Below are 72089 nucleotides of genomic sequence, written 5' to 3'. Positions count from 1 at the left end.
TTGCAATAAGTTTTGAATTCATTTGAAGTGAATTCCCCCCCATTATCTGTCTTAAGAGTACCTATCTTTTCTTTGACTTCATTTTCAACAAGTTGGCGAAAAATTTTAAACTTTTCAAATTCTTCTGACTTTTGCTTTAAGAAATGAACCCAAGCCATTCTACTGAAATCATTAATGAATAGTAAGAAATATTTGCAACAACCGAATGAAGTTTGCAGTGGTCCACAAACATCATTGTGAATTAGTTGCAGTAGCATGTTTAGGCGCCATGAACTTGTTGGAAAACTTTCTTGACTTTGTTTTCCATAAATGCAAGCTTCACATTTTGAATTTTATTTTTGAAAGTTGGAATTCCCTTAACCATCCCTTGTTTTGCTATTGAGAAAGACTATTAAAATTTAAATGTCCATATCTTACATGCCATAATCTTATAGCTGAAATCCTTGTAGTCACTGCCCCTGCAAAGTCAGAATGCCTTTGAATAACTGTCCCTTTCATCCTTAACAATTTTCCATCTTCATAACCTGTCATCACTGTTTGCGAGCTCTGTTTGACTGAATTAATATTAACTAGGCCATCTTCCATAATTACCTGATGCCTTGCTTGTCGAATCGTGACTAAAGATAATAATTTTTTCTTAAAGATTGGTACATACCATACATTTGAAATCATTTTCTCTCTAATGCCAGGAAGAGAAACTTTAACTGCACCTTTTCCATAAGGAGTGTGTTTTATATCATCTGCAACAAAAATGGAGTTAAGTTGGCAATCTTGAAAATTCCAAAAAAAGTCACGTCGACAAGTCATGTGTTGAGTTTCCCCTGAATTTGAGATCCAAGCATCTTCATAATCACTTTTAAGATGTGATGAAAGTTGTAATGCCGACGAAGAAGTAAAGACATATTCTGAACTATCATCATCTTGATCAATTGCAAATTATGCTGAGTGCTGATGAAACTTGGGGATTTCGTCAATAGAAGTTCAACAATCTTCAGCATAATGTCCAACTTTGTTACACCTTCGACACACAATTTGACTTAAGTATCTTCCTCTTCCTGGAGACTGTCCTCTGCCTCTGCTTTGACTTCTGTTTTGAGGTTGTCCTCTACCTTGATTATTATTTCCTTTCCCTTGAAAATAGCCTCTTCCTTGACTGTTTCCTCTACCTTGAAAATTACTCCGACCTGAACTGTTGCCACTATTAAAGTTATTTCCTTTGCTTTGGCTTCGACCTCTACTTTGTACATTATGTGCTACTTGATTCTGTTTGAAATTCCCTCTGCCTTTGTTTCTAGAACTGTCAGTTGATGATTTACTAGTGCTGGCCTTTGTGAAAAAGACATATTCACCAACTTTTTTTTTCTTCCCAAAGGTTTTATCATGTTGGGTAAACATTTTGCAGAGCTCATCAAACTTTGGCTTCTCTAACTTTCCAGTTAATTGTACAGTTTCCAAAAAATGTGTGTGGGAAGAAGGAAGTCCAACAATTAAAATTGTGACCATAAAACTATCATCTACTGCTTGAAAACCAACATTAATGATTTCCTGCTTAATATTCTTAAGTCTAGAGATGTCAAGAACATCACCTCCTTCAGTCAATTTTTGTTGCAACAATTTTAATTGTAGATCAACTTTCTTTGATTTAGGTCGAGTATCAAAGAAGTCTTTAAAAATTCGCAAAGCAGACCATGCATCTGTAGCCTTTGCTATATGGACATATATTTCATCATTAGCAAAAGATTTAATGAGAGCTAATTCTTTGGCATTCTTAACTTCCCATTTGGCTAGTGCAGTTGCATCTGTGGGTTTATTCGGCTTAATGTCTCCATCACATATATCATGCCAAAGTTCATTATAAATAAGAGTGCTTTCAAGTTTCGATGAGGCGTTGCCATGTTTTGTAAGATTTTGTGCCTTCAAGTTTGTCGAAATTAGAAAACAAATTAATCAACTTTGACATTGTAGTGTTGAAGCTTCACACCAAGAATCAGGAAAAAAAATATCAATATGGGCAACACAACATGCAACACACTACACAAAAAACGATCTATCGGGACTTGGCCTTAACCCTCGTATAGTTGTTGAAACAACAGAAAAATCACTGAGCTTTGCACTTGGCTCTAGTCAATTTCTCAAATTTTTACAAAGTAACTTTCGAAATTTGACTTCTACAATGATGCTCTTGCAAATCCTGTTAAACAAAAAATGTGACCCCCCTCAAAGTAAAATTACCTTGAGTTACATTGTCATTCTTATCTCTCCAAAATAAAAAACAATTAGAATCTCCTTATTACTCCAAAAATTACAAATGACCTTATTACTCCACAAATATTACAAAATCCTTATTACTCCAATAATAATAAAACATTACATAAAAATATACACCTTATCTCTCCAAATGACAAATTACAAACAATAGAAAAATCCTTCTCTCCAGCGAAGACTTCTTCACTTCTTATATTCAACTTTAAACTTCCAAATAAAAAACTCTTTAAGAGGCTGAATTTTTATTTTATTTTATTTATTTTTATTTTATTTTTATTTTTTATTTTTTATTTTATTTTATTTTATTTATTTTTTATTTTTATTTATTTTATTTTTTTCAGGCTATTCTCCACGCTCGCTACTAGCTCAAGCTGGGTTCTTTCTGGCTTAGGTTGGCTTCTGTTGGCTTCACGATGGCTTTGTTGGCTTCACATTGCCTTCTTCTGCTTGTTTCACGCTGGCTTTGCTAGCTTCTTCTACTGGTTTCACGCTGGAACTATTTTGAAATAAGGAGACACTACAATGGTATATAATACTAATTTTGCCAAAATCACAGGAAGACTACCCTCTATTGTAAGATGATCTTGTGCACTAGTGCTAACCAACATTGGTTTTGGCACGAAGATTTCTTTCAAGAAACATGTGATGAGACTTCGCTTTAGAAATGAGAATTTTCAGTTCTCAACACGCTGACTAGAAAAGGGTGAGCTTCTATGTTGAAAACATACCTATCTAGAGGGAGCATATCGCTATCACCAAAAAGCAAGTAAAGGTACTTGAGAGTTCCGCCCAAAAAAGAAAATCTTCATTTTATCTCATCGTAAAGGAGGCAGCATTGTCACGTTAGATAGGGAACTATATTTGCCAGAAGCAACCTTAGTATGGGACTCAAAATCTTGAAAGATTTGGCAACCCCATTCACGATACTTTTCATCCTCAATTATGCGGTGAAGCACAAATAGGATTCAATAGTCTCAGGACACAGAAGATTATGATGATCAGCATGTCGTATTATTATATCGTCCAAAAAGTCAGAACTTTTGTTTCCTCCCTGCAAACCCTCTTTGGATCCGGAAAAACGTTTTCGACATCAAGTATTTTTCGGGGACAAAATATTAACCTCAGTTGCTAGATATTCAAGCACAATTTAAAAAAATGGGGGCTCCAATCAAAAGGAAAAGTGATACTTTACAGTAATAGGCAATCCATTGATTTCAACTCAATCTAAAACCAATGATATAATTAAATTTCTTTTCCCAAAAAAAAAATAAAATTAGATACCAAATATTAACTGACCAAATTAATGGAGTTTTCCATGTTCCTGTAGAGCTAGAATCTCCTCCTCACATCAGCTGCATCATTACTGGAGCTATGATACTGCAATAATGGCAGAAGTGTCCTCAGACACATAATTTTATTAATCATAAAAACAATTACATCTAGAATTTTGCAAGGGTTTACACCCGAACAACAAAACGCTCTTGTAATGAGCTATTTATAATCTCAATGTCCTAACTACCTCTAATTATGGATCACTTATAAAATAACAAGTGTCCACTTACTCAATAAACTATCTCAGAAGGGAACTGCACATTTCAGGAACCTATATAAGCAACCCCCGGGCTCCAACCTTGCTGATATCATCAATATTGCAGGACACTTTCCCAGATTCGTTAACGAGGAGGAAGCCGAGAGTCTGTTTGATCCTGTATCCCTGGATGAACTCGAGACCACCATCAAGTGGTTTAAAAAGGAGCGAAGCCCGGGTCCGGATGGATGGACCATCGAATTCTACATTGCCTTCTATGAGATGATCAAAATGGACCTCCTCCAGGTTGTAGAGGAATGCAGAATGTCGGGTTCTATGTACAACACCATCAACTCCACTTTCATAGCACTGATCCCAAAATCCGACTCTCCCTCCTCATTTGATGAATATCGCCCCATCTCACTCTGCAATGTTCTTTATAAAATTATCTCAAAAATCATTGCAAATCGCATGCGACCCATTTTGTCTCGCCACATTGCCCCACAACAATTCGCCTTCTTGGAGAACCTTCAGATACATGAAGCCATTGGGGTTGCACAGGAGGCCTTCCACACCATTTGGACAAAGCAGCAAAAATCCATCATCTTGAAAATTGACCTGGCCAAAGCATTCGATAGGGTTAGCTGGTTATACATCAAAATGCTCCTCATTCATTTGGGCTTCCCTCATCAGTTCATCACATGGATTATGGCTTGTATCTCCACCCCATCTTTCAGTGTGTTGATTAATGGATCGGCCACACCTTTCTTCCATTCTGAGCGAGGTCTCAGACAGGGGTGTCCTTTGTCCCCTCTTCTCTTCCTTATAATCATGGACAACCTCAGTCGCCTCATCGAATCTGCCAAGAGGAATGGAGACCTCTGCGGCCTTAAAATATCTGATGACTGGTTCCTAACTCACCTACTATTCGTAGATGACGTTATGATCTTCATAGATGGCAGTATCAGGGACTCGCGCTCCTTCTCAAAGATCATCACTCTCTTTTCATCGGCTACAGGGATGCTGGCAAATCACTCAAAGTCATCTATCATCCTAGCAAGAACCTCTGTGAATGAATCTCAATTGGCTCGCCAGCTATTTCCTTACAGTCTACATCCCCTGGACCAGGGCCTTAAATACCTGGGATTTTGGATCAGACCTATTAGTCCTAAAATTGCGGACTGGATCTGGCTAGTGGCCAAGTTGGAAAAGAAGTTAAACATCTGGAGCCACCGATATCTCTCTAGAGCTGGAAGGTTGATTCTGATTAAAGTTGTATTGGAAGCCACCCCGGTCTTCTGGATGGCATTAGCATGGATCCCTCGCAGCATCCTTGCTAGATTACAGCAAACCTGTAATAAGTACCTTTGGAATGGGGCATCAGAGAAGCGCATTTTCGCATGGATCGGATGGAAGAGGATTGTCATTCCCAAGAAATGGGGGGGATGGGGCCTTAAGGATCTCCCATCATTCGCACAGGCTCTGGCTGCAAAGATGGGTTGGACCCTCATTACTGGGGAAAATTTGTGGACCCACATGGTATACCATAAATACATATGGCCCCATCAGCTTATGGATTGGATTCGCCTTCCCTCTTGGCCCAAAGCTGGGATCTCCACTGTCTGGAAGGCATTACTTCATGCGTTACCCCTTATCAGGGAAAATTTGATTTGGAGAATTAACGATGGCACACAGGTCAGGGTAGGGCTGGACCCATGGAATGATTGTGGGGGTAGACACATCCTTCCGGAAGCACTCATACGACACCTTCACACACAAGGGATCTCTCACATTGCAGATATTGCAGATCAGCAGAACACCTCCATATTAGAACAGTGTTGGAAAACTGCAGCCCAGATCAACATCCCGCCACAATGGCATCAAGCTTGGAGGTCATATACCACTGCACTATCGGAAGCTCACATCAGAATAAAACAGAGCCCCGATGAGCTCATTTGGTACCCCTCTAAGCATGGTATCTACACTCCAAAAGACGGATATCTCTCCCTCATATCTCACAAGATCCCGGATCACATCTCCTTTTGGTGGAATTCCATCTGCAAGCTCACGGCCCCTCCCAGACAAAAGTTATTTTTTTGGTGCATTCTTAAGGGCATAGTCCCCACGGGCGATTACCTCATGCGACGAGCTGTATACGGGCCATCGTGGTGCATCATATGCAAACAAGCTGCTGAAACCAGCACACATCTTTTTCTGAAGTGCCCCAATCTGCTCCACATTTGGCAATCCATATCCTCTGTAATACAATATTCGGGTAGATGGGAGGGCGAGGACATTAATCTTACCTGGGAAAATTGGTTCAATCAGCACCGTAACTCCAAAATCCAAAGCCTGCCAATTATCATCTGTTGGTACTATTGGCTTGCCCGAAACCGTATGACATTTGAAAATAAAGTGGCACATTGGCCTCAGCTTATTGCAAAGATTATTGTTGTATACAATGAAACGCCAAAGCCTGCACAGCCTAAGACTCGCCGCCCGCATGAACCACCTCACATCGATCTAAACAGGCCGTGGGTATTCTTCGACGGTGTTGCCCAACGACAAGGATGCGGGGGTTGTTTCCTACTATACAAATCACAACAACATTACTACAAAGCCAAACTGGGTTTGGGAGCGGGTTCAAACAACTTCGCAGAGCTCATCTCCCTTCGACATCTTCTACATTTTGCATTGAACCATCATTGCTTACATCTGAACATTTATGGAGACTCAAAGATTATCATAGATTGGTTCAACAATGTCACTACATGTCATACTCACACACTCAGCAGCATATTGGATGAAATATTTTTATTGAAGGCACAGTTTACTGATATATCATGCAATCACATTTACAGGGAACACAACAACAGTGCCGACCAACTTTCCAAGGAGGCTACGACACTTCCCAGAGGCGAGTGGATGATACTGGAGTAGCGAGGCGACAATGCTTACCAGTACTACCACCGTCCATACATAGATGCACAGTACCACAGGGAAGCCAGCCCATGATTACATGTTTTTTGATCTGATATATCTTTTTGCACTGATTGTATATAGCTGAAAAGGCACACTTCTGATAGCCCTGCGTGGCAACTTATATATATGACTACACAAGAACATCACACGAGATGTATTTTTGCTCTTTTTGATTTATACAGAAACTACAGATACTGCTTATATGGCGAAAGTATACAGCATATGCTATACGCATCTACAACATGTAATTTTTTCCAATTTAATGAAAAGATTACGATTTTTCCAGTGGAAAAAAAAAACAAGTGTCCACTTACAATAAAAGTTATTCAAACAACTTACTAACAATTCTCCTAAAGTAGAGCCTAAGATACGACACATTTGTGGAGTCATATCTTGTTACAACAATATACTAATTCTAAATGTCTCCATTAAATAATTAAATATTCTTGATTAATAATTATTAATTTAATATCTTAAATTAATAATTATTTTATTCTAACTTTATAACCTATGATAATATTTATTTTGGATCATCTAACAAAACATGACCAACTCTTAAATATTTTCCTCTAAATTTACCATATTCTCCTATAAATACCCCTATAGAAAATTATCCAAAAAGGTTTTGATAAACTATTAAGCAAGCAAAGACCCAATAAAAGGATGAGGGGGCAACATAACTCAAAGACGTAAATATGAGCAACTACGTTGAAATATTCGCCAAGGGTTCTGAGGATGACAATGACAAAGTAATGGATGAAAACTTGATATAGGATCCTTAATTGATTGATAATGGCACATTGGGGGGCACTAAGAACTTAGTCAAAAGGAAGAAAGTGTAAGGAGAGGATACTAGCACTACAATAGAAGGAGACAAGGAAATGGTTGTTGATTGAGAGGACATTGGAGAATTAGAAGAATATGAATACATGGAACTTGGGGAGCTTGATTTGTAGTACATTTTAGATGCATGGGAGTAGAAATACCCTAACTCCATCCTCTATTAGAAGTTACAACTACTAATAAATTCCCTCCTCAAAAGTAAATAAAAGCAATGTTATTAGACTAAAGGTAAGAATTCAACTTCCTCATCTTTGAGACTTAAGTCGATGCTCTCACAAAGATTTCCAAAATCATAAGAGTAAAGAGAAAAGTGGTAAGGAGAATCAATTAACAACTTTTGCAAGAGTTAGGCAAATTTCTCGTGAATTAATAGAGTATTTCACTCATGAATAATAATTAGTTCCAACCCAAACCTCTTGGTTCTTAATGAATGCCATTTTGTGGAATATAAAAGGCCTTAATGGGAAAATAAAGCATAGTCTTATAAGAATTAAAATTCTTAGGGAACAACTTTTTATTTTAATGAGTCAAGAAACTAAATGCTCTTGTGAGTTGAGCTCAAAGATCCTCTATTAGTTGGAGGGGATGTAAATCAATCATTATACTAGATAGGGAAATATTGAGGTTTAAAATGGGCCTCCTAAGGAAAATAATAAAATAATAGTTAAAATAATGAAACAAGGGTTATGATTTTTTAAAGAAAAAGAAAGAAGACTAATTTATTATTGTATTTTTGACTTATCTGCTTATAGTTTTACTCAAATGCGAAGTGTAGACACTCGTTCAAACAAACCTTTTCCATGCTTTTTTTTTGCTTTTTTTTTTTTTTTCTCGATGTGGTTCTACCTAGAATTATGTAGAGTGGATACTTATTGGATGTTTAATTTAATTATATGTCCAACGAGTGTCTACACTTGGTATTTGAATAAACCTATAAGTAGATAAGAAAAAAATACAATTAAAATAAGTAGGTTTCTTCTTTTCCCTCTGAAATATTCACCCTTGGGGATGACATCACCATCTTGATTCCTATTAGTTATATTAAAGTTAATTTTGCTAGTATTTTTTTTTTTTGAGATCTATTTTTACCTAAAGATTCCCCTAATGGATGCACAAGGTGTAGAAAGAGGATTAATGTTAATGTGTAACCCAATAGAAACAATGGTCATTGACTTTTTTTCCATGAAGAGAACCCTCTGAGATAAATTTCAGTTGATACACTGAGCTAAAACAAGCTTCAATACAAATGTTTATGGTCTTTATTCAACAAAGAAAAATCTCAACTTCCTGAGACCTTTGCAATGAATCCAATTGTTTTGGGGCAAATCACTAGATTGTGGGGTGACACTTTAACATTATCACAATATTAGTAAAAAAAAGAGCAGGAATAAGAAGTTTGGATTTGGATTCTGAGTGCTTTAAGGAAACAATTCATCTTATGAATAGTGTGGACTTTGACACTATTAAACAACTTCATACCTGGAATACTTGACATGGACGAGATCATCAAATGGAATCTAGGCTAGACCTTTTCCTCATATCTAAATACCTCTTGGTGCTAGGCTTTCACATGGAAGCTTCATTCTTGCATGCTCTAGATTTGACCATTAGGTTATTTTCCTTGGGCTTGATATGAAAGGAAGCTAAAAAAGATGACCTTTTTTATTTCAAATTTTTATGTTAAACCACCCCTAATTCCACGAAATCATTATGGAGGTGCTAAGAAGCAATGGTAAATCAAATACCTTGATGTTCAAATTTCAACAATATCTAAAGTACATCAAATTATATATTAAGTAATGGGATAAAGAAGAATTTTGGGACAAATTTAATTCCAACAAAGGGCCAGAGGAAAAAAGAGAATACATCAAGGGAAAATTTTAGGGGCTAATATTCGTAGGTGAGCTAATTTTCCAAAACAAATTCGCCAATTTCCATTTTTTCTAAAAATGTTTCACCCACATTTTATAGTATAAAATTATTTTATCTTAAAAATTGACAAAATTTTATATAGACTAATATAAAATCATTAGAAATATAAATATTTTTATAAAAATATTGACGAACTTTTTACTATTTGTATATTAGGGACTAGTAAGATTCACCAAGATTTCTAAACTTTAAGGTAAAATTCCATCCTTAAATATATCCAAAAACGAATAATCATGGATGGGAGAACTGAGAAACTAATCAAGGAAGAGTCAAGACATTACTTCAAACTCAATTGGATGATAGAATTACACAAGAAGAATTATTATGGAGACAAAAGTCCATAGAAAAATGGCTAAAAAGGGGGGAAAGAAACTCCAAGTTATTTCACAAATCAATGATCCAACAATACAAACACAATAGGATTTCATCAATAAAGGACAACCAAGGTAGTAAATTAATAGAGCATGAAGACATTGAGAGGGAGTTTGTCAATTATTATCAAAATATACTAACAAAGTCTCATTTAGATTGAAGGGAAACTATATAGAAAATTGTGTAGCATATTCCCCAAATTGTCACCCTTGAACATAATAATGCCCTCTTAAGGAAGCTTTCTTTGGAAAAAGTTGAACAAGAGGTTATGAACATGTTGAAAGGAAAATCTCCTAGACTAGATGGCTTTGCCATATATTTCTTTCATTCATGTTGGCCAATCATTAATCAAGATGTTGGGGAACTTGTGGAGGAATCACACAGGTTCTCTAATGTTCTTCTAACCCTTAGTTTAACCTTCTTTGCATTGATCCCTAACGAAGACAAGGTTGAAGACCCAAGCAAATTTAGGCCCATAATTTCTAAGGAATGTTATTTATAAATCATCACTGAGGTCATTACCTACCATCGAAAGCTTCTTTGATGTGGTTTAAAATCTCTTGTGTAGTTAGGATACATGGAAGTCTAACAAATTCTAGATGGTATCGTTCTCAGTCACGAAATGATTCACTTGCTAGAAACATCGAAAAAAAATAAGTATGCTTATTAAGATAGATACGTCTAATTATTTTGACAAATTGAGTTGGAAATGTATTAGCCACATTCTCTTGGCCTTTGGTTTCTCTAAGACGTGGACAAATTGGATTATGTCCTTCACATATTTTTTCCCTTTTTGTCTATTCTTATTAATGTCTCTCCTCAAGAAACTCTCTCCCATAAGAGGTATCCAACAAGGGGACCCTCTATCTCCTTTCCTCTTTATTTTGAAGGTTGAGGGCTTTGGTTGTCATCTCAAGATAGTAATTGAAGATAATAGATTTAAAGTTTTCAAGATTTTGGAGATGATATTGGCACTTCATACCAAGAATTTGTAGATGATATCATGCTCATTGGAACTCCAATAGTTTGAGAAGGCAAAGATTTCAAGCAAGTTCTATCTAATTCTATGGTTGCTTCAGACACACCCATCAATCACGGTATGCCCCACTTTTTTTCCTTTAATAGTCCTCCCATTGTTCAAATGAATATCTTGAGGATTTGGGTTTCCAAAGAAACTCCCTTCCATCCAAATATTTCAGTGTCCATAATGCATTCTATAATGCTTCTTTGTGGGGGGGGGCTCCTTGAATTTTCTTAAATATCTATATTTAATCTCCATTTAAATGTTGTAATCATTCTTAATGTTTATGAAATATAAAGTAAAATAAAGTTATATATACCCAAGGTTAATTGGAGATTTGTATTAGAATAACAAAAATACATTTAGTTTTTCCCCTATGGTTGTTGACCTATCACTAGGGAAACTAAATCAATAACATAGGAATGTTGTCTTTGGTTCTATAATTAATTCATAGCTGATCATATAATCATATAGGCTTAAAAGTATGATAAAGTCTGAAAATTGCCTATGAAATTGAGTCCTATCATCATCTAGAATGACAACCTTGTTACTCATGGAAAAGTACACAAAAATTAAGTCTAAACATTTAAATAGTTGGAGAATCCATCTCAATAGTGTTAAGAGCCTCTGTATCCTTTTATGAGTTGGAAAATTCCAAGTCAGCTATCTTCTTTGATAGAGTAGAGACTTTGGTGCTTAGTTTCTTGTGTGGAAATTGCACATCATCAATGTTAAGCGAGATCTCTTATTGTACTTTTGATTGTTGCGCAAGCACTTTTCCCATTATTGATTTAATTTGGTAGTAGAAGTCTATAGTTTAGATGTATCTCCTTTTCTTTGTGTGAGTGTTCCCTATATCATGGATCTAATAACCCACACTTTCATCAACCTCAGAGATAAATCTTCTTTCCACTTGTGTGTCTGGTTCAACATTGTTTATCTCTCGCAAATTGAAGGCGGGACTAAAATAATAATTTATTATTTTACTACACAACTCAATCCGTCCCGCCATAAAACAGTACCAGTAACAGTAAGCCTCTGGTCTCTCCAACTTCCCAACTGTTAGACTTTTGGAGGCGTGTCAGTCGCTCTGGTTTCCAGCAAGTAGGCGAGCGAGCAAACGAATCGTTGCAGCATTTTTCCTTTGTGGGGGGAGAATCCCCATATTTCCCCTTATAAATGCACAACCACATCCAACACCATTCATCGCTACTAACCCCCTCATCAATCTCTGTACTGATGGCATCAGCTGGATTAACAGGGCGTCGGAATAACGGACCGCCCCAAAATACTCGTCGTCGTCGCGTTAAAACTCCTCGTGGAAACGATCGTAATAAAAGTCCTCGTGGAAAAAATCGTAATAACAATGTTCCTTCTGATGAAAACGATAGTAATTACAATGCTACGCACCACCAGCCATCTCGAGGTGATTATATCACAAGTTTATTATGCTTTGAATTCAGTGTTACATTGATAAATGGCGCTTTTATAAGGAAGATATATGGCGTGGAAATTTTTGTTCGAATTTTCTGAATGTTTTGCAGGTTGCACAACAGATTGCGTTACACCTGCTGGTTTAGAGATGATATATGAGCAGAACGGTAACATTCACACCCAGAAACTCCAAATCTTCGAAATATTATTCTTGATTCTGTCTGAAGATGATTACACAAAGTACGGTCGAGAATTTAAGAATGAACACTTACACAGACTCGTGGCTTTTTTTTTTCAAAAATAGGGATAGCATGTTTCTCATTAAAAAAATCATATAAATATTAAATTTAATTTAAAATATAAAAATCACATATACTTAGTTTAAACTTTTTATTATATATATATATATATATATATAATTTTTTTAATTTATAGAATTCAATACATAAAACTAAACATTCTTATTTGAAAGAGATTGGGGGTAGAAATTTAACATAGAATATTTAAATGCATAGATATATTTATTTTAGAATAAATTTTTTATAATTTAAATTTAATAATAATAATAGTAGATAAATGAAATAGATATAACTTTCATAAAATATTCTTAAATATTTTTAGTAAAAATCTCATTTTAATAGTTATTTGTTCAAACATATAAATTAAATGACTAGACTTAACTAAATTATAACTTCTTTAATATTGTTTTTATTGTTATTATTATTATTTATAAAAGAATTAATATATAAATTAAACATATAGCTTTCACCTCATACTTCATGCAGATTAAACATATATTAAATTATTCATGCAGATTTTATCATACTTTATCATCATGGTAATTATACACTTTTTACTTTTAAATTTAATTAATTTAATTCAAAAATATATAAAATATTATGATTGTAAAATGAGTTATGGTTTTTTTAACATGTAATATCGCTAAACTATGACATTGGTCCATAGTCTTTTACAAAACAGATACATAGAGTAAAACACTATGAGATGGTGATGGAGACTTTTACTCTATGTATGTGTTTTGTAATAAGACTATAGATGTCTTAGAGCATGTGTTTGGTAATAAGACTATAGATGTCTTAGAGCATGTACGTTTCCATAGGCAGTGACATATTGATGTTGAGAGCTTTTGGATTCCTGTGTGCAATGTGTGAAGAGCATAAGATGGGTGAAGTGTTCACCTGAAAAGTTGAACTTTTCAAAAAATGCATACAAGAATCCAAAAGCTCTCAACATCACTACTATGGATGTATATTTTTTTTTTGCTTTCTTTCACATTATTTTGACTTTCTGTCAACTAAATTTTCAAATATTGTTAGCACTGCAATCACTTAATATTTGCCGGGTAATCTTTGTTCTCAAAAGTGTTTTTAATAAGAAGTAGCCGCTTAATATTTGCTTTGGAGTTTTTATTATAAGAAGCGTTTTTTTATGGTTTCTTTATCCTCAAATCTAAAATATGTAACTTTTCTCTTTAATAGTTAACTCATTAATTATTTAATTAATTTATATCGCTACATTAAAATGAATAAAAATTTGTAAAAATTGACCTAACAATTTAAAAAAATTGACCATTTTAAGTATGAATATGAACCTTTTTTCAGTGGAATTATTCGTAACGCTCGGAAAGGTATCTGAAATGGCAGGGAAAATATCTGAACACTTTCCTCCTGCAACGATAAAGGATAAAGACCGCAAGAAATATGGGCGAGAAGAAGAGGTAGAGATTCCAGACAAGCCAGTGTGTGTCATAGTAAACCATTTTCCAGTGATTTTTGAAGAGAAGCCGACGCTTATCTATCAGTACGAAGTGAAATTGCAGCCTTCCTGCCGTTCCAAAGCTTTGACCAAAAGGCTTAAGTATGTGATACAGCAAAATTATTTTGACGGAGAGCTTATCGGCTATGATAACGGTAAGAATATATTCATTGCAGAGAGTACGTTGCAGAAGAAGAAAGAATACCTGGAGAGGGAGGAGATCCAATTCGACATCGTTCCATGGGAGGACGCAACGACTTATAGGTTGAACCTCAAAAGAGTTGATGTGCTCAGTCACTTTGACTTCAAACAATATCTCACTGGATGGCTACCCACTTACCCCCCGTGTTACCTTCACGCCTTGCAGGCTGCCCTGAGGGACGGACCTTCGTCTCTTCCTTTCTCTCTTAAGAAAACTTCCTATATTTTGGACCAATCTCCTCACTCGAACCTCAGTAGCAATAATCGACAGCAAGGTGATCTGAAAGGCCGAACTCATGATTCTTCCATTAAGTTGACGGGTCTTGTTCAGAGCCTGCGTGTTGTAGAGCTCGGGCCCACACTTAATTTGGACAGCGCGGCCATGGCCTTCCGTGAGAGAAAATGTGTGACCCACTATTTGGACGGGAGAGGAATCGCACCAGGAAATTTGGTGGGTTTATATGTAGATATCATGGGCTTCCCAACTTACGGTAAATACAGAATTGCTAAAATAATTTCAAAAGATTCAGATTGGGAATCCTTGGAACATGATAACGCGAAAACAATTAATGCTGTTCCATATTTGATGAGAAACCGTAAGCTAGAAGATAAAACCAATTCCCCTTGTCTGATTGTGAGAGGCCAACCAGAAAATCTTAAATCTGACTTCGCTTGTGTGATTGAGGAAGGTGCTCAGACAAACTCTGATGACGCGCCTCAATATGATTCCGTCCTGCTGCCCATGGAAGCTTGTGTCATTGCAATGGGGCAGAAGTCTGGAGAAGATTGTAGGAATAGAAGTGTCAGCCAAAAGTTGACGAAAATGGCAGGAGGTGATGCGGAGGGGCGATATCAAACGATTCACGAAAATTTCACGTTTCTCAGCCAATTGTTCAGGGAAGGACGAAAATTCGGTGGACAGTAAGAACATGAAACATTTTTATTCATATTTTATGTTTTGAGCAGTAATTAGCCTATATTTTTAATAGAATTTGATGATACAATTTTTGTTTTTTTGGGTGAAAATCTAGGAAATCTAGAATGTGAAATTTAATTGTAGTGAATTTATTGATTATATTGCTGATGGTGGGTCTGGTTGATTACAGGGTATTTCCATCAATCAAGCCCTTTGGGATTAATATTGGGGATGAAATGATATCAGTAGTTGGCCGGCTCATACCAGAGCCCAAATTGGCGGCAAAAACAGTGGCGGCAAATGAACCAGAGGCAAACAAAGGGAAAAAACAACCCACCAGAGGGGAATGGAAGCTGAAAAATGTTTTTAAGTCTGCACGACCTCTGGATGCTCAAGAGTGGGATGTTATTGTATTCGGCGATAGTGCAGACGACTATGTGAAGAGAATGATGCGCGAGATACTCATAACTTGCTCCAGAATGTCAATCAATTGTTTTGGGAATGACGATGGCGAAGGGAGGGACTATGATCTGCGTATCCAGACCTCCGATTGCGAATCCCCTGATACATTGGAAACAGCTCTCACAACACTCATCCATAAACATACGAAACATCAGGAACATCTGAACAGGCTAGCCAAAATTCGCTTCGTCTTCTGTATCTTCGACAAAAATTTTCCAGGACCTGTGTACAACGCAGTGAAGCGTGTATGCGAGAAGGAGAGGGGCTGGATGACACAATGCTGTGTAATGGAGCGCTTGAATTTCGAAACAAACACAATGAAAACCAGAGGTACCCGTAAAGATCTTGCTGGTGAAGCTCCTCATGCAAGTATATACTACCGGAAGGTTGCACTGAAGGTGAATGCCAAGCTGGGCGGAGTCAACAATGCATTAGACGAGAACAGGTTTCTCAAATCCCTTTTCGGATCAAAGAACCCGGTGATCTTATTTGGAGCAAATGTCACTCATGTTGGGAAGAAGAACCAGGAGAACCACAAAACTAATGATATTTCAAGAGCTGAAGGGCAGAGTAGTAACGCTGAGGAATCCAGGGGACCGGTTCTGTTAACCATGGTGGCCAGCATGGAGTGGCCAATTCCTGGCCAATACTCCGCCCGCGTGAGCCTCCTGAAGCCAAAAGCCAAAAAGGCTGACATAGCACACCGCCTTTCTGCAATGGCCAAGGAGCTCCTCTCCGCCCATATTAAGAAAAACCAAGGCGAAATCCCCACTAGGGCAATTTTCTTCAGAGAAGGGGTGAGCGAGAGCGAGTTCCAAAGCCTGGTAGACACAGAATTCCTCAACCTCAAGCACGCATTGCAGTCCGTATGCCTGGGAATCAAGTGCAGCTTCATTGTAGCTCACAGAAATCAGAACACAAGATTTTTCATCAAAAACATAAGAGAGGGAAAGGAAGTTATTGGGAACGCTGAAGCAGGAACGGTTGTTGACAGGGACATAACTGGACTCAAGATTCCACCACTGCTAGCTGATTTCTATCTTCTTAGTCAGAGCACCCAACAGAAGTCGTTGGAGCGACCCACCCATTACTTCTTGCTGGAGGATGAGAATGATCTGAACGCAGATCGGGAAAGGTTGGAAAAGTTGGAGAAGTTTTTGTTTTATCTGTGTTATACTCATGCAACATCCACCACCTCTGTAGCGATTGTTCCTCCGCTTCTGTATGCTCATGAAGCTGGATCTCGTGCTGGAAGTTCGCATGTGGAAGGACTCGCCGGTGCCGACATTAAGCCCCACGTTACCCTTATTAACACCATGTATTTCTTTTGATGGGGTTTATTACTTCACTTCTCTTCTCTTCTCTGCTCCTCTTTTTGTAATCTAATAAGACCTGCTTTGCAACGTGTTGCAAAGCATATCATATACACTGTTAATTCTAAAATAAACAGGGGAAGGGCTTATATTTCTACAGCTCTTTCAAGGATTTATTTTAAAAATCAATCTCAAACTTCCAAATTGCTCTACCCAAGTTGCAGGTTCATGGGCGATTCAATATTATGCATAAAATTTCTGTATTAAGTTTTAAAAATCCTTTATAAGTTAATAATAGCAATCATAGTAAACTTGATAATTTTAAGAAATCTTGATAATTTTAAAAAAATCTCTTGTTATAATGAAAGCAAGCTTTAGTTAAAAGCTTATAGGCTATTCAACAATAAATTTTTTAAGATGGATAACAATAAAATATAAGCAACCTTAATGGAAATGGAAAGGTCAATCATACTAATCCCTTCATTTTCCATATCTTATTTAAATCTGGTATTTTTTTAAATTAATTAATTATTAATTATTTAACTACTTTGTAATTAATTTTTCTCACAATTATAAAAAAGGGCAATCATGCTGATCCTTTTATTTTCTATTTGACAACTTTTCTCTCTGATTTGGTAATGTTTTATTTTTTTTATTTTAATAAATTTTGTATTAATCATCTAATTATTTTGTGATTGTTTTTTCTGGTTATCAAAAAAAATGCATTACCAGATCAAAGTGTGTGATTCCATTTTTCTTCATAATTTTTTGGGATACTTTTATTCTTGGTAAAAAAGTGGTTAAATTTTGCAAATACCCTAAAAATATTTTAGTAAGTTGTGAATATATCCTTACCACTTGCAATTGAAACAATATTTCAATATTCTCACCATAAAATATGATGTTAGATTTTATATTATTATATCTTTTTCATTTTAACCTTTTCCATCAAAAGTTTGGATATTGCCAAAAACCTCTTTTTAAATATAAAATTCAACTCAAAATTATTAAAAAGTGGCATGATAGAATCAAGAAAGACACTTTTACTGCTATTTGAATCTTCTCATACCAGAAAAGTAATTCCCATATCATATCAACTATTACAAATTAATCCCCTGAAAACTATTAAGCACTTCCGAGACCTCTCTTCACGTCTATTCCTGCCCCCCGGAAAAGAGATGCACATATTTGTATGTATTATCACTCTCCGTTATAATATAAGTTTGTATATAACATATATAGTATATAACAATATATGTTATGTACTCATAAAAGTTATTTCTTAAATTAAGGAGATAAGCCTTAAATTCAGGAGATAAGATTGAGTTATGTTTGAGTTGTAATTAATTAACTTTTACTGAGTTAAGTTGAGTTAAACTAGTTCCAAACTATTTGAGGAACTAATAGGGAGTTAACAATCAGTTGATGCATGCATGCACTCAACTAGTGTACTCTGGTTAACTGAAGATTCCCTCATCAGAAACTCATGCATGTCTATTCTGAGAATGACCAAGTAGAGATTAAAGTCAATGATAGTGTACTATCAGTGGCATGTGTTTTCTTATCAAGAAAACTCATGCATGCAGAAGGTATCATTCCTTGAGGATTGTGTAGTTCTCACAATGTGTGAGATTAGGAGAGATCATCCACTTGGTTGAAGGAGATCATCCCAGAGGAACAATGCAAGGAAATAGGAGCTTGGAGGGCAAAGAGGAAGGCTTGAGAGAAGCCAGGATTGCCTGTGAGCATCTGTGAGGGTTGTACTGAAAGCTGGCTAGCTGTGAGAGCTAAGGCTTTGTATAATTCCTATGTATTTCCACCTTGTATGATAATACAGATAGTGGGGTTTTTAGTTGAGGCTTTCCCCAAAGTATATTCATGTGTATTGTGCATTGATTCTTCTTCTTCTGGTTATATATTTTCAACTTGATCTTTAAGCTTCCACAAATTGATAGTAGAAGTAGGTTATAGTATTTTGCTTTGATTTATATTGCATTATCAAGTTAACCTATAGCAGATTTTCTACATAGGTCTCAGAGCGAGATTTGTAGAGAATTTGAAGAATTTCTACATGGTATCAGAGCCAAGTTTATCGGAGCTGTGAACAATATACTGAGAAGAGAATTCAAAGTTTGAAGTTCGGGGTTGCAGGTGCAAATCGAATTCTTATCATACTTCAAGGTTGGCCAATGGTAATCTATGGTTTGAGACTCGAGTATGCCTTGGAAGGTAGCTCGAACTACATAGCATGGAAATATAGGATGGAGGCTATATTAGAAGACAATGGCTTGAAGGAATTCATTGATCAAGAAATCCAAAAGCCATGCTTCAACTAATGCACAATAGTTGACTAAGTGGAAGAAGTGTGTGGCGAAGACAAGACGGATCATCCTTGAGGGAGTTCGAGACCATATTGTCTTGAGTCTCCATGGGAAGGATACTCCATTTTCAATGTGGAAGACATTGAAGGACCTCTACCAGAACAACAACGACCAGAGGAAATTGGTGCTTAAGGATAAGCTTCGAAGAATCAAGATGGAGAAGAATGATACTATTTCCACATATCTGAACAAACTCACCACCTGCAGAGATGAGCTTAGCAGTGTGGGAATAACTACTGCCGATGATGATATGGTGAGCCTCACTCTCCTTGGCCTTCCAAAGAGTTGTAAAAGCTACCAGGACTCTGTGAATGGAAGGGAAAAGTTATCGGATTAGGAATGACTATGGTCGGATCTGATGTAGGAGGAGATCGGGAGGAGAAAATGAGAAGGTTCTTCATCCAAGGATGATGATGAAGAAAATTTGGCCTTAAAAAGATAAGGCAAGGAAAGGGAAGGGGAAGGCGTCCCATTCCAAATCGAATTCTTCTCATGGAGGGAAGAAGGGTGACAAGTCTAAAGTGAAATGCTTTAATTGTCACGAGATGGGACATTATGTGACTAATTTCCCATCAAAGAAGTCCAAGAAGGGATCCTCAGAAGGATCGGAAGGTGAAGCATTAGCCTCACAGTTCGAAATGGACTTTACCCTCATCGCGTGCGTGGTGTCATCGATGATGGGTTGTGTCTGGTATCTTGACAGTGGAGCCTCATTCCACATGACCGGTGATAAAAATTTATTCAGTACCTTGGAGGAGAAAACCTCAAGACGCGCATAGAGATGGGTGACAATGGAAGGTATAGTGTTTCAGGAGTGGGCGCAGTTTTTTTTCAGAAGGAGCATGGAGCTCCTATCACCTTGACAGATGTGAAGTATGTGCCTGGACTGAAGAAGAACTTGGTATCGATCGCGATGTTGGTGGACAAAGGCTACGATGTTGTTTTCAGTAAAGGAAAGGTGTTCCTAAGACACATATCCACAGGTCAGACCAAGAGGATAGGGATTCGGATGAAGAATATCTATAAACTAGAGGTAGATGATTGTGTGGCATTGAGTATGAAAGCAGAATTGGTGCAAAGCCAAGACATTGGTGAGTTGTGGCACAGGCGATTGGTCCATATTCAACATTGGGCTTTGAAGATAATGTAGCAGATATCTACAGGACTTCCCAAAGGTAAACTTGAGCAAGTTGACGCATGCAAATTTTGTACCTTGGGAAAGTACACTAAGTCTTCCTTTCATGATCGAGATAGTCGAGCAAATGCTATCTTAGAATGCATTCATATTGATATGTGTGGACCATTATTGATGACATCCACGGCGAAGAAAAGGTATTTTGTGATTTTCATTCATGATTATTCTCGTAAATGTTGGATTTATTTCATGCAAAAGAAGGACCAAACCTTCACAAATTTTTGTGAGTTCAAAGCTTTGGTCGAGAAAGAGTCAGGGAAGAAGATCAAGGCCTTGAGAAGCGACAACAGTGGAGAATATGTCTCTCAAGAGTTTAAGGACTTCTGTGCAGCGGAAGGAATTAAATGGGAGTTGACGGCACCTCATAACCCACAACAGAATGGGGTGGCCAAGAGGAAGAACAGAACTATTATGGGGCAGCACAGAGAACGTTACATGGCCAAGGCCTACTACTTCACTTGTAGGCTGAGGCATGCAACACATCAGTCTATTTGCAGAATAGAAGCCCACATCGCATACTTGCGATGAAGACACCAAAGGAAGCCTTCTCCGGTAAGAGACCATATGTGGGTCCCTTTAGGATATTTGTTTCATCGATATATTTCCATGTGACAAAAGATGCACGGAAGAAGCTTGAGCCGACAGCAGAGTTGGGAATACTTGTGGGGTACACTGATACACCTCATAACTATCGGGTGTACTTGCCTACCAGTCAGAGGAGAGTGGTTCGCAGAGATCTCAAGTTTGATGAGCAAAAGGTCATCCACGTTTCGCTTGAGAGGGGGCTCCAACTACAGGCTATGGAAGAACTGTTGGTTCATAAGGAGGAGGAGCCTTAGACTAATGTGGAGCAGCCACATGCAGAGGTTCCAAGAGTGGAGACATCCACTCAAGCAGAGTCTTCCAGAGATGGATGGAAGCGCACAAGAGAAGATCACAGATTATTGTAGGATGCGAGAGATAATGTGGGAGCATCATTTTCTTAGCGCAGACAGAGGAGGTCACCTGAGAGGTACATTAGATACATGGCCCTTGCTGGGGAATGTGTTGAGACCGAGCCATCTTCCTTTGAGGAAGCAGTGCAGAAACTGATTTGGGTTGATGTTATGGTGGAGGAGTATGACTCCATAGTTCGTAACAGTGTTTGGGACGTGGTTCCAAGACCGAAGAACAAGTCAGTTGTGAGTTCTCGTTAGCTTTACAAGGTAAAGAAAGCTGCTAATGATGGGAGGATCATGTTGCTGCAGTATATTTCGACAGAGGAGTAATATGCTGACATTTTGACAAAGGCATTGCCAAAGTGTAAATTTGAGCTCCATAGAGACAGGATCGGGGTGACAGATAATCCCTTTCTTGTTGAGATGGAGTGTTTAAATGTGGCAACAAGAATATTCCAATTTAATTTTTCCTTGAATTAAATTGTCAATTAAAATCTAATTTAGTCTTAACAGCTACTTGGAAATAATTAATTAAGTTATTTTGACTTAATTAGTTGGAGAAATTCAAGTTAAAAGTCTTTCTGAAGTCATGCAAGAGTTATCCATTAAATTAAGGAGATAAGCCTTAAAGTAAGGAGATAAGATTGAGTTATATTTGAGTTGTAATTAGTTAACTCATTTTACTGAGTTACTTCCAGTTAAATTAGGTCCAAACTGTTTGAGGAACTAATAGAGGGTTAACAATTAGTTGATGCATGCATGCACTCAACTAGTGTACTCCAGTTAACTAAAGATTCCCTCATCAGAAACTCATCCATGTCTATTATGAGAAATACCCAGTTGAGATTAAAGTCAAGGATAGTGTATTATCAGTTGCATGTGTTTTCCTATAAAGAAAACTCATGCATGCAGAAGGTATGATTCATTGAGGATTGCACAGTTCTGACAGTGTGTGAGATCAGGAGATCACCCACTTGGTAAATCGATTTTTTCCACTTGGTTAAAGGAGATCATCCTAGAGGAACAACGCAAGGAAATAAGAGCTTGGAGGGCAGAGAGGAAGGCTTAAGATAAGCTAGAATTGCCTGTGAGCATCTGTGAGGATTGTACTGAGAGCTAGCTAGTTGTGAGAGCTAAGGATTTGTATAATTCCTATGTATTTCCACCTCGTATGATAATACAGATAGTAGGGTTTTTAGCTAAGGCTTTCCCCAAAGTATTATCATGTGTATTGTGCATTGATTCTTCTTCTTTTGGTTATATTGTTCGACTCGATCTTTAAGCTTCCGCAAATTGATAGTAGAAGTAGGTTATAGTATTTTTCTTTGATTTATATTGCATTATCGGGTTAACCTAAAGTAGATTTTCTACATAAGTCTCGGAGCGAGATTTGTAGAGAATTAGAGAATTTCTACATTTGTCAAGTAATGTGTCATATATTCCAAGGGAAAAGGGGGAAGAATGACAGAGGATTGTCAAGCCAGAATAATGGCAATATACATGCCAAGATATATATTTACTTCTTCCACCATCACAAGTCTCTGTATATGTTTGTGTTTTCCATTAAAAAAATTTCAAAAAATATTACACTTGTAGTGTCTGAATCATGTTTTTGATGGTGGAAATGGATTCATCACGATCAAAAACCTCTGGGCCACCCAAAATCTCAAAGTTTAACAGCTGTAACATAGATTTACAAAAATCCCTACCAAATTTTATCAAAATCTTGCCGAAATTTCCATAATTTTCAGGGCATTGTTAGACTACCGCTAAAATTTTATGTAGAAAGCACCACGTATCTTCTGCTCAACACAATAAACTTTCACACAACATTAGTCTAAAATTAATTGAAAATACTTAAAATTAATTACGGAAGAACCATCTATAAAGAATTTCAGGGAAAAAAATACTTTATATACAAAAAGCTTAAAGATATGAACGCACATACTTGAAACATTTGTGTTGACAATAAAACTATTGGAAAGGCAGAGGAGACAAAACACAAATTCACACACAAAACACATGAGTTGCAGCTCTTCTATTGGTCACAAAAAAACTTGATTGTTACAATGAACCCGGTGAAGGGTATTTAAACCTTTTCGACTAGCGACTTGCCTAAAATAACTTGACATGCAACCACAAATTAAACTCGTCTATCACTTAACTCAACTTGACTCAAAATTATTAAAAAGTGGCATATTAGAATCAAGAAAGACACTTTTACTGCTATTTGAATCTTCTCATACCAGAAAAGTAATTCCCATATCATATCTACTATTACAAATTAATCCCCTGATAACTATTAAGCACTTCTGAGACCTCTCTTCACGTCTATTCCTGCCCCCCGGAAAAGAGATGCACATATTTGTATGTATTATCACTCTCCGTTATAATATAAGTTTGTATATAACATATATAGTATATAACAATATATGTTATGTACTCATAAAAGTTATTTCTTAAATTAAGGAGATAAGCCTTAAATTCAGGAGATAAGATTGAGTTATGTTTGAGTTGTAATTAATTAACTCAGTTTACTGAGTTAAGTTGAGTTAAACTAGTTCCAAACTATTTGAGGAACTAATAGGGAGTTAACAATCAGTTGATGCATGCATGCACTCAACTAGTGTACTCTGGTTAACTGAAGATTCCCTCATCAGAAACTCATGCATGTCTATTCTGAGAATGACCAAGTAGAGATTAAAGTCAATGATAGTGTACTATCAGTGGCATGTGTTTTCTTATCAAGAAAACTCATGCATGCAGAAGGTATCATTCCTTGAGGATTGTGTAGTTCTCACAATGTGTGAGATTAGGAGAGATCATCCACTTGGTTGAAGGAGATCATCCCAGAGGAACAATGCAAGGAAATAGGAGCTTGGAGGGCAAAGAGGAAGGCTTGAGAGAAGCCAGGATTGCCTGTGAGCATCTGTGAGGGTTGTACTGAAAGCTGGCTAGCTGTGAGAGCTAAGGCTTTGTATAATTCCTATGTATTTCCACCTTGTATGATAATACAGATAGTGGGGTTTTTAGTTGAGGCTTTCCCCAAAGTATATTCATGTGTATTGTGCATTGATTCTTCTTCTTCTGGTTATATATTTTCAACTTGATCTTTAAGCTTCCACAAATTGATAGTAGAAGTAGGTTATAGTATTTTTCTTTGATTTATATTGCATTATCAAGTTAACCTATAGCAGATTTTCTACATAGGTCTCAGAGCGAGATTTGTAGAGAATTTGAAGAATTTCTACATGGTATCAGAGCCAAGTTTATCGGAGCTGTGAACAATATACTGAGAAGAGAATTCAAAGTTTGAAGTTCGGGGTTGCAGGTGCAAATCGAATTCTTATCATACTTCAAGGTTGGCCAATGGTGTTCTATGGTTTGAGACTCGAGTATGCCTTGGAAGGTAGCTCGAACTACATAGCATGGAAATATAGGATGGAGGCTATATTAGAAGACAATGGCTTGAAGGAATTCATTGATCAAGAAATCCAAAAGCCATGCTTCAACTAATGCACAATAGTTGACTAAGTGGAAGAAGTGTGTGGCGAAGACAAGACGGATCATCCTTGAGGGAGTTCGAGACCATATTGTCTTGAGTCTCCATGGGAAGGATACTCCATTTTCAATGTGGAAGACATTGAAGGACCTCTACCAGAACAACAACGACCAGAGGAAATTGGTGCTTAAGGATAAGCTTCGAAGAATCAAGATGGAGAAGAATGATACTATTTCCACATATCTGAACAAACTCACCACCTGCAGAGATGAGCTTAGCAGTGTGGGAATAACTACTGCCGATGATGATATGGTGAGCCTCACTCTCCTTGGCCTTCCAAAGAGTTGTAAAAGCTACCAGGACTCTGTGAATGGAAGGGAAAAGTTATCGGATTAGGAATGACTATGGTCGGATCTGATGTAGGAGGAGATCGGGAGGAGAAAATGAGAAGGTTCTTCATCCAAGGATGATGATGAAGAAAATTTGGCCTTAAAAAGATAAGGCAAGGAAAGGGAAGGGGAAGGCGTCCCATTCCAAATCGAATTCTTCTCATGGAGGGAAGAAGGGTGACAAGTCTAAAGTGAAATGCTTTAATTGTCACGAGATGGGACATTATGTGACTAATTTCCCATCAAAGAAGTCCAAGAAGGGATCCTCAGAAGGATCGGAAGGTGAGGCATTAGCCTCACAGTTCGAAATGGACTTTACCCTCATCGCGTGCGTGGTGTCATCGATGATGGGTTGTGTCTGGTATCTTGATAGTGGAGCCTCATTCCACATGCCCGGTGATAAAAATTTATTCAGTACCTTGGAGGAGAAAACCTCAAGACGCGCATAGAGATGGGTGACAATGGAAGGTATAGTGTTTCAGGAGTGGGCGCAGTTTTTTTTCAGAAGGAGCATGGAGCTCCTATCACCTTGACAGATGTGAAGTATGTGCCTGGACTGAAGAAGAACTTGGTATTGATCGCGATGTTGGTGGACAAAGGCTACGATGTTGTTTTCAGTAAAGGAAAGGTGTTCCTAAGACACATATCCACAGGTCAGACCAAGAGGATAGGGATTCGATGAAGAATATCTATAAACTAGAGGTAGATGATTGTGTGGCATTGAGTATGAAAGCATAATTGGTGCAAAGCCAAGACATTGGTGAGTTGTGGCACAGGCGATTGGTCCATATTCAACATTGGGCTTTGAAGATAATGTAGCAGATATCTACAGGACTTCCCAAAGGTAAACTTGAGCAAGTTGACGCATGCAAATGTTGTACCTTGGGAAAGTACACTAAGTCTTCCTTTCATGATCGAGATAGTCGAGCAAATGCTATCTTAGAATGCATTCATATTGATATGTGTGGACCATTATTGATGACATCCACGGCGAAGAAAAGGTATTTTGTGATTTTCATTCATGATTATTCTCGTAAATGTTGGATTTATTTCATGCAAAAGAAGGACCAAACCTTCACAAATTTTTGTGAGTTCAAAGCTTTGGTCGAGAAAGAGTCAGGGAAGAAGATCAAGGCCTTGAGAAGCGACAACAGTGGAGAATATGTCTCTCAAGAGTTTAAGGACTTCTGTGCAGCGGAAGGAATTAAATGGGAGTTGACGGCACCTCATAACCCACAACAGAATGGGGTGGCCAAGAGGAAGAACAGAACTATTATGGGGGCAGCACAGAGAACGTTACATGGCCAAGGCCTACTACTTCACTTGTAGGCTGAGGCATGCAACACGTCAGTCTATTTGCAGAATAGAAGCCCACATCGCATACTTGCGATGAAGACACCAAAGGAAGCCTTCTCCGGTAAGAGACCATATGTGGGTCCCTTTAGGATATTTGGCTCATCGATATATTTCCATGTGACAAAAGATGCACGGAAGAAGCTTGAGCCGACAGCAGAGTTGGGAATACTTGTGGGGTACACTGATACACCTCATAACTATCGGGTGTACTTGCCTACCAGTCAGAGGAGAGTGGTTCGCAGAGATCTCAAGTTTGATGAGCAAAAGGTCATCCACGTTTCGCTTGAGAGGGGGCTCCAACTACAGGCTATGGAAGAACTGTTGGTTCATAAGGAGGAGGAGCCTTAGACTAATGTGGAGCAGCCACATGCAGAGGTTCCAAGAGTGGAGACATCCACTCAAGCAGAGTCTTCCAGAGATGGATGGAAGCGCACAAGAGAAGATCACAGATTATTGTAGGATGCGAGAGATAATGTGGGAGCATCATTTTCTTAGCGCAGACAGAGGAGGTCACCTGAGAGGTACATTGGATACATGGCCCTTGCTGGGGAATGTGTTGAGACCGAGCCATCTTCCTTTGAGGAAGCAGTGCAGAAACTGATTTGGGTTGATGCTATGGTGGAGGAGTATGACTCCATAGTTCGTAACAGTGTTTGGGACGTGGTTCCGAGACCGAAGAACAAGTCAGTTGTGAGTTCTCGTTAGCTTTACAAGGTAAAGAAAGCTGCTAATGATGGGAGGATCATGTTGCTGCAGTATATTTCGACAGAGGAGTAATATGCTGACATTTTGACAAAGGCATTTCCAAAGTGTAAATTTGAGCTCCATAGAGACAGGATCGGGGTGACAGATAATCCCTTTCTTGTTGAGATGGAGTGTTTAAATGTGGCAACAAGAATATTCCAATTTAATTTTTCCTTGAATTAAATTGTCAATTAAAATCTAATTTAGTCTTAACAGCTACTTGGAAATAATTAATTAAGTTATTTTGACTTAATTAGTTGGAGAAATTCAAGTTAAAAGTCTTTCTGAAGTCATGCAAGAGTTATCCATTAAATTAAGGAGATAAGCCTTAAAGTAAGGAGATAAGATTGAGTTATATTTGAGTTGTAATTAGTTAACTCATTTTACTGAGTTACTTCCAGTTAAATTAGGTCCAAACTGTTTGAGGAACTAATAGAGGGTTAACAATTAGTTGATGCATGCATGCACTCAACTAGTGTACTCCAGTTAACTAAAGATTCCCTCATCAGAAACTCATCCATGTTTATTATGAGAAAGACCCAGTTGAGATTAAAGTCCAGGATAGTGTATTATCAGTTGCATGTGTTTTCCTATAAAGAAAACTCATGCATGCAGAAGGTATGATTCTTTGAGGATTGCACAGTTCTGACAGTGTGTGAGATCAGGAGATCACCCACTTGGTAAATCGATTTTTTCCACTTGGTTAAAGGAGATCATCCTAGAGGAACAACGCAAGGAAATAAGAGCTTGGAGGGCAGAGAGGAAGGCTTAAGATAAGCTAGAATTGCCTGTGAGCATCTGTGAGGATTGTACTGAGAGCTAGCTAGTTGTGAGAGCTAAGGATTTGTATAATTCCTATGTATTTCCACCTCGTATGATAATACAGATAGTAGGGTTTTTAGCTAAGGCTTTCCCCAAAGTATTATCATGTGTATTGTGCATTGATTCTTCTTCTTTTGGTTATATTGTTCGACTCGATCTTTAAGCTTCCGCAAATTGATAGTAGAAGTAGGTTATAGTATTTTTCTTTGATTTATATTGCATTATCGGGTTAACCTAAAGTAGATTTTCTACATAAGTCTCGGAGCGAGATTTGTAGAGAATTAGAGAATTTCTACATTTGTCAAGTAATGTGTCATATATTCCAAGGGAAAAGGGGGAAGAATGACAGAGGATTGTCAAGCCAGAATAATGGCAATATACATGCCAAGATATATATTTACTTCTTCCACCATCACAAGTCTCTGTATATGTTTGTGTTTTCCATTAAAAAAATTTCAAAAAATATTACACTTGTAGTGTCTGAATCATGTTTTTGATGGTGGAAATGGATTCATCACGATCAAAAACCTCTGGGCCACCCAAAATCTCAAAGTTTAACAGCTGTAACATAGATTTACAAAAATCCCTACCAAATTTTATCAAAATCTTGCCGAAATTTCCATAATTTTCAGGGCATTGTTAGACTACCGCTAAAATTTTATGTAAAAAGCACCACGTATCTTCTGCTCAACACAATAAACTTTCACACAACATTAGTCTAAAATTAATTGAAAATACTTAAAATTAATTACGGAAGAACCATCTATAAAGAATTTCAGGGAAAAAAATACTTTATATACAAAAAGCTTAAAGATATGAACGCACATACTTGAAACATTTGTGTTGACAATAAAACTATTGGAAAGGCAGAGGAGACAAAACACAAATTCACACACAAAACACATGAGTTGCAGCTCTTCTATTGGTCACAAAAAAACTTGATTGTTACAATGAACCCGGTGAAGGGTATTTAAACCTTTTCGACTAGCGACTTGCCTAAAATAACTTGACATGCAACCACAAATTAAACTCGTCTATCACTTAACTCGACTTGACTCAACACTCAATTAACTGGCTCTCTAATTTTAGCCAACTCCTCATGCATGTGTAATTAGCTTATTTTAACACTCCTCCTTAATTACGACCTCTAAAATAAAACATGACCCATAACCACTCGAACATGCCTATTGGTCTATGTCTCAGCTAGGCTTACAACACCTAAGTTTCTTCTATGAAACTCAAATACATCTTTTTTTAATGGTTTAGTAAATAAAATTCACAAGTTCCATTGCTCACAAGTTCTCTAATAAAGTGATATCTAGTATCAATATGCTTGCTCTTCTGGTGAAACACACTATTCTTAGATACTGCAATCACTAAGTTGTTGTCACAATATATTGTTGTTGTGTAATGCCCTATTTAATCTTATCATGCAAATTTTACTAGTGTTTAAATTACATGAAAATATTGACTTATAATTATCAAGAGATATTGGTACATACCTACATTGGTGAAACTATAAATTTATTACTAATATAAATTTTATTATTATTAAATTTCCATCTTGCCTCCTCAAATTTAAATTTTGATCAGATATGGTCTCCTTCCATTTATTCCAATTTAAATATCCATATCTCCAAAATGTCCTCGCAAATTTATTTGAGAGAAGATATGGTCCTCTCGAATTAATTACCAAATTATATATTCATATCTCATCCCCAAAATGTCCTCTCAAATTTATTTGGGAGAAGATATGGTCTTCTCCAATTAATTACCAAATTATATATTCATATCTCATCCCCAAAATGTCCTCTCAAATTTACTTGGAAGAAGATATGGTCCTCTCCAATTAATTATCAAATTATATATATCCATATCTCATCCCCAAAATGTCCTCTCAAATTTACTTGGGACAAGATATGGTAAGAAAAGTCAATTGAAAGGATGAGGGGGTAGTTATGACATTAATGATAGGTGGTTGAGGTGGAGGAGAGAAGGAAGCATAAAAGGAGAAGGATGATGAGAGGAGGGGGATCCTTAGTCTTGGTTTTGGTTTTGGTTGTGGTTTTGAAGGATTTTGTTTTGGAAGGAAGGTGGAGAAAAGAGAAGGGGGAGAAGGAGAGTGTTTGTTTAACTTGGACACACTACATATGGTTGGACTTGGGCTCAAAGGGCTAGGGAACCTGTGGAAGTTCCTTGGGCTAGGAAATACTTCCTAGTTGGCTAGGAGGTAAATCCAGCCGGGTAGTCAAAAGGGGCATCCCAACCGAATCAGGAGCTTAGGAGCATCTCAGCTAAGCTATTGGAACATGTATTCCTCTGTTTATTGATTACTTATGTAAATGATTGCAATGGAATTCTTACTTATTTAATTTGTGGTAAAGGAATTTTAAATGATATATTATCATCAAATAAATGTTTAGATAAAAATAGGTTATTTCCCATTTATTGTATTTAAAATTTGAGAAATTTAGTTTTTAGTTACAGGACCCTGGGAAGGAGCCTCACACGTGGTATCAGAGCAATTATGATCCTGCAAAATATGTGGGTTATATGCCCACCAAGCTTTTATTGTGTCACTTTGATGTGCTATTTATACATAGTTCACATTCATTAACATAGCTTCAGTACATCAGGTGCTAAGGCATATAAAACCAATACTTTAACATTAGACCCTTCATCTGCTTGGGCAAGATAATAGTAAAAGTAGTAGTATTCAACAACAACAACAAAAACAAAAACAAACTTTTGACAAACATTCTGTACACTCAATTTCTTAATCAGAAAATTGCAATATGTACATCTCCATATGTAAATGAAAACCCAAAGGTGGTAGGAAAATAGTTCTGGCTTTGTAAAAATAGCTCCCTCTTACAACTCCTATTGTTTGCAGAGATAAAATTCCTAGCCAATCATGCAATTTTCCAGAGATAAAATTTGTAGCCGGCCATGCAATAAATACCATACTCCTTTCACTTTGGTATTTAAATTCATCCTGTCATTATTTCTACACACATTTGTGCCACCTTCAAGCCATTGTCATGCAGACTCCTATCATTAAGTTTTGATGTAATTCAGTCCCATGAAATTCAGTCACATAGTAAATGCTCAATCAACCCCACCAGGAGCCTAGTCCAATGTTCTACTTCTAGCTCTTCTTGTCCAATGCTCTTTACTGTCTTCCCAGGATCATCGACATCTCGTACATGGTTGCATACTCTTTTTGCTGGGTGGTATCTTCATAGCCAGTGTCGGGCACATTCAAACACATGTCAATAAGCTCAAACTCTTCATCCTAAAAAGCATGTAATTGTTGGTAACTGTAGCCATCTGTAGGACCTTCCTTCTTAGCACTGATATCAGAGTTTATTGTAGATGATGTTTCACTGTAGTGAGATCTAGGTTGTTGTATCAATTTATGAAATATGAAACGACAATGAATTTAAAGAGCTCTATGATAGTGAAAACAACAATTGTCTCCTACATGTAATTGTGCCCATATTTTCGTTCTAAGCAATTCCGTTAATACCTCAGCAATACGCTCTAAAAAAATATGATTCTCTTTCTAAAACCATGAGAGGTTCCTTAGATTTTGCACTGAAATTGATTATCAATCTTATCAACCAACGCCGATAAGACCAAGCTTGCTCACTCTTTGGAGCATAGGAAAGAACAAGTGCTGACAATTGAAGCTATGCCCATAAAACTTCGTTGATTGTTTTTTGTGATATAACCTGTTTCTTGGAATTCCAAGCACTAGCATAGTCACAGCTTAATATCACAACAACTTTGTTTTGCTTCAAAAGTGCAGCTTTTATAGAGTGTAAATCCATTGTACTTCTATGCTCTTTGAGAGTTTCTGATGAAATTCCTGATTCACATACATATGGCGAACAATCTTCATTTTGTGATAAGTCACCAAGAATTTTATACTACATGTACGAAAATAGGTAAGAAAATTTTGCAGCGTTAAACAGAGGAAGAAAAGTTGAGATGAAAATAGCAATCTTATGATCTCTACACCAAAAAATGGATCTATCATAGGGTGGTCCTTTGTTGCTCTCTATATTCCCCCCATCAACAAGCAGGAGATTTGACTTTACACCAACACTTTCAAAGGGTAAACCTTCAGATGTTATAATCAAATTCCTCTCTCTAGCAATAGATGTCAGTACATCTTCAACAAGAGATTTAGTTGTATCTTTGCCTTCTAAAACATGGAATAATACTAGTTGAGAAGGATGCACAAAGCCCACTTCATCAGTGCGAGGATCTTGGTCTAGAATTACCTCCAATTGAGTCAGTAAACAGATGCTACCTTCATCACCATAATCATCCTTCGAGGCCATCACTATTACTTCAGCTACCGAAATCTTTAGTGGTGTCTGTGTAAGCTTTCCCAGTGCCTTGGCTTTTGTAGTTGAATTGTATATAGTTAAGAGTTCAAATCACCCATGAAAATAGATAGGTCACAAACTGTCTTCCCATTCTCTTTCCACAATCCTCATCCTTGTTTTGGGAATATCCTACCACTGGATGACAAAGACTGAATTAGCCCCTTTCTTTCCTTTTAAGTTGCTAAAACCTTTATGAGTAGAAAATTGTCATTTGGCAAGATCACCGGAGACCATCTTAACATTAGTTCTGTCGGAAGGAGAAACCGGAAATAAGGCACTCTCTCCCATTTCCAGATTGACAAAACTTAATGGGTGTTCAGGTTGGCTCTTGGTAAGAGAGTGCTTGGAATTCCCTTTGAAGAGGGAGGGGAATTTGAAAGGCGAGGACATCGTCGGATGAGCGGCGAACTACAATGACCAACACCTATGAGCCTTCCAAGGACAGTCAACAGTCCTCTTGAGAGGTGGAACCACAATGGGGCTTCAGAGCTTCATTTGTTTTGGCGACGGGGAAACTCTCGAACAACACCCCCCAACGATGTTTACTTTGACACATTATGTCAAAGATCTCTGCAAAGATAGCAACCGATTTAGGGTTTAGATGTTCGAGAAATAAGGAGCAAAACCACTTCCAAAGACTCAAACACATGACACATTGCAAAGTTTTTTTGTTGGAAATTAACACCACTAATCCAACCATCCAACAATGTACTCAAAAGAATGTAAATACAAGCTTTTCGTTCCCATATCCCAACAAATCTGGCAGGTTTTATTAAAAGTACAGGACTGTAACCTTCCTAGTAAACAACCATTTTATCAATTAGTTGTCACATTTATCCGCATAAGAGCTGTAACTTTTGGGTGTAACTTAATCTCTACAATGTAGGTTCCAACTTCACGGATCTCAGGAATAGTGATAAGTTGCTTATCAATATCCCTCTGTAGTTGCGCCTTTATTATATCGTAAATGTCTTGTGCAGTGACTAATCCAAATAAAAGTTTTTATCAGTTGTCACTCAAGATAATTAAACGTGTCAAAGTTACTCAAAGTTTTTATCAATTGTTACTCAAGATAATTAAACACGTCAAAGTTTTTATCCCATATTATAATGGGAGACATCAACATCATAGTTATTATCACATAGAGTTTTTTTTCTTTTTTTTCAATAAACTGACCTCCACATCTTCCCACCATGAATGTGTTTCAATTTGTATCACTCTTCCCTCATGTGTGCCTTAAGCATGAAACCAAAGAAAAAGTTCTTCATTAATTCTTTTAAGTCTTAGTTTTCTAAGTTGTTATCAAACTTATCATAAACCAAATAATTAATAATTAATAAAATTGTTAATTGAGAACTTGGAATTTTTTTTTAGAGTAAATAAAATAGAGTGTGTGTGTGTGTGTGTGGAATGTAGAGGTTTTGAGTAGTTAACAAAAAAATAAAACTATCTTAAAAAAAAAACACCCAACTCCATTGCATTGCACAAAACATAATTCTCTTTTCTTTTAGTAGATTTTAATACATTAAAGTAGTCAAATATGAACAACAATAGATTGGTATGTTAGAATCACTTACAATATACAATATTATTATCTTAAAGCATGTAGCACTAGCCATTCTATATAAATCAATTGGATAGTATACATCTAACAATAATGTCAATATTGAGTTGATTGAGACAGCTAGGCATCCACTTGAAAAATAATCTAACATTGTTGATGGAATTTCAAAAGGGAACCTAGTATAATAATGTGATTAAAAATGGTAAGTTAATGATTATGTGAATGCTCAAAATATATAAGATGGATTTAGGATGATTGTTTAGGGATATATAAAGATATTTGAGGGGGACTAGAAGTGCATGGTATCACTTGCTTCTATAGCAATGGGAGGGGATTTAGTAAACCCACGGTTATCTTCTCAATATTAGAAATAGTCGTTTACAAGCATAACAAAAGGAAAACTTGTACCTATCATTATGCAAAACATGTGTGAGTCGAGTAAGAATTGACCAAGCCCTAAGTTGTGCTAATAAGCCTTATGTATCATACAAGTATTGAACAATTCAAAATGGTGAGGACAAGATAAATCAAGGTCAAGGAGAGTCATCACAAGGACCTCCTACAAATAACCCATTACCTTCACCGAATTTGACTCTCATCTTGTGTTCCCTAGAAGCAATTAATGGGACCTTAAAAGGGCGCCAAACAATCGAAGTGGAAGTTGAGCACCCTCCATCAAGGTTAGGAAATATCGAGGGATCAAGAGACTCCGATAAAGGACCTCCAATCGCGGACATTACTTGGGAGCTCCAAAAGATTAAGCTCCGAGAGTTTGCACTGAGGGATTATAATTCCAATTCAAAAGATAAAATAGCAATATTCCAACTCAAAGATAGTGCTCTGAATTGGTGGGGTAACTTAGAGCGTCAACTACACATCACTCCGGACACAGTTACTTGGGAGTTATTTGAGGAGAGATTCAAGAAAAAGTACCTACTAGCATATTATGAAGAACAACAGGTAGGAGCCTTCCATGCCTTCGTACAGGGAAATCATATGGTATAAGAATATGAGATTAGATTCATGGAATTGGTCAAGTATGTATCCTACATGGATACTGACCAACACCAAGCAGATCATTTCATTTATGGATTGAACCATCCTCAGTTGCAGAAGCTGTGGAACATGATCATTATGTTGAAGAACACTTAGACTAAAAGGGTGGAAACAAAACCATTTTTCCACAACAACCAAAGTTTATCGGGAAGACCCCTCGCACCTTCTCCAGGGAAGGAATTTTGATGCCACCACCATATGGAAACAGGGTTGTACCTAGAGCACAGATAGTGGGATTTCAATGGTTACTAGTGCAGATTCACCCGCAGCTTCAAGGGTGTGTGCAAATCAAGGTCATATGCGAGGACAACAAGTAGGGGTAGGGGTCCCAAGGGAAGGAAATCTTTCCAAAAAAATCCACAACATTCGGTTCAAGGTCTACCACGCATCACTTGTTGGGGATGTCGGGGACCTCATTACTAGCGTGATTGTCCTGAGTTACAAACTGGTAACAAACGTAGAGAAGGAAAAGCACCAATGGGAGGAGCAAGTAGCCACCATTAAATCTATGCAACAATTGATAACCAACAAGTTGAACACCAGTCGGTCGTGGCAGAAACCTCAGGTATGATAAACAAAGTAAAAGTTAAAATTTTGTTTGATTCGAGTGCTACAGATAGTTTCCTTTCACCAGTTGCATTAGAAAAATGTGGGTTGGCAGCCTATGAGCATGATGACTTTAAGCAAGTTGAGATGGCTTCTAGGGTAAAACAAGAAGTAGGACCTAGTGTTGAACAATGTCAAGTAAACCTCAGGGTGTATATAACTAAGTTGGAGGCATATGTCACAACATTGGGGACGTATGATGTAATTATTGGAATGGATTGGCTAGAAGCTCATCAAGCTTTAGTAGACTGTTTCAAGAAGAAGGTGATTTGTTTAGATGATGAAGGTAGGCCAATTGAGATTTGTGGAATCAAGAGAGGAGTGTCGCTACGATTCATATCCATGATGAAGGTAAAACGTTATCTCTGACAAGGTTGCAAGCTATATGTGGTTGACGTTGTAAGTGACTAGAAAGGACCCTCCCTAGATCAACACCCAATTTTGTCAGAATTCAAGGATGTTTTTCCTAAGGAATTGCCTGGATTACCTCCTATAAGGGAGATTGATTTCACAATCAACCTAAAACCTGGTGCAGAACCAATATCTAAGACACCCTATAGGATGAAAACTCCAGAACTTTGTGAGTTGCAGATGCAGTTAAAAGAGCTCTTAGACTTGGGATTTATTAGACCTAGTATTTCACCTTGGGGTGCACCAGTGATTTTTGTCAAGAAGAAGGATGGTTCCTTAAGGCTATGCCTAGATTATAGGGACTTGAATAGAGCCACAGTAAAGAACAGGTACCCGATACTTAGAATAGATGACCTATTTGATCAAATGAAAGGAGCAACAGTTTTCTCAAAGATTGATCAATGATCTGGATACCACCAATTGAGGATTAAGGAAGGTGACATCTCAAAAACGACATTTTGAACTTAGTTTGGGCACTACAAGTTCGTAGTCGTTCCATTTGGTTTGGCCTATGCACCAACAGTATTCATGAGCCTCATGAATGGTGTGTTCAGGAAGTATTTGGACCAATTTGTGCAAGTCTTTCTAGACGACATTATTGTGTATTCCAAGAATGAAAAGGAGTGTGAAAAGCTCCTAAGGGTTGTATTGACTTGCTTAAGGTAAAATCAATTGTATGGAAAATTGTCAAAATGTTCCTTCTTTCAGAATAAATTTCATTACCTTGGGCACATCATTTCAAGAGAAGGGATTTCAGTTGACTTGGAAAAGGTAAAGGCCATAATGGATTGGCCAGTGCCGAAAAAGTCTCATGAGGTGCGTATTTTTATGGGAAAATTGTCAAAATGTTCCTTCTTTCAGAAGAAATTTCATTACCTTGGGCACATCATTTCAAGAGAAGGGATTTCAATTGACTTGGAAAAGGTAAAGGCCATAATGGATTGGCCAGTACCGAAAAAGTCTCATGAGGTGCGTATTTTTATGGGGATAGAGTAGGGTATTATCATAGGTTTGTGGAAGGGTTTTCAAGGATTGCAAAATCCATCACCACATTACAGCTAAAGGGGGTCAGGTATGAATGGGCAAATGAATGTGACACTGCATTCACATAACTAAAGAGGTTACTAACTAGTGCACTGATCCTTCGAGTCCTGGACATGGAGAAAGACTTCATTGTCTGCACCGATGCTTTGAAGCAAGGATTGGGGGCAATATTGATGCAAGAAGGTAGAATAATAGCTTACGCATCTAGAAAATTGAAAAAACATGAAGATTTGTATGCTACCCATGACTTAGAGTTAGCAGCAGTGATGTTAGCTTTGAAATTGTGGAGACACTACCTCGTTGGGAGGAGATTTGGGTTAAGAACAGATCATCAAAGCTTGAAGCATCTCTTCACTCAAAGGGATTTGAATGCTAGACAAAGGCGGTGGAGTGAATTCATGAGTGAGTATGATTTTAAGATCTCATACATCAAGGGAAAGGAGAATGTGGTGTTTGATGCACTAAGCAGGAGACCACGAACCTTCTCCCTAGTAGCCTTAAAAGTAAATTTGAGGGAATGTGTGTTGGAGAAACTATTTGAAGATAGTTGGTATCTAAAGGTTATATCAACACTCCAAAGTGGGAGGCAGATAGAACGAAAGTTTGAGGGATATGTCCTTGAACCAAATGGACTATTGAGATTTCAAGGGAGAATGTACATACCTAAGGAACGGGGTATAAGAAGGGCCATCCTCGAAGAGTCACATAGAGCACTCTATTGTGCACATCCTGGAGTGAAGAAGATGTACGCAGGCATGAAGAAACTCTTCTTTTGGGCAGGCATGAAGCACGACATAGTCTAGTTTGTCGCCAAATGTCTTGAATGTCAATGAGCGAAGGTTGATCGTCGCCATCCAGTAGGACTCCTACAACCATGTGACATCCCTATGTCTATATGGGAGGTAATTTCTATGGATTTTGTTGTGGGTTTGCCAATCACGTCACAGAGGCACAATGTTATATTGGTTATAGTTGATAAATTGACCAAAAGTGCCCATTTCATTCCAGTAAGAGACACTTACAATGTTACTGATGTGGCATGAGTCTTTATAAGTGAATTTATTCGACTACATGGGTTACCCAAAAATATCATTTCTAATAGAGACTCTCAATTTACATCTAGGTTTTGGACAAGTTTGCAGTCAGTACTAGGGACTCAGTTGAACTAAGCACTCTATATCATCCAAAAATAGGTGGGTAGACTGAAAGAGTAAATCAGGTTATGGAAGACATGCTTCGAATGTGTTATCACTTAGGTTGTCCCTTGGCTCCTTAAGGGATACGGCCGAGGTAACCACAAACCAATCTTTGGGCTGCAAGTCCTAGCCTACCTGTAGTCAGAGAGGGCTTTCTCTTTATGATTTAACTTTGTTTGGGTTGATTTTAGGCTAGTTATGGTGTACAAGGGTTTTGTTTTGATTTTGGTGGGAAGGAGATGTTTTCAAGCAGAGTTGGGATGCATAGTGTGAGAATTTCAAACCATTGGGCATGGAGTCACGGATTAGGGCTTTCTGTTGCGTTTTCTTGCTCACAAGAGGAATATAGAGCAGGATAGCTACACATAGAACAATATCAGGCTAGAATAAAGATGGAATGAAGGTCAGAAATGAAAGGCAACTAAGAATCTTTCATTAGCTAACATAGAGGGACGGTGGATGAAAGTTTGTCTAGGAGCAGTAAAGAATTCCTAAAAAACAGTCATATATGAAAGAAACAGGGTAAACATGATCATTTAAGTATGCATATTCATAACCATTTCTGAGGAAAACATATAGAAATAACAGGAACTGAGCATAAGGTGCAGTCAAGCAAAACTTTAAGCTATTCTTTTTTCTTGCTATTTAGATGGTAACACAATTGTGCATAAACATAATACAACTGTAAACAGAGGTAGAAAAACTTATTGAGCCATGTAGTAGCATAGGAATTCCACAGTCACTCTTTAACCATTAATAACACAACAGTCAGTTCTTCATCCAAAACATTCCAACAGTATTTGATTACAAAGCTTCTCAAAAATACAGCGCAAGTCCAGCATGAGGAATATCAACCAACCAACCCTTTAAACAATGAATTAGGGTGGTTTATATAGGGAAAATATCTAAAATATCTATTACAGCAGACCTTAAACAGGTCTGAGGGAAATAACTTCTTTATCCTAATTTTGTCCTGAAATCAATGCAGGAAAATATCTTTGAGCTGAGCTGGAGGTAGAGGTATCAAAATGAGTTAATATGGTGTCCTTTTGGCTCTGTGATGTTCATTTAGCCATAACTGTGCATTGGGCTTTGATCCCCTACTCTCGAGTGGCTTTGATGTGCATTAACTGTGATCTGAGAGCCTTAGATGGCTTCACCGTTTTCTTTGACTTTGCTTTGGGGGCCTTTAATATTCACCTACTTTGGTATTGCCGATCTGATACTCTTTGCCGCTTCACTGATACTCTTTTAATTTAATCTGGGCTTCGTCTTTCCTCTGATACTCTTGAAATTGTCAAATCGCCCCTTTCCTGAACCTTCATGAAGAAATCCTGTCAAATTGCGAATTTTCGGGCCTGCTGGTAGCCGAGCAATAGGCAGCCTTCCATTTTGATCATTTTTTCTTAGCGATGTGCTAATCGCGCATCAAAAACTGCCTCATTTTTTCATTCAAGGCATCCTTCGCTGCGATTTCACCCTTCGCACCTTTTTTCGGTGATGACGTCAGCATGACGTCAGCAGTGGGTTCCGGTACATCAATGACGTGGCAGGGTGACGTGGCAGTACGACAGGGTGACAACGTGGCACAGGACGCAGTGGCGGGTTGATGCGGGGGTGACGTAGTGCTGTCGTGGCGATGACGTCAGGGGCGGAGAGACAGAAGGCGGTTTGTGGTTTCATCGGACCGCCTTCTGTACGAGAGCGGTAATTGTCAGAGGGGCTCTGACGCAATAAAAGGCGGACACCTGTCTTCTGTATGACAGCAAAACCGCCAAGCTATCGGAGGATAACCATCGATCATTAGGGCGGATCCGAAATCGCCGAGAGCTGTTGGATCTGGGCAGGTGGATCGGAGGGCTGATGGAGTGCGGAGCTGGCGGCAGGTTTATATGCGGGGCCCGCCTGAATATTAAATTAATATTTATGTGCGGGGGGTCAAAACTTTCGGACATACGGGTTTTTGAAGCCTCAGAAGGGGTTCAATAACCTAAAAAGGAATTGCACGCTTCGGAGGAGCTCAAAGGCACTTGAGAAGGGTTTTATGTGTTTTGAAAAGGGTTTATGGCCAAAAAAGGGGTTTATGCCTTGGGAAAGGTAAAACACGGCCAAAGATGGATTTTATACATTTGGAGGGGAATTTTATGCATAGGAATGAGTCCTAATGCATTTTTAGAAGATGGTTTGAGAGGCAAGCTGAGGGTTCTGGCTAAGTTTCAGGCAAACTTAGCGATTCCCAAGCATAGTCAAGGTTATCTTCCAACCAGAGGGAGGGGATATGTACATAGGGGAGCTATTTAGTGCTTTTTAGTAAGGAGAAGGGAAAATAGATAGGGATTTATATAATAATGTTAGAAGTTAATATGAATTTGTGAGGTGAAGTGTAGGGGAGAGGCTAAGTTTGTGAACTGAAACTTTAAAACATAGGAAGTGAATGAACTGTGGAGAAATGATTTTTACACAAGAAATGTGGCTTCTTTTCACTGAAGAAAGTCAAAGCTTGACTTAGTATTTCAAAAAATGAAGTGGTAACAGGATTGGTTGGGCAGATCCCAAGGTCCTCAAGGGGATGTTAGTGAGTGATTTGGGGAATAAGAAGAAGGGGGAGTTAGACATGCCTCGCTTGAGCTGCTCCAAGGGAAAATTGCCTTGCACTTGTGATCTGAAGTAAAATAACACTTTGAAATAAAAAATTGATCACACTTATTCATTCTGCAACCTCAAAAACTTACTTACCCAGCCTACTTACCTAACATTTTTTCTTCTTTTTGGTTTGGGTGCACTTAGACTTGCAGACCCTGATTATCTTCTTTTCTTTTGACTGCCCTCCTATCTAAATGTACCCTTATATCTTCCAAGGGCCCAGATTAAGCAGTTGGGCTCCTTCATTTCTCTACCTAGCTATTGATCTGCCAAGTTTAAGCTGTTTGGACAGATATTCATTCTCTATTTTCTAAAACAAGTAATTTAAACCTAGGGAAGCCAAGATTAAGCTGTTTGGCTTTCCCTTATCTGTAACACTCTTCAAAAATGGTATGATTCTTCAAAATGGAACTTCTTGGAAATATGGAATCTTGCAGCATGAAAAGATGACATATTTGGCATGTAAAACAGTCAATCATGAAATATGAAACCTATTGCAATAGGAGGCTAACAGTGGCTCCACTTGGGGATGGTTTTTCAGGATGAAAAGCCAAGAACAACAGGTCAGAATGCCTTGATCTTCACTTGTTGCTGTAAACTGAAAATTTCCTTCTTGTCAATGCCTTTGACTGAATTCTCATAAGCTGATATGCAGTATTCTTTTGAGCTGAATTGGAAAAAAATTCCAGCTCGGCTTTAGCACTTCTTTGTGATTATTTCAAAAATAGAGATCTAAAATAGAACTTTCTTTGATCTTTCCTTCAAAATTTGTTGCATTGTTCCCTCTTATTGGCCTGTTTACAAGAAAAAGTGCTGAAAATACTAATATTAATGATAGTGCTTTAGCATTCGGCCATTGACAAGGCCTTCTTCAGCTGTGATGCCATCCAAATTCTTCAGAAAATATGCATTGTTACCTTGAACAACAGAAATAATAAAGGGGCCTTTCCACAGGAAATCAAACTTGCCATGATTTCCTTTGTCCTCTCTTCTTGAATCCCATCTTAAGACTTTGTTGCCTATGTAGAAGTCTTCAGCCTTGGTTCTTTTGTCAAACATTTTCTTGAGCTTCTCTTGTAAAATCTGAGCTCTGTCGTACACTTGCTCTCTTGTTTGCTGCAAATGGATGGTTTGGTTTATTCTTCTTTGGATATCATTTGGCTCTGCCTGCATTTCTTGCAGCAATTTGATAACAGGGATTCCCAAAGAAGAGGGGAACTTGGCCTCCATGCCATAGACTAACTCATATGGGCTTATTCCTATGGACCTCTGTTGAAGCCCCGAAAATCAGGTCGACAACAAGGGGGATACCCGCCCGGTCCGGACCTTGGTTGGCAGCTCCTTATCCGTTTGATATAGCAGGTCCGACTGGGGATAATGGGACCAGTTTCCGAATTTAAGGGTGTGTGTGTGTGTGCAGAGTTGGATGACGCTGATCTAAGAGTTCTAATCTAAGCTACTTTAATCTAATTCTATGCTATTGTAATCTAATGAAAACAACACATCTAGTCTATGCTAACCCGGGATGTATTTCTTCTATTATGCGATCTAAAGAGATTTCAAATAATAACTTGTAATAAAGATCATTCAGCTATCATAAGAATGGAAATCAATTAAGATGAACCACTTTGCATAAAAAGTTAAGCAAACAGTTGTGAACAGCATATCGCATAATAAGTTATTCATATATCAAACATAAATAAATGGCTTCACCGTACAAAAGTGCCAAATGGTAACTCAAATATTCATGCAATAACATATAAACAACTAAAAATTGTATATCACTTTAAGAATATAAGCAGAAATGGTCAAGAGATAAAAGTACCATTTATGACTGGTCCTACTCATAAGCTTCAAGCAACAATGATTTATCTCTCCTTGTTCTAATATCTACCAAGAGTACAGAAGTGCAACACCAGTAGCAGATATCAAATGCAAACATCAATAAACCCTGATCCATTCATTCACCAAAACATCCTCTAAGGGTGCAAAAGTGCATGTTCTGAGGACAAGTTTTTGACAAATTTCTGGACCCTTCTCTCAATGCATGAGAAGGGTTTAAATACTGCTAACTAAATAACTTAATTACATAAATCAATGATACGGTTTAAATGATCGCCCTTTATCTAAGCAAACTTATTTCTAAAAATTGAATCTAATTCCTAACTATTTCTGCATTTGCTCCTTAATGTTGCGAGCATTCAACATTTGCCTGGGAAGAGTCGGCTGGTTGTTTTCTGCTTTTGCTTGAGCTACGCAAATAGAAATGGCAAGCGCTGGCACCACTTTTTTAGTAAACTAGAAGATATTTTTGGGAATCATCCTCTGGCTGGGTGAATTTACTGCATATATATTTGGTAACAACCCAAAGTTCTCTCAAATTGCTTCTGCTTTTGCTATCTCAGTTTCCGGACTCGTGGATGACTAAGCAAGTTAGGGACTTTGCTTTTTGAACAATTTTCTTAGTGATGCGCGATTAGCGCCTAGCGCTAATCGCGCATCGAAAACTGCCTCCATTCTTTGATCCAAGCCTTTCTGGTGCGTTTTCTGCCTTTAGCGCTTTTTCCTTTACCGGGCATAAGCTTCAGAATTTTGTAAACATGTTGCTTTTGTGAGCTTTTGACCTTGAGTGTCGAATCGCCTATTGATATCAGCATCTGTTCAGTGATACTCTGAAATCTGCATTTCTATTGCATGCGGTATCCGTTTATGAGGACATCTCTTCTCTGTTCTCCGAGCATTGACGCTTTCCCTTTTTCCTTAGATGTTTCCTGCACATTGCTTCATGTTGTTTCTTGTTTTCATTCCTGCAGTTCACGCAAAGGAAAAGAGTAATGATAATAAATTTTGACACGAAAGCTCTAAGCTCTATGAATGTATAAAATCATGACACCCATAGTGAACTAACTCTTCGAAAAACACAAAATTGTCCTTCATGAATACTTTGGCGTACATTCATTAATTTCCATTAAGGCGCGCGCCCAATTTTTGGTTTAGGGACAGCTTTTCTTGAATGTTGAGCCGAGGAAAATTTGCGATGGGTTATTTCTGCGACTCGCATCGCGGATTTCATTATCAAGATGTGTCATCGCAGAGTTTCCTAATCAGTTTATCACAGAATCACGTTATCGCGTTGTCGCAAGATCGCAGCATCGCGTTTATCGCAAGATCGCAGATCGCAGATCGTTGCAATTTGTTAAGTTATTGTGTGTTGTTTATGCGATGTTGCGATATGCGATGTCGCATATCGGCCATCAGAGATTTCTTAAGATATTCATTTATGGGTGCTTCTTAATGTATGCGATATGCGATGAATTTTGCGTCGCTTCTTCGCAGTTTTTTATTGTGCTCATAAAGAAATGTTTTACTCTTCTTCGTGCGATGTATTTTTAAGGAGTATAATACAAAAAAAAAAATATAAATTTTTTTTTTGAATTTTTTACTAAGGGTCCCCACTTGTTTAGTGTTATTGCTAATACTAAAGAAGGAGGGGGGTTGTTGGTGGCCACAACAATGGCGATTCACTTGGAAGAACCAGCTATCTCTGCTTTTCTATTGAATTTTTTAAACTTCCAAAACGGAAAAATTTTCATAAATCTAAACTTTGTTATGGACAGATAGAGTACATTATGCCTTATTCTATCAATGATATTTTGTTTCAACCTCTTTCTATTCTAATTGTTTGCTTCCTTAGCCTTGTCCTTGTATTTATATCAACCATTACTTGGTCTTGTAAAGATAAAATAAAGTATTCTCTGTGTGCTAGCTTTAAAATATGCCCATTTGTCGTAGGTAGAGCCTCTGCTGCCAGCAGGCGTCCATAGCCTCGACAGGGTTACCTGTTACCCAGCAATGATCCTTTATCCTACTTAAGGTTATCTACAACCTTCAAAGAAAAATCCATATTGACACTTTTTCCTTTTTTATTCTTAAAGAACAATGTCTTGGTTTGGTAGCCAAATTATGACATAGTCATTCACTTGATTTACACTTTTGCTGAACAAGCTGGCTTGTGATGAGACCCCTTGTCTTTTGATTTCAACAATCTTGAGTCATTGCCCTGTTTTGATGGATAGTGTTTAGCAAAGTCAGCAAATTTATAATATCTGTGATCATGATAAGCCGGCTCGTGATGAGACCTCTTATTCTTTGAGATATAGTGTTTCTTGGATTGTCCCTCTGAATGTTGTGATTTTCTTTAAAAGGGAGGAAATCATTGTTTTCCTTAAGAATGCTCTGGACGAAAATAATAAAGTTTGAAAATAGCAGTTTTATAGAGAATCTTTATTTTGTTATTGATACCTTTCATTGTGCTGATATAAAACAATTTCTTCGCTAAAGGTTGCTTTCATCAAATTTTTTGAAGTTGAAACTAGTATCATAGCTAGGCTAAAGTTTTTAACTGTATCTGTCAATAATAAAGATCATATTTTCAAAAAATTTCTATTTATACAAGCGAAAAACTCAAAATCTGAAAGAGAATTGGTGTCTTTTCGTGAATACCGGTAGTAACCATTTACAACTGGTTTTATTATGAAAAAGAAAAGAAAAAATAAAACTATTCTACAAAATAGAAGAATAATCTTCTATGGAAAATATATTTTAAGGATTTGCCCATTAACAGGCAAAGAATCCTTTCTACCTGCTAAATCCTGTAAGACAAACGTTGATGGACCTATGACTTCAACAATCTGAAAAGGACCAAGCCACATCTTTTGAAATTTTGTATGTTTGCCCTTTTCTTCATGAGCCTTATCCCATTTTAAAACTAAATCTCCCGTCTGAAAAAAAAATTCTGGTCATTATGTTTGAATGAAAAGAGGATTTTATTAGCGCTTGATGATGAGCATGGGTTTTCTTAGCTTGCTCTCGTTGCTCTTCTAATTTAATTGTTTCCATTTGTCTTAGTTGTATGGAGGAAGTAGGTACTTCATCAATGTATTGTATTAAAGACAAAGAGGGAATGACTAAGTGAGTTGGAAGAACCACTTCTTTCCCATAAACTAAATTAAAGGGGGAAGTGTCGATCGAAGATTTTTTTGTTATTCTATCTGCCCATAAAGCATTTACCAAAGCTTTATGCCAATTCTTTTGGTTCTGGTCAACTGTTCTTTTAATAATCCTGATTAGGTTTTTATTTGTTGACTCAGCTAACCCATTACCTTGCGGATAGTAATTGGCCGAATATTTTAGTTTGAACCCTCTTTTAAGTGCAAACTCAATCATTGCATTTCCAGAAAAGTATGATGCATTATCAAACATTAAAGCCGTTGGCAATCCAAACCTAGTGATTATAAATTGATCTATGAATTCGATAATATTTTCAGAATTAGTTGTCTTGAGAGGAATTGTTTCTACCCATTTAGTAAAATAATCTGTTGCCATGAGGATGTATCTATACTGCTTAGAAGAGTGAGGAACGATCTCAGCTATTATGTCCAAGCCCCATTGACTGAATGGTTGCTCGATGTTTATCGGTTGCAGTGGTAGGGACGACTTCTTTTGTCTTACAGCAGTAGTTTGGCAGACTTGACATTTCCTCACGTAACTGTGTGAATCTTTGAACAGCGTAGGCCAGTAATATCCTGCACATAAAATTTTACGTGCAGTAGCATCTCCAGCATAGTGTCCGCCTGCTGGTCCATCGTGGAGTTCCTGCAAAACTTTTTCAGCTTCAGTTTTTTCAAGACATCTAAGAAAAACAGAATCATAATTCTTTCTAAAAAGAATATCATTTATGAGCTGATATTGTTTAGCTTTCAATCTCAGAGCTCTTTTCTTAGTGTGATCCAGGTGTGATGGAGCATACCCGTTCTTAAGATAATAAATGATATCAGCATACAATGATTCTGCATCGTTTAGGCTTACCTCATACATTTGTATCTTTTCAGATGAAATTTCAGAGATTTGCGATGCTCTAGCCAACATTTTGTAGAAGCCTTGACCTCTTACAATGTTTGCTAGTTTGATCTCAAGGTCGTATTCCTGTAAAGCAGTGATCCAATTTGCTCTTTTCTCGCCCATATCCTTCTGTACTAGAAGATTTCTTACTGCTGGAAACGGTACTATGATCTTAGTATGGGTTTTAAGTAAGAAAGGTCTGAAATATTTGACCGCTTTGAAAACAGCATAGACCTGTTTTTCCACGTCTAAATAATTGAGTTCAACACCTTGTAAATTTGAGCTAAAAAACGCAATTGGAGCTTCCGCTTTTTCTTGATTCACTTGAGTTAGAATCGCAACATATGATTTCTCTGAGGCAAATGTGTATTAAAAAAAAGATTCTGAAAAATTTGGGGTTGCTAAAGATGGAGCATTAATAATAGCTTATTTGATCAGGTTGAATGCTTCATGTTCATCTTGACCCCATTTAAAATTTGAATTCTTTTTAATCATGGTTTTCAAAGGAGACACAATTCGGGAAAAATCTGGGACAAATCTCTTTACAAAATTGATTTGACAAAGGAAAGATTGCATGGCTTTTTTATTATGAGGTAGAGATATTTCAGAGATTTCTTTGATTCTGTCAGGATCAATGTGAATACCGGATTTTGACACTATGAATCCTAGAAGTTTTCCTTCACTTAATGCGAAAAAAGATTTCTTTGGGTTAAGTGAAATCCCATACCTTGAACATCATTGAAAGATTTGTTTTAAATCTTTGAGATGGTCGCTTCGCTTCTTGGAGTACACTGTTATATCATCCAAATAAATTACTACAGATTTATTGACTAAGCCCTTAAATTCGATGTCCATGGCTCTTTGAAATGTAGCGCCGTCATTAATAAAACCAAATGGCATCTTCCGATATGCATATGTGCCCCATTTAGTTATGAATGTGGTTTTCAACTGATCATCGGGATGCACCAGCACTTGATTATATCCTGAAAATCCGTCCAAGAAAGACATCAGTTCTGAGCCTGCTACTGCCTGTAATATCTGTTCCATAGGTGGAAGAGGAAAATTGTCTTTTTGGCAGGCTTTGTTAAGATTCTGAAAATCGATACAGATTCTAATATCTCCGTTTTTCTTTCTAACGGGTACCATATTGGAGACCCATTTGGAATTTCTGACGAGGAAAATTATTCTGGCTTTTAATAACTTATTTAGCTCAGTTTTTATCTGATTTTCTAAATTGGGGTGGATCTTTCTCAGTTTCTGTTGGACAAGTTTTTTGTTGTCAATCATAGGAATAGTATGCTGAATGATAGAAGGGTCGTACGTCTTCAGCTCATCGTAATTCCAAGCAAAAACATTTTTATATTGTCTCAAAAGATGAATATACGCTAGTTTTTCTTCAGGGACTAGGCCGATGCCTAGATTAACGTTTTGTGGTTTATCATCGGTTCCTAGGTTTAATAATTCGTAGTTTAGAGTTGGACTATAGAGCTTTGAATTGGTAGACCTTTTAAACGATTTTTCAAATCGTATAAGTCTTCTAACTTAACCACCGATTTAGGTATAGCATTATCAGTGCTATTTTGTTGTATTTGTCGATCGTGATGGTCTTCGTCAATTATCTGATTGGAGTAGGATCCTTCAGAAGTGAGGAAATTTACAATATCAGGATCGTCATTGAATACTCTCCAATTTGTAATGTTGTCAGGGATGGACGGTCTAAAGATTAATTCTATTAAGAATCTATCTGGACTAAAATCTTCGGAGGGAATAAGCCTAGAGGCTACGTTAGCCAAAAGGTCTACACTTGCGTTTTGGAGTCTCGGGATTGAAGAAATAATAAATGCTATGAAATGCTCAGTCAGATCTTGTACTAAAGATTGATAATGTTTTAAATGACCTGATAAGCAATGTATAGTGTTACGTACCTGTTTGACGATAATCTCAGAGTCTCCGAAGACTTGAAGATACTTGACGTTTAACCCGATTGCTTTGTATAGGCCTTGCACCAAGGCCTCATATTCTGTTGTATTGTTTGTGCAATTGAATTCGAGTATGCACGTAAGCATGGTCTTGTTTCCTTCTGGACTAATCAGAATGCATCCTGCTCCTGCTCCTTCGTTAGATTTAGAGCCATCGAAATATAATTTCCAAAACAAAGATGTATTTACAGGTTTATCTACAAAATTAACACACTTTGAACTATCAGTTTGGGAAAAAATTTCGACTTGGGACAAAACTGAATTTTCTAAGTAAGGTGATGTGTGAGAATTGAAATTACCGAGAAAATAATCTACCGAGTAATTGCCTATGACACTGTTGTTATACGATACTGCTTCATTTTCTCCCTCTAATTCCGTTACTATGTACTTTTGGTGTAACTCTAGTTCAACCTTTATTTGATTCGATTTACCGTTGTAGGGTAACCACATGTGCGACCAGTCGGTTGCAAAGTATCCATGGAGTTTCTCGGACCAATCCCTGCTAAGAATTAAGCCATAGAATTTTGGGATATCAGCCACTAGAATGTCAATAACCTGACATACCTTCGGGTTAGATGACAATCTTATGGTTACTAGATTAATTTCACCAATCATTTCGACTTGAGATCGATCAAGCTGAACTATGCGCATTGCGGATTTTTGTGGTTGAACATTTAACTTAGCACATATTGATCTGGGTAAAATATTCGATGAAGCACCAGAATCTACCAAACAATTATGCACATTTTTATTGAAAATTTCATAAGTGAGAAGAAACGGGGGAGTGTGAGATCTTGATCTTCCTCTAATCAAGGCGATATCATTTGGATCAATCTTATTGATCGCGTTAGTTGGAGGTCTTCCCATGTTGTGGGAAGCTTGAGAGAGTACAGTGGTAGGCAAAGGTACAATAGGCACGGCATGTAATTCTTTCATCATTATCTTCTGTTGATGCTTCAATTTGCTCAATTCATAAAGGGTAATATTAGCCCTAGTCTTTTTCATGTCATCAATAATATTGTACTCCATTTCATCTGACACTATCAGTGTTTTTGATGGAGTTGTTTGATCTGCTTGGACTGGGCTAGATTGAGTCGCTTTAGTGGTTGTTTTCTTTGTTGCGACTTTATCTTTTGTTGTAGGGCTTGCGATCTTCTGCTTAGGGGAAGTTTGGGGAGGATCAAGCTGATTTTTTCTTCGTGTGCTAACCGGAAATACTTCTTGATCTTCTTCCTGTGGGAGGATGAAATCCCACATTCCTTGTAATTCCACAACTTCTTCGTCATCGGTCTGCCCTTCAGTGGCACTTTCTTCTTCTTCCTCTTCCTCAGTTTCAACATTGGAGATGGCATTGGGTGGTTTTTCATCCGTTGAAGGACCTCTTTTAAAAGCTCTGTAGGGATTTTTTAAAGAAGTTTCTGCTACTTGTTTTTTTATGTCAACCATCTCATTAGACATGGTCTTTAATACTTTCTACAATCCTTCCAAATCGAAAGGGTATTTTTTTTGTTTCTTCTTGGAGTTTTCCTTGAAGGTGACTTTTTTAGACTTGCGTTCCTCTATCGCGGATCTCTTTTCCAGGGCTATTACGCGTTTCTCTACTATTATCGCCTATGTCATGTTTTCAACTAAGGTTGTTTTATTTTCTCTATCCACGAAGATTGCTATGTTTGATGGTAAAGCAGTAATATACTATTCACATCGTACTTCTTCGCTGGGTTGGGAAGCAGTGGGAATTTTGTTGAGAATTTTATTGAACCGTAAATCAAAATCTTTGATAGGTTCTTTAGCTTGGGCCTTAAGATTGGATAGGTCATTGATTAATGTTTCTGTTGATCTGTCATCACCAAACTTGATAAGGAATTGATTCTGGAAGATATCCCAACTTGTGATAGACCCGGAGGGTAATGAAAAATACCATGACCCGGTTGTCCCTTGCAGTGTATAGGGAAAAAGCCGAACAACATCTCTTCGTTAGTAACTCCATTGAGATTGATAGAAAGCATGAAATTGTTTATGTGTTCTTCTGCTAGCATGCTTGCTTCTGGATTGAATTTGGGTAGCCATTTCTCAGGATGGGCCGGTATTTGACTCAAGGGCGCAGGCATTAAAACTGCCCCAGGGTTGTTCCATGGAGACTGGGCCATTGTTGAGCTGCTAGTAGAGAAAAGTGCAGAAGATGATCTATGTGGCTGGGAAGATGAGGATACTATGATCGTAGATGATTGAAGAGGGGTTGTGGGAGTTCCGGTAGATGGATGGATGATGGTTTGGAATGGAGGTGTGGGTGGTTGACTTCGCGGTGAGGTAGTTGAAATGGGCGATGTAGACGAAATAGTCTCACTGTCAGACCCTTGTGGTGATTTCCTCACTCTTTTCCTGGTGGGAAGAGGCAACTCAGTTGGCTGGATGCCAAATTTTTCACTCTTTAACCTGGTTAGGGGATGAGCAGGATTGTACTGCGAAGTCACACTGCTTTGAGATTTATCAGACCTCTGAGGAGAAATGGAAAATCTCTGAAGTTTGTGAATCAGAGATTCAACTCCAGGAGATTTAATGGTAGATTGGTCTGAAATATTAGGGTGTGTAGCAGTGATTGATACTCGAGCGACTTCTGACTCTGGATTTAAATATACTGGAGAAGTCGGGGAGATGATGAGGACGATTTACTCTCAGAATGGTATTTAGATTTTGATTTAGGTGCCATTCATAGTTCAGGCCCTCCTTCTAGCGCCAAATATGTTGAAGCCTAGAAAATCGGGTCGACAACAAGGGGGATACCCACCCGGTCCGGACCTTGGATGGCAGTTCCTTATCCGTTTGGTATAGCGGGTCCGACTGGGGATAATGGGACCAGTTTCCCAATCTAAGGGTGTGTGTGTGTGCAGAGTTGGATGATGTTGATCTAAGAGTTCTAATCTAAGCTACTTTAATCTAATTCTATGCTATTGTAATCTAATGAAAACAGCACATCTAATCTATGCTAACCCGGGATGTATTTCTTCTATTATGCGATCTAAAGAGATTTCAAATAATAACTGGTAATAAAGATCATTCAGCTATCATAAGAATGGAAATCAATTAAGATGAACCACTTTGCATAAAAAGTTAGGAAAAACAGTTGTGAACAACATATCGCATAATAAGTTATTCATATATCAAACATAAATAAATGGCTCCACCGTACAAAAGTACCAAATGGTAACTCAAACATTCATGCAATAACATATAAACAACTAAAAACTGTATATCACTTTAAGAATATAAGCAGAAATGGTCAAAAGATAAAAGTACCATTTATGACTGGTCCTAATCATAAGCTTCAAGCAACAATGATTTATCTCTCCTTGTTCTAATATCTACCAAGAGTACATAAGTGCAACATCAGTAGCAGATATCAAATGCAAACATCAATAAGCCTTGATCCATTCATTCACTAAAACCTCATCTGAGGGTGCAAAAGTGCATGTTCTGAGGACAAGTTTTTGACAAATTTCTGGACCCTTCTCTAAATGCATGAGAAGGGTTTAAATACTGCTAACTAAATAACTTAATTACATAAATTTAGGATACGGTTTAAATGACCGGCCTTTATCTAAGCAAACTTATTTCTAAAAATTGAATCTAATTCCTAACTATTTCTGCATTTGCTCCTTAATGTTGCGAGCATTCAACATTTGCCTAGGAAGAGTCGGCTGGTTGTTTTCTGCTTTTGCTTGAGCTACACAAATAGAAATGGCAAGCGCTGGCACCAATTTTTTAGTAAACTAGAAGATATTTTTGGGAATCATCCTCTGGCTGGGTGAATTTACTGCTTATATACTTGGTAACAACCCAAATTTCTCTCAAATTGCTTCTGCTTTTGCTATCTCGGTTTTCGGACTCATGGATGACTAAGCAAGTTAGGGACTTTGCTTTCTAAACAATCTTCTTAGTGATGCGCGCGCATCGAAAACTGCCTCCGTTCTTTGATCCGAGCCTTTCTAGTGCGTTTTCTGCCTTTAGCGCTTTTTCCTTTACCGGGCATAAGCTTCAGAATTTTGTAAACATGTTGCTTTTGTGAGCTTTTGACCTTGAGTGTCGAATCGCCTATTGATATCAGCATCTGTTCAGTAATACTCTGAAATCTGCGTTTCTGTTGCATGCGGTATCCGTTTATGAGTACATCTCTTCTCTGTTCTCTGAGCATTGACGCTTTCCCTTTTTCCTTAGATGTTTCTTGCACATTGCTTCATGTTGTTTCCTGTTTTTCATTCCTGCAGTTCACGCAAAGGAAAAGAGTAATGATAATAAATTTTGACACGAAAGCTCTAAGCTCTACGAATGTATAAAATCATGACACCCATAGTGAACTGACTCTTCTAAAAACACAAAACTGTCCTTCATGAATACTTTGGTGTACATTCATTAATTTCCATTAAGGCGCGCGCCCAATTTTTGGTTTAGGGACAGCTTTTCTTGAATGCTGAGTCGAGGAAAATTTGCGATGGGTGATTTCTGCGACTCGCAACGCGGATCGCATTATCAAGATGTGTCATCACAGAGTTTCCTGATTAGTTTATCACAGAATCGCGTTATCGCGTTGTCGCAAGATCGCAGCATCGCATTTATCGCAAGATCGCAGATCGCAGATCGTTGCAATTTGTTAAGTTATTGTGTGTTGTTTATGCGATGTTGTGATATGCGATGTCGCATATCGGCCATCGGAGATTTCTTAAGATCTTCATTTATGGGCGCTTCTTAATGTATGCGATATGTGATGAATTTCACGTCGCTTCTTTGCAGTTTTTTATTGTGCTCATAAAGAAATGTTTTACTCTTCTCCGTGCGATGTATTTTTAAGGAGTATAATACAAAAAAAAATTATAAATTTTTTTTTTGAATTGTTTACTAAGGGTCCCCACTTGTTTAGTGTTATTGCTAATACTAAAGAAGGAGGGGGGTTGTTGGTGGCCACAACAACCTCTTGGTTGACAATCTGTCTGCCCATAGGGCATTTACAAGTTTTTTGTGCCAGTTCTTCTTATTCTCCTCCAAGACTTTCTTAATGATGTTAATCAGAGTTTTTTTGGATGATTCGGCCAAACCATTCCCTTGAGGGTAATAGGTTGTTGAGTGGCCTAAGGTAATGTGGAATTTGTGGCAAAAACTGATCATTTTCTTGGATTTGAAGGCAGTTACGTTATCAGTAATGATTTTCTCAGGACAACCAAATCTGGAAAAAATGTTGGTTTCAAGGAATTGGATAATGGTGGAGTCATTGGCTTACCTACATGGGATGGCTTCAATCCACTTGGTAAAGTAATCTGTGGCTGTTAGAATCCACTTATACTGTCCAGAAGAGGATGGATGGATTTCTCCAATGAAGTCAAGACCCCATTGTTGGAAAGGCTTCTCGGTTGAAATAGGCTTAAGGGGCAAGGGGAGATGCTTTCTTTTGCCTTCAAAGATTTGGCATTTGTGGCATGAAACAACAAACTTTCTTACATCAGAAATCAAAGAGGGCCAATAGAAACCAGCCCTTAGTATTTTATCAGCAGTGGACTTCCAATATAAGTGCCCTCCACAGTCCCCTGCATGGAATTCTTTCATGACACTGTCAGTTTCATTCATAGTTAGACAATTCAGCAATATTCCTTCATGATTTTTCCAAAATAGGGCACTATCTAAGACACAAACTTTGATGCTTTCATCTTTAAAAATCTCTTTTTGGTTCTGGACAACCCTGGAGGAGCACACGGGTTTAACAATATAAAACATATATCAGCATACCATGGGGATTGCAAAAAATCTTGACTGATCTATGGAGTCGCCAACTCCTGTTCATTGTCCAGCTGATTAATGTCTAAGGCTTGAAAATTGGTTTCGGACATCAGTTTGGCTAAATCTTGTCCCTTTATCAGCTTGGTGGGTTTTATCTTAATGTCATACTCAAGGATATTGGCAATCCATTTTCCCCTTTTGCCTTCTATGCCCTCTTGAGTCAATATGTCTTTTACAACAACATTTGGTACATAAGCAATCACATGTGAATATAAAATGTAAATTCTGAAATCTTTGATTGCTTTTACAAGGGCATATGCTTACTTCTCAATGATTTGGTATTTCAAGGGTGCATCTCTAAGGGCACGGCTAAAAAATGCAATTGGCTTTTCATTTCCCTGATCATCTTTCTGCAAAGGACAGCAGCAATAGTGTGTTCAGATGCAAATGAAAAAATGATGAAATATTTATCAAATTGAGGACTTGTGAGGACTGGGGCTTGGGTTAAGGCAGATTTTATGCCCTCAAAGGCTTGCTTGGCCTCTAAAGTCTATTTTACCTTGGAATCTTTCTTTAACATTTTATTTAACATTTGTATCAGCTCGGCCAAGTTTGGGATAAATCTCCTTAGGAAATTGATCTTTCCTAGGAATGCTTGCAATTCTTTAATGTTTCTCGGATAAGGGATTTGCAAGATGGCTTGAATTCTTTCAGGATCAATTCTAATCCCATCTTTTGAAATGATATGGCCTAGTAATTTTCCTTCTTCAAGGCCGAACAGATATTTCTTGGGGTTCAAGGAAATGCCATATTTCCTACAGGTTAGGAACACTTGTCTCAAATGTTTTAGGTGCTCTTGATCAGATTTCGAGAAAGGAGTAAGGTCATCAAGGTAAACCACTAGGAAATCATGGATTTCTTTGGCAAATGCAATGTCCATGGCCCTTTGAAAGGTAGCACCTGCATTCTTTAGTCTGAAAGGCATCTTCACATACTTAAATGTTCCCCACGGTGTTGTAAAGGCTGTCTTGTCTTGGTCATCCAGGTGAACAAGTATTTGATTAAAACCTGAAAAGCCGTCTAGCAAAGAAATTCTTGATGACCCCACTACTCTTTGTAGAATGTGGTCCATTTTTGGTAGAGGGTAGTGATCTTTAAGGGAGACTTGGTTCAGATTTCTTAAGTCCACACATAGTCTAATCTCCCCTGTTTTCTTCCTTGTGGGAACAAGATTGGATACCCATTCTGAAAATCTAATGGGTGCTATAATACCAGCCTCAAACATTCTTTTCACTTCTTTATCAATCAAAGGGAGGAGCACAGGATTGATTATCCTTAGTTTTTGTTTGAAGGGCTTTTGATTTGGCTTTAAGGGAATGGTATGTTGGATAACAGAGGTGTCATAGGACTTAAGGTCCTCATAACTCCAGGCAAATACATCTTGAAACTCTTTAAATAAATCAACATATTTTGGTTTTTGATCGGGAGGCAAAGACTTGGACAGTTTAATCATTTTGGGCTTCTCTTCTGTCCCAATATTACAGTCTTCCATAGCAGCGCTTAAGGGTTGCATCTTTGGCTTTTTGGGGACATCGTTTGAATCAAATATGTCTTCTAATGGAGTGAGGCCATCAGGTAGAAAATTGTCTTTTAAATCAATTACTTCGGCCTCTGCTTCAGCTATTTCTTCTGAATGCATTTGCTTCAGCTCTTGCATGTTTTTCTCCCCAAAAATGGTTGGGTGTAGCATTTGATTTGCTGCTTCAGCTGTTATAGTTTGCTCATTTTGGCTCATTTGCTGTTGTGGGTCATTCATGGCATCTTCATCAATGTTTAAGCTTGAGAATTCTTGTTGTAAGGTAAGAAAATTGTTGATTTGAGCATCATCCTCAAAAACTTGACAATCTTTGATATTGTTAGGGACAGCATGCCTGTGCTTTATCTCAGCAGTAAAGTGGTAATTAGGCTCAAAGGGCGGGTTGCAAGTGCTAGCAAAAGTAGCTAGACTATGAGCATGCATGTTATGGTTTCTAGAAATTTTAGCAAGCTTGGATTCTGTGAAGGAATTGAGTATTTCTATGGTAGCAGACCTATAAGCTCTCAGCCTATTGTCAATAGTAACAAAGTTACCTTTCATCTGTTGAATGATCAAATCGGAGTCACCTAGAATGGACACTTTTGCAGCTCCTAGAGCTTTGAGTAGTTTAAGGCCTAAAAAGAGAGCTTCATACTCTGCCATGTTGTTGGTGCATTTGAAGTTTAGTATGTAAGCATGACCCTCTGCATGGCTATTATGTGTATTGTGGATCCATATTCCTGCCCCTGCTCCTAGCTTATTAACAGAACCATCAAAATCTAAATACCATGTGATTTCTTACTTCTGGTTAGTATTAAGAGTTTCAATCATTTTAGGATTGGGTGGACCTTGGTTTTGTGCTTCATGTGGTTCTTCTTGTATGTTAGTTGCACTAATTGTTTTAATAGTTTCATGGGTATGGGCAATCGATTCTTGATTGATGCATGTTTCTTGTTCTAAAGGCAAAGGCTTCTCATTAGTGGGAGGGCAGCTATTATCATTGAACAATATAAAGGAATCCATATCAGAATGGATTGAGTAAATGGGAAAGTTTTGGGGTTTTTCCTCACTACTTACCACATACTTCATCAGTGTTTCTCTATACAGTCTCTTTGGTTGCCCAAAGACTGAAATAGTGGCATAGGAGAGGTCTAGTTGGAGAGATCCTTGGAGTTTTGCTCCCCAAGATCTTGATAAGAGCATGCCATACTTTGGTGGAATGTCAACAACCACCACGTCCATTAGGATCGTTTTATTGGAAAATTGGACTAGAGACACACAAAGGTCTTTGATTCAGCCTAAACACTCGACCTGACTAGAATCGAATGAGAATAAGTCTTTGTAGGGTCTAGTGACATCAAGGTTTAGCTTCTCCATTATAGCTTTGGGCATTAAATTGTGTGAAGCACCTAAATCAAACACTGCATTGTGTAACACCTTATCATGAATGTGCAAACTGACATAAAAGGGTGGAACAACTCCATGTCCTGATTTACCATTGACCTCAGGACCAAAAAGTAATTCAGGTTGATTATCTAAGACATTAACATCATCCCTGTTCTCTGGTATTTGTAGTGATCTTTTGATTTGCTGTCTGTATACATCATGTTTGGCAAGCTCAGAGAGAGGAATAGATATCTTTAATTTACCAATTTCTGCTTCTAAATCAAAAGGTTTTTCTGACTGTGTTTTAGTATTGTGACTGGCGAATTTTCCCTTTTCCATTGTATCTTCAGTGATCTTCTCTTGGTTATCAGTGATTTCTTGAGATTGTTCTGTTTTGGGAAGGTTCTGAGGGGTGCTATTTACATTGTCTTTTGAGGGAAGGGATACAAAAGGCTGGTTATTAGAGGGCTGCATGTCAGATACATCCTCTATGGTCACTTCTTTTAATTTTGGGTCTGTTTTGTCAGCAGGTTCTGTGATAGCGGTCTTGTCCTTTACTTTCTTAGCTAGCTTGGCATCCTTTGGTTTGATGGGATCAGACACATCAATGGTTCTTGTTCTCAATTTGTATTGTTTATGGACTTCGTAGACAGCCGAATCATAGCCTTGTTTGAAGTCGAATGACTCTCCAGACTTGGTCTGAAATTGATTTATATCATGGTTATCTTGGTCTTCTTGGGTTAAAAATACTTGTTGTTCACTTTTCAAACCCATCAAGTTTATGTGAGTGTCCTCTATCTGCTCATTAGATGTGGATGCTTCGGCATAGTTTTCATGAAAAGGAGGTCTTATATCATGGTCAGGACTTGCCCTTCCAACGTTTGGGTTCTGATTTTTACTAAAGTTTGGATTTCTCATAGGATTGTTTTGTTGTCCTTCCCATGTGGCTTTTCTTTCAATAGTTCCCATTCTATTTTCAAAGGTGTCCATACCTTTGATGATTGTATCCAATTTTTGCTCAAAGGCTGAAGGTTCATCTTTGAAAGTGGTTCTTCTCTTAGCTCTTGCTCTATTTCTCTTGGAAATCAGATTTGCCTCCACACTAACAGCTACATTCTGCATGTCTGCTAAGGTTTGAGGGGCTCTTTCTCTTAATTGATAAGCCATGTCTGGATCAAATCCATCAGGGAATTTGTATAAAGCAAGATCAGGTGGAGGTCTACGGTTTTGTGGAATAGCACTATAAACATTGTTAAACCTGGCACAATAGTCTAAGACAGCTTCTTGAGGGCCTCTTTTGATAGTGTCATACTCGGATAATATGTGCAGAGGGTCCTTCTTCTTTTCCCATCTGTTAAGAAATGCTTGGTAAAGGGCCTCTGGGTCAGCTATGGAATTTGCAGTGAGTGCTCTAAACCAAGGCCTTACATCTCCTGTTAAACTTTGGACAAAAATCTTCATTCTTACACTATCATCATCTATTTCGTAACTCTCAAAAAAGTCCTGCATTTTCTTGGTATGCTGCAGGGCTGTGCCAGAACCAGTAGCATCAAAGTATGTGATTTTAGTTTGATAGTCCTGAGGCATAGCCCCTGGATTTGCAGGTAACTGTAAAGGTGCATATCTGTTAGCCATATTTACAGGTATAAGTGGAACGACTGGAACAGCTGGAAGAACTATAAAAACAGTGGTGGTAGTGGTAGTATGCGTAGTGAATGGAGGTGTGGAAAAGGTGCTTAGAGAGGTGGATGAAGAACAAGGGGAAGTAGGGGTTGAATGAAACAAAACTTTAACAGGGGTTGGAAAACAGCTTGGTTGAATTGTTTTAGGACTAGAATCAGCAAGCTCTCCTTGTTTTTGTTTGCTAAGGTTTCTAGAGATTAAATTGGGATTTTCAAAAACAGCTGGTGGATTTGGGTCTGGGTTTGACCTAGTATTATGTGTTTTCTTCTTGGGAGCCAGCTTATAACTTGTTTTTTCGAATTTTCTGAATAAGGTCCCCAGCGGAGTCACCAATGATGTTATCACTCAAGTTGTCCCTTGGCTCCTTAAGGGATACGGCCGAGGTAACCACAAACCAATATTTGGGATGCATGTCCCAGCCTACCTGTAGTCAGAGAGGGCTCTCTCTTTATGATTTAACTTTGTTTGGGTTGATTTTAGGCTAGTTATGGTGTACAATGGTTTTGTTTTGATTTTGGTGGGAAGGAGATGTTTTCAAGCAAAGTTGGGATGCATAGTGTGAGAAGTTCAAACCATTGGGCATGGAGTCATGGATTAGGGCTTGCTGTTGCGTTTTCTTGGTCACAAGAGGAATATAGAGCAGAATATCTACACATAGAACAATATCAGGCTGGAATAAAGATGGAATGAAGGTCAGAAATGAAAGGCAACTAAGAATCTTTCATTAGCTAACATAGAGGGAAGTTGGATGAAAGTTTGTCTAGGAGCAGTAAAGAATTCCTAAAAAACAGTCATATATGAAAGAAATAGGGTAAACATGATCATTTAAGTATGCATATTCATAACCATTTCTGAGGAAAACATATAGAAATAACAAGAACTGAGCATAAGGTGCAGTCAAGAAAAACTTTAAGCTATTCTTTTTTCTTGCTATTTAGATGGTAACACAATTGTGCATAAACATAATACAACTGTAAACAGAGGTAGAAAAACTTATTGATCCATGTAGTAGCACAGGAATTCCACAGTCACTCTTTAACCATTAATAACACAACAGTTTGTTCTTCATCCAAAACATTCCAGCAGTCTTTGATTACAGAGCTTCTCAAAAATACAGCGCAAGTCCAGCATGAGGAATATCAACCAACCAACCCTTTAAACAATGAATTAGGGTGGTTTATATAGGGAAAATATCTAAAATATCTATTACAGCAGACCTTAAACAGGTCTAAGGGAAATAACTTCTTTAACCTAATTCTGTCCTGAAATCAATGTAGGAAAATATCTTTGAGCTGCGCTGGAGGCAGCGGTATCAAAATGAGTTAATATGGTGTCCTTTTGGCTCTGTGTTGTTCATTTAGCCATAACTGTACATTGGGCTTTGATCCCCTACTCTCGAGTGGCTTTGATGTGCATTAACTGTGATCTGAGAGCCTTATATGGCTTCACCGTTTTCTTTGACTTTGCTTTAAGGGCCTTTAATGTTCACCTGCTTTGGTATTGTCGATCTGATACTCTTTGCCGCTTCACTGATACTCTTTTAATTTAATCTGGGCTTCGTCTTTCCTCTGATACTCTTGAAATTGTCAAATGGCCCCTTTTCTGAACCTTCATGAAGAAATCCTGTCAAATTGCGAATTTTCGGGCCTACTGGTAGCCGACCAATAGGCAGCCTTCCATTTTGACCATTTCTTCTTAACGATGCGCTAATCGCGCATCAAAGACTGCCTCAGTTTTTCATTCTGGGCATCCTTCGCTGTGATTTTGCCCTTCGCGCCTTTTTTCGGTGATGACATCAGCATGACGTCAGCAGTGAGTCCCGATACGGCGGTGACGTGGCAGGGTGACATCAGCAGGGTGACAACGTGGCACAGGACGCAATGGCGGGTTGATGCGGGGGTGACGTAGTGCTGCCGTGGCGATGACATCAGGGGCGGAGAGACAGAAGGCGGTTTGTGGTTTCATCGGACCGCCTTCTGTATGAGAGCGGTAATTGTCAGAGGGGCTCTGACGCAATAAAAGGCGGACACATGTCTTCTGTACGACGGCAAAACCACCAGGCTATCGGAGGATAACCGTCGATCATCAGGGCGGATCCGAAATCGCCGAGAGCCGTTGGATCTGGGCGGGTGGATCGGAGGGCTGACGGAGTGCGGAGCTGGCGGCAGGTTTATATGCGGGGGCCCGCCCGAATATTAAATTAATATTTATGTGCGGGGGGTCAAAACTTTGGGAAATACAGGTTTTTGAGGCCTCGGAAGGGGTCTGATAACCTAAAAAGGAATTGCACGCTTCGGAGGAGCTCAAAGGCACTTGAGAAGGGTTTTATGTGTTTTGAAAAGGGTTTATGGCCAAAAAAGGGGTTTATGCCTTGGGAAAGGTAAAACACGGCCAAAGATGGATTTTATACATTTGGAGGGGAATTTTATGCATAGGAATGAGTCCGAATGCATTTTTAGAGGATGGTTTGAGAGGCAAGCTGAGGTTCTGGCTAAGTTTCAGGCAAACTTAGCGATTCCCAAGCATAGTCAAGGTTATCTTCCAACCAGAGGGAGGGGATATGTACATAGGGGAGCTATTTAGTGCTTTTTAGTAAGGAGAAGGGAAAATAGATAGGGATTTATATAATAATGTTAGAAGTTAATATGAATTTGTGAGGTGAAGTGTATGGGAGAGGCTAAGTTTGTGAACTGAAGCTTTAAAACATAGGAAGTGAATGAACTGTGGAGAAATGATTTTTACACAAGAAATGTGGCTTCTTTTCACTGAAGAAAGTCAAAGCTTGACTTAGTATTTCAAAAAATGAAGTGGTAACAGGACTGGTTGGGCAGATCCCAAGGTCCTCAAGGGGATGTTAGTGAGTGATTTGTGGAATAAGAAGAAGGGGGAGTTAGACATGCCTCGCTTGAGCATCTCCAAGGGAAAATTGCCTTGTACTTGTGATCTGAAGTAAAATAACACTTTGAAAATAAAAAATTGATCACACTTATTCATTCTGCAACCTCAAAAACTTACTTACCTAGCCTACTTACCTAACATTTTTTCTTCTTTTTGGTTTGGGTGCACTTAGACTTGCAGACCCTGATTACCTTCTTTTCTTTTGACTGCCCTCCTATCTAAATGTACCCTTATATCTTTCAAGGGCCCAAATTAAGCAGTTGGGCTCCTTCATTTCTCTACCTAGCTACTGATCTGCCAAGAAGCTGTTTAGACAGATATTCATTCTCTATTTTCTAAAACAAGTAATTTAAACCTAGGGAAGCCAAGATTAAGTTGTTTGGCTTTCCCTTATCTGTAACACTCTTCAAAAATGGTATGATTCTTCAAAATGGAACTTCTTGGAAATATGGAATCTTGCATGAAAAGATGACATATTTGGCATGTAAAACAGTCAATCATGAAATATGAAACCTATTGCAATAGGAGGCTAACAGAATGTACATCATGGATAATCAGACTCAGTGGGAAAGGTACTTACCATTTGTAGAGTTTGCCTATAATAACAGTTACCACAATTCAATCAGGATGCCTCCTTATCAAGATCTATATGGAAGGCCATGTAGGACGTTGTTGAGTTGGGAAAAGTTGGAGGACCGAGTAATAGTTGGGCCAGAATTAGTTCAAGAAATGGAGGAACAGGTAAAACAAATTCGATAAATGTTAAAGGAAGCACAAGATAGACAGAAGAGTTATGATGATTCACATAGGATTGATCATAGTTATGAAGTAGGGGATCAAGTTTTTATTCGTATCCAACCCAACAAAAGCACCATTCGGTTTGGGAAAGGGAGGAAGTTGTCACCTCATTTCATAGGACCTTTTAGGATCAAGGAGAAGATTGGACTAGTTGCCTGTCAACTTGTATTGCCGCCCCATTTGCATAAAACTCATGATGTTTTTCATGTATCTATTTTACGACATTATGTTTTTGATGAATCTCACAAACTGGATTGGAGGGAATTGCAAGTCTCACAGATGGGAACCGTAGTGGTCAAACCATTATGCATATTGGACCATAGGGCTAGACAACTCAGACGTCACATGGTGGACCCGGTTAAGGTCCAGTGGGACAAGTATATTCCAGGATCTGCTACCTAGGAGGATGCAAAGACTATACATTGTGACTACCCCTCACTTTTCGAGCATCTGTGATTCCAATTTTAACTTAGATAGCTACCTATGCTGAGGCTCTATTTTACAGTTCCATGTTATTTATTTAAGAACGCTATGTAATATTGATGCATTTAATTGGACATGTGAAACTACTTATATAAATCATTAAATGGATTAGGTATTGATGATGGAAATGTTTGATGTATGACCTAATGTATGACTTACTTGGTGATGAATTATCTAGTGCATGACTTATTAGAATTATTGTTGTTTCATGTATGGCTTAAGTGGATATGATTTATTTAATGAATTACTTAGTGAAATTATGATTTATTTCCAGTATGAACTGCAAAATTGACACGTGGATACTAGAATTAATAACATGATGTTTAAGATCATATATATATATATATATATATATATATATATATCTTGTTGTTATTTAAATACATGAATGAGAGCTAACCCGCAGATTGTAAAGATTCAAGAACTATATGATATCCAAGATCTACTCTTCCATTGGGGAAGGTCGAGACATCTCATGAGGAAAGGTATAATGTACATTGTTCTATTACATTTTGTATCTGTTGGATATGCACTCTTATGACATGGGTAAAATGTAAATGGCATGTGAAAAGACTACCTGACTGGATTATTTGATGACAAGTATCAAACCAGCACTGTAATGTGGTCCATATTAAGATGTTGACCCTAGTTGTAAGGAGGGGTGGAGGTATTTCACACCGTGTAACCTCCAAACCTGTAATCTTGGGAGGGTAGTGGTGGACACACTCCCCTAGACGTGTGATGACGATCGCCAGTTGCCTACTAGGGAAGTTAGGTCAATATAGTCGATGCTTCCACCATATTGGTCTTATCAGTGGTTATATTGGTATAGATGATGCCAAAATATATAGCAACAGAGGATGGATAGGGTGGGAACAGAAGTAGGTCAAGAAGGATAGGAGGATATAGATTAGTTGGAGACTCTTGAGGGGGCGTGATGTCATTGTCTGACTTATCAAATTCTACTACTATAACTCTCTCTCTATTTTGTTATGCCTTATTGTAAAACTGCTTCGAACTCCTTGTATTGTTTTGACTCTAACTTCAGGACGAAGTTTTCTAAAGGAGGAGTGTATGTAATTCCCTACTTAATCTTATCATGCAAATTTTACTAGTGTTTAAATTACCTGAAAATATTGACTTATAATTATCAAGAAATATTGGTACATACCTACATTGGTGAAATTGTAAATTTATTACTGATATAAATTTTATTATTATTCAATTCCCAACTTGCCTCCTCAAATTTAAATTTTGATAGGATATGGTCTCCTTCCATTTATTCCAATTTAAATATCCATATCCCCAAAATGTCCTCTCAAATTTACTTGGGAGAAGATATGGTCCTCTCGAATTAATTACCAAATTATATATTCATATCTCATCCCCAAAATGTCCTCTCAAACTTACTCGGAAGAAGATATGGTCATCTCCAATTAACTACCAAATTATATATTCTTATCTCATCCCCAAAATGTCCTCTCAAATTTACTTGGGAGAAGATATGGTCCTCTCCAATTAATTACCAAATTATATATATCCACATATCATCCCCAAAATGTCCTCTCAAATTTACTTGGGAGAAGATATGGTAAGAAAAGTCAAATGAAAGGATAAGGATGTAGTTATTACATTAATGATAGGTGGTTGAGGTGGAGGGGAGAAGGAGGCATAAAAGGAGAAGGATGATGAGAGGAGTGGGGGATTCTTAGTCTTGGTTTTGGTTTTGGTTGTGGTTTTGAAGGATTTTTTTTTGGGAGGAAGGTGGAGAAAAGAGAAGGGGGAGAAGGAGAGTGTTTGTTTAACTTGGACACACTACATATGGTTGGACTTGGGCTTGAAGGGCTAGAGAATCTGTAGAGGTTCCCTAAGCTAGGAAATACTTCCTAGTTGGTTGGGAGGTAAATCGATTCGGGTATTCAAGAAGAGCATCGAGTCAGGAGCTAAGGAGCATCTCAACTAAGCTATTGGAATAAGTATTCTTATGTTTATTGATTACTTATGTAAATGGTTGCAATGGAATTCTTACTTATTTAATTTGTGGTAAATGAATTTTAAATGGTGTATTATCATCAAATAAAATTTTAGATAGAAATAAGTTATTTCCCATTTATTGTATTTAAAATCTGAGAAATTTAGTTTTTAGTTAGAGGACCATAGGAAGGAGCCTCACATGTTGACCCTTGTTGTTTTTTCTTTAGTCCATCAAATACTCTTCTTAACTACACAACTTGACATGTTGTTGATGTTCCTACTACATATTCTGCTTCTGTTGATGATAGTGTTACAATATACTGCTTCTTAGATGCCCATGCTATCACACACTTGAACCAAGATGTAACACATAACTGGAAGTGCTCTTCTTATCATCCAAATTGCCTGCAAAATCACTATATGTATATCTAATTAGATCCTTATTTTTTGTGCTTGCATACATTATTCCACAATCTCTAATTCCTATTATGTATCATAGAATTATTTTTCCTGCACTCCAATGTGTGTCTTTTGGAGTCTCAATAAATCTGGAAATTAGACTTACTCCTTATATAATATTCAATCTTATAGTTGATATACATGAGGCTGACAACTAATATTTTGAATAGAGTTGGATTGACATATGATCCTTCATCATCCTTACTTAACTTTGTACCTGTTGCAACTAGTGTAGGGACAGGTTCGCAATTTTCCATCCTGAATATTTTCAACAAACATTTGGCATATTTACTTTGACAAATAAAAATTCATTTTTTAGATGGCTCAACTTCTATGCCAAGAAAATATTTCATGAGTCCAAGATCTATCATCTCAAATTAATTCATCATGGCTACTTTAAATTCATCTAACTCAAAATCACCTGTAAAAATCATGTCATCGGCATATAAACAAACAATCAAAATTTTTCCATGCTCATTTACCTTTGTGTACAAGGTAAGCTCAATGTTGCTTATGCAAAATCCAGTCTTAATCATGTAGCTAACAATTCTGTTATACCAAGCTCTAGGTGCTTGCTTGAGTCCATAGAGCACTTTTTTGAACCTGTAAACTTTATCTTCTTTACATTCAACTTCATATCCTAGAGGTTGTTGCACATAAATTTCTTTTTCTAGAATTCCATTCAAGAAGGTTGATTTCACATCCATCTGATATACTTTCCACTTGTTCTGAGTTGTTGTGGCTAGAACTTCTCTTACAACATCTGATCTAGCTACCAAAGAAAATGTTTCTCCAAAATCTATTCCTGGTTGCTGCGAGAATCCTTTTGCTACAAGTCTTACTTTAAATTTGTCAATTTCACCCTTCTCATTCAACTTTATCTTGTACACCCATTTTACACCAATGAGATTTTTGGCCTTTGGAAAATAAACCAAATCCCATGTATCATTCTTTTCAATAATTTCAATTTCTTCATCCATGGCTTGCACCCAATTATCATCTTTGATTGCTTCTTCAAACGAAGAAGATTGGAATGAAAACAATGAAAATTTTGAACTAACATCCAAATCATCATAAATATCTTTCAGACTTCTCATCTTTCTCTTACCATTCCTTGATTCATCACCTGTTTGATTTCTAGGAGAATCTCAATCTATAGATCTGATTGAAGATCCTTCCTGCTCAGAAAATCTTGGAGTCCTTGTTAGTGTGTATTTGTTTGGTGTCTTCACCTGTAATTCTTGTTGCTCCTTTTTTGCTACATCATCTTCTTCCATCAATGGCACTTGTACATCAATTGATTTGTCTACAATGTCATTCCATGACTGTTGTTCTTTGAACACAACATCTCTGCTAATTATGGTCTTCTTCATGATAGGGTTATACAATTTGTAGGCTTTTGATTGCTCACTATAACCAGTAAATATGCATTTTTCACTTTTATCATCCAATTTGCCTCTTCGCTCCTTAGGCACATGTGCATAATCTACACATCCAAATAGTCTGAGATGAGATACACTACAATAGATACTTGACCATGCTTGTTCTGGTACTTTGTTCATCACACTCTTTGTAACAATCTCACATAAATAACACATGCAATTGCTTCTTCCCAATACTCATTGGACAAGTTTTTTCCTTTCAACATGCTTCTTGCATGTTCATAATTGTCATGTTCATTCTCTCAGCTAAACCATTCTGTTGCTGTGTGTACCTGGTTGTAAAATGTCTTTTGATTCCATGTTGTTTGCAGTAATCATGGAATTCCTTTTAATCATATTCTCCACCATGATCTGAACTCAATACCTTGATCTGTCGATCACTTTGGTTCTTGCTAAGGCTTTGAATTCCTTGAAATTTGCAAAAGTTTTAAACTTTTGCTTCAAGAAGTAAATTCAAATCTTTCTACTATAGTCATCAATGATGAGGAAGTAACAACTTCAACCAATCGACTGTGACCTCATAGGTTCACACAAGTTTGTATGCACTATCTCAAGAGGATTCTTTGCTCTGTATGAAATGCCCTTTGGAAAACATTCATGGTGTTGCTTTCCCAAGTTGCAACCCTCATAAGTACTAACAGTTTCTTTGATGGGAGGTAATCCTCTGACCATCTGTTTTTGTTGCAACAATTTTAAACGAAAAAAATGAAAGTGTCCAAACCGAAAGTTCCATAACCAATAATCATTAGAACATGCAATTGTAAAAGAACGGACCTGATCATTGTAATTCATAACTTGAGGAAAGAGTTTATTCCTTGTCATATGCGCCTTTTCTATCATCTACTTGCTTGGGGGCTTGTCATATATAACACACTCTTGTCCTTGAAAGATAAATTTGTATCCCATCTGTGTCAATTTACCAACACTTATCAAATTATGTTTGAGACCAGGAACATAATATACCTCTGATATTGTCTTTGACTCCTCCTGCTTGGTCAAAATTTTGACCACTCCTTTTCCATCTACATCCATAGTCTTGTCAGTCCCCAACTTTATCTCTGTCTTCACATATTGATCCAAATTTGCGACCAACTTCTTATTTCTTGTCATGTGATTACTGCAACCACTATCCAGTAGGCACACATTATTAGAAGGTTCATGCATGGTATGACAATCTAGGAATATGGAGTTAGTACTCTCTATAGTGACATTAGCTCTCTGGTTCCCTTAATCAACTACCTTCTTCCTGAAATCATGGGCATGGTGACCAAATTTATTGCAATAATAACAGCTCACCTTTGATTTGTCAACTCTTTGATTATTGTTGAAGCTTCTGTTGTTGCTTCCACTTTCATGTTCATGCTCTTTTCGACCATCTCTATGACCACCATGTCTCCTTGCGGGGGATGGTATTGGTTAACCCTGTTGGAATAGACAATGACAGATGGAGTCTTTAGTGATAGAATTGGATGAACACCACATATGGAATGAGCAAACATGACTTGTGAGATATTCTCCAGGATAACCTTCAAACTTTGGGATGTCTTAAGGAAGTTTAGTAGGCATAACTAGCCAATTGGAATCAAGGAGAAGAGGATCATTGATGAGATGGTCGAAATCAGGGAGACTTAAACCAGCAATAAAAGTAAGCAATGGAGGAGGAGTGATCACATCGGTGGAGGTTTTGCTTGTGGAGTTACCCTAGTTGGTAACTAGGTTACCACCTTGGTTTCCGCACCCGCTTTGGTGCCCAACATGGTGACAATACTAGGTTGAGAAGACGCAGAATCAAAGGAAGAACTAGAAGAATAAGTAGAATCAGAATCAGAATGATGACTCGATGGAGGACTAGGAGGATGTACTTAACTCGACAAGAAGGAGTAATATGTCCTAATGGGAACTAAGGGTGAAGACCTCGAATTCTCTGCAACAAACCCCTAGGGGATTAAATGATGTCAAGACAATGATGACTCTAAAGGTTAAAGGGTGATGATAGGAATAAAAGAGCAACAAACAACTAGAAAATACCTAGTGCAGTGGTGTCAAGTTTAAACTAACTATATTAATGATGTTATTATAATACAAGCAAACACATCCTATTAAAGAAAAATACCTCTAGCCTATAGGTGGTCTAAATCCGCAAACAATCCTAAATCTACTATTTTAGATGGCCTTCCAAAGAACTTCTTACTTGATGAAATCTCATCCTCGCAAGCAGAGTTGTCCAGAGAAAGGTAGGGTAGAGAACCAACATCTTCCCACAGCCAGTCCTATAATGTGTTTTCCTAATATTGGTCACTACAAATACTTTTGTCCCATAGGGGTGGTCGAGTCTTGAGCTTCTTGGTGATCAGCCAACACATGGGATTCCCTGCCACAGGTTGGGTAGCCCTAAGGAGAACAAATCGCATGATGACCTAGCCTAACCCCCTCTGAATCGGGTTTTTGACACACTCCTACTTTGGACCATGGGACGGTGAAGTATCTTAATCTCCCCCGTTAGGGGAAATTTGAGGTCTAAATTGGGCCTCCTAAGGAAATTATAAAATAATTGTGGAAATAATAAAATAAGATTAGATTACATCATCAAATTTTAGAGGGAAAAAGAAAAAACTATTTTCTCAACTTGTATTTTCAACTTATCTCCCTATGGGTTTACTCAAATTTCAAGTGGAAACACTCATTGGATGAAATATTTGATTTCTCATCCAAGGAGTACTCATGTTGCATGCTTTCGATGGACCCTACTACACGAAAAATGAGAAATACATGAAAAACGTTATTGCAATCATGTTTTTTCATGTATGTCTCATTTTTCGTATAGTAGGGTCCACCGAAAGTATGTAACATGGGTATGCCTTGGATGAGGAATTAAATTTTTCATCTAATGAGTACTCCCACTCGAAATTTGAGTAAAACCTTAGGGACATAAGCTCAAAATACGAGTTGAAAACGTAGTTTTATTATTTTATTATTTTTAATCTTTTTACTTTTTTAAGCTAAAAATGGTGAATCATCCCCCATGGTTGACATCATCATCTTGAATCCCAATGGTTGTTATAAAGTTTATTTTGGTTGTAAATTTTTCTTACGAGGCCCATTTTAGACCTCAAAATTCCTTTAATGAATATGTCAAGTTCTATGTTTCATTGAAAGCGATCAATGGGTTTTATTTGAATCCTATCCCACTGATCCTACACCTAAACTACAAAGATTGTTTGGCCCTAGTTCCCAAGTGGACTTAATCTATGTAAGTTGAATTATTACGATGTAGTGTTTCAAGTCTTGGCTTGGTGGTAGTAACCAAGCTCGTGTTCGCTTAGGGTGTGCGTGTGAAAATAATGTGTCAAGTGGATGAGTAAATTGAGCATGTTTCATGATGTCATGTGTTGCTGAAAATAAAGTGTTTAAATGCTCTAAATCATGTTGAAAATGACAACAACAACAACAACAACAAAAATAATAATAATAATAAAATAAAAATTAATTAATTAAGCACACAATACTCCAGCCAAAAATGTCCTGAAGCAGCGAAGCAAGAGAGGGCAAACAAGCTACTCAAATACACATAAAATACCTAAAAGACCTAATGTCAAAGGGATTGAGATCTAGAGCCACTAATATGTTGTAAATGGTGCAGAAAAACAACAAAAATCAGAGGTGAAAAATGTTTCAAAGGATAGGTATGAAACTCCAAAACCTAGGATGCTCAAGGGGATCCTAAGGGGGAAAAGGAAAATCCCAAACTCTAAAGGGAGAAAAGGTAAAATAAACCTATCCAAAAATGTTGAAAAGTAATGGATTAGACTCTGAAAATTAATGGTTGAAAATGTTGAAACCATAGACTCCTCACTCAGCCAATCTCTTCCTAACAATGTGTAGGTGTACTCTAAACCCTAGGAGAATTTTCCATTCCGCAAAGAGAAAAACTAGAAGATTCTAGGCCTAGGGGAGACTGAAAACAGAGAGAAATGACCCTTCCCATTCTACCCATAACACTCTCGGCAAATATGAAAAAATTAAAAAAAAAAAAAAAATCCAAAATTTTTCCAAAACGCAAGTATTGACCTGGAATAGTGAAAAATGCATTTTTTTGGCCAAAAAGTGAGCTCTGGAATGTAGATCTGGGGCTGAAAAGTGTGTTTTTCTCTTGGGATTCTCATTCAGCAGATCTTGCACAGATTTTTTTATTTTTTGCTCGGTTGGTACTTGTGACCTACAAAAAGAACCAAAAAACCACCAAAATCCAAAAATTTGACAAAGAAAGAAATAATACTATATATAGAAATTGAAAGGCTAAAAATAGTTATAGAAAACCTTCGAATTTACTGAAACTTCAGTCACCCAATAAATTTGTTATTACACCAGTGGAGTCACCAATTGTTAGTGTAAAATTTCTTAGAAGATGTACCAAAAACACTTCACTCAAGTCAATAGGTGACATGTGACCCTAACAAC

Source organism: Pinus tabuliformis, chromosome 6 (assembly GCF_031772625.1).
Source record: "Pinus tabuliformis cultivar Carrire ecotype Pingquan chromosome 6, CPIR1, whole genome shotgun sequence".
Classification (NCBI taxonomy): Eukaryota; Viridiplantae; Streptophyta; class Pinopsida; order Pinales; family Pinaceae; genus Pinus; species Pinus tabuliformis.
Note: the sequence above shows the minus strand (reverse complement) of the source record.